Below are 72,089 nucleotides of genomic sequence, written 5' to 3' on the forward strand. Positions count from 1 at the left end.
CGTAAAAAATGCAGAATTGCTGTTTTATTGTAAAACTATCGGATTTTAAAAGCATATCGTATAGGCCTATGATGGAATAAAAACATATTTGGTCACACAACATTTGTTTACAAGAGGACTTTTCACATGAAAACTGCAATAAACTTTGTATTTATATGTGTAAACTAGCTGATCTGAATTGTACACGGTTTAACTGACTATACCTACTGAATTCCCGTACGTAGGACGGGCTAACACCTCGTTCATATTTAAAAGGAATTAAATAATTTTGCCAGCTGTTTCATTTACACGATTTGTTTCTATGATATTCAATAGCATTAAAAGGTTATACGGTTTACCAACAGGGTGCAGCACCATTAGTTCTTTATACATTTATGACAACAGCTAATTTGAACCAAGCCGCAACAAAAACCAGAGTGTGAGAACTTTACTTCTTTCTATTGTTTAGGTGAAGTGGTAGAACATTAATTTTAATACAATGAAATTCATTCCGTTTCAGGTATTGTACTAATTGTTATTGGTCCATTGCAACTAGAAAATACTATAAATACTATATACTATACAAAGAAATTCTTCTATTAAAATATAAATGCCTATTAATAGATATTGTATTACAAAACTATGTATCTTTCCTGAGGTCGTTTTAGACTCATTAATATCCAAATTCATTGTGTTAAGTTTCTATAAATGATAGTAAATCAAATAGGAAAGTACTTCATTAAATTAACTATATTTTTAAATAAAACAATAGAGCTCATATGTGCTAATTAAGACTTACTCCTCGTAAAATGACCCTTTTTCTTGATTGTAACTACCTCTAGATAAATATCACCATTAATATAAGACTGTCGAACCAGTAAAAGAATCTATTATACTAATTCCGTAAGGAATTTCTTGTGCACAGCAAAACTCTTTTATTTATTAACCGATTTTGATGATTGATGTGTCAAATTAAAGGGAATTATCTGCAGAAGTCATGGAATAATTTTTGTTACGCTCAGTTCAATGCGCTTCGCCCCATTGGACTTTAAAGTTGCCATGTATTTTTAAATATAGGTGAAAATTTAGTTTAGTTTATCAAACATATGATTCATTTCTTTAAAAAAACATCTGTCTTTAAAAAAATAACCTCTTTCCCTTATGTCATTTAAATATTTACTTTCTCTGTTTATTTATCAGTTTACTTTCCAATACAAGGATGGCTGATGAAATGGGATAGTTTATTAAATTTGTGCAGTTTCATTCAGAGTGTTAGGGAGATTTGCGATATCAGGAATTGTAAAGAAATATTATGGGATGAAGCTCATATGTCTGTTAAATAAGCTTTATCGTCTGTAGAAAGATTACTGCGAGATATTGCCAGAAGAGAAGACCAAGAAAAGCCTTTTGGTGGAAAGGTGATTGTTTTGGGAGGTGATTTTCGGCAATGTGCTCCCATAGTACCTGGCGCGAGTCGCTGTGCAATAGTAGAAAATTCAATAATTAGATAACCTTTATGGCCAATGTTTAAAAAGATTTTACTTGCAAAAAACATGAGAGCCAATCCAAGCGAATCAATATTTGCTAAATATCTTTTATGAATAGGGAATGGCCAAGAGAGCTACCATAATGATCTTGGTGTCTTGGTGAGTCTCCGGTGCTTGGTGGCATCTTTAGTGATACGTCTTCCGCCCCAATGTATTGTGAATTAAAATATTATTGACAAAATCTTCAGTTAAGGATTCTCTGCAGATGCTTTAAAAAGGACAAAAAATCATGCAATACTTTCACCAAAGAATGAACTTTGTGACGAAATAAATAATAAAATAGTTGAGCAACTAAATGATGACAGCCGAGTTTACTACTCAGTGGACTCTTTGATTCAAGAAGAGGGAGACCAGTTACATGTGCCTGATGAATTTCTTCATACTTTAGCAACAAGTGGTTTACCTCCTCACAAGTTATACCGAAAAAATGTGTAATTGTAATTTTACTTAGAAATTTAAATCCACAAAAAGGACTGATTAGTAGAACCAGATTAAAGGTGAAAGAGATGAATGATTAAGTCCTAAGTCTTGAAATTATTACTGGAAGTTCAGCTGGAAAACGAGTGTTACTGCCCCAATTGAGCTTAGAACCATCAGAAAGAAATTTTCCTCTAAAATTCAAACGTCGACAATTCCCATGTCGAATCGCTTTTGCCATAACTATTACAAAATTCAAGAAGAGACACTTGAAAAGTTGGTCTTTATCTGCCAGAGCCCTGCTTTCAGCATGGGGAATTGTACGTAGCAATGTCAAGATGCCGCGCTTTTGATGATCTAAGAATAATGGTTAAAGAACAACGAAACCAAGGTAATCTGGCTAAATACGTTAAAGTGTTTAGGCCTACAAGAAACACATAATGGGAAGAGTTTCTTATTTAACATTTTAAAAGTAATATGAACATTTTAACTGGTCTGTCAGTCAGCATTCTAAACATACTCTGTTAGAACCTTTATTAAAACAGTATTGAGCTTAAGATGTTTATTTATGGTAAATTAAAAGTTAAGCTCTTAAAAGTTATTCCTTTTTTTCGTATTGATAAGTTAAAAGGTTATTAAAGTTTTTTTAACGATAGGCTATTTAAATATAGTTAATATTATTAACTGGAAACAACTAGTAATTTTCAATTTTGTAATGTATTTTGGATCTATGACTTAAGTAAAAAATACTTGTTTCTAAAAAAACGGAAGTATTGGATGTTTATATAATTTATTTAAATTTTGGAAAGAAATAAATAGACATATTATTTACAGAAGTATTTTTAAGTACGAAGTTTAGAATATAGTAATTTTACTATGTCAAACAGTTTTTTCTTTATTTGTTACTTTAATTACTGTAAATTTATAGGATGTTTTGTGATTAGGTGCGAAATACTCGGGAGTCGTCCTTTCTCTATATTTAACAGCGCTATCTAATCAAGGATTTTTTCAATATGGTATAGGAATTTCTCGTTTGTTGCATTCATATTCCAAAATGTAAACATCATGGTTTATTTATTTGGTATTATTCAAAAGTCATTAAGGGATTTTCTATAATCATAAAAATACAAAATCCCCTTATGTTTCGACCTTTTGTTTATTTTGATGGATTGTCAAACTATACATATTGTTTGATGGGAAATCTGTATCAAAATTCATCTCCCTCTTGATTGAATTTAAATGTTTGAGGTTGGGCACTATAACTAGTAGGTTACAAGTGATTACTATACTGAAATGTTGTGTAGTGCAATTTGGATATAATACATACACAATATTTGCTATATACATTATGCAGCTTTTAAAAAAAACACAGAAGTATAGTTGAAACTCCACAACTCGGAGAAGAATAAAATATTCAGACTTACAAAGGATGCAGAGTCATGTGACGTTTCCTTAGGCAAAGCGAACTTCCTAGACTTCCTGGATTAAGTGGAATGGTGGTAGCAATATCGCACTGGCTTCCTATGATATTGCCATTTGAAATATCATCATTTAATTCAAGTATAAAAAAAATCTTTAGTGACACATAAGTCCACATGATAAGTTACATGATTTTTTTCATCCATAAGTAAGGCAGAGTTACGTTTTATATTTAATTCTTACAAGAAATATACTTAATAAATATATTTATTGATGTTTAACCGATGTGATAATCTGTTTTGTAGCCTATTAAAGGTTAACAATTAAGTCCCGGGATGGATAACATTTTAAAAATGACACAAAAATAACTATATAAATCAGTAAAAAGTCACTAAATACACAAGCCTTTTGATATGCAACCTTCTCAGGGGGGCGGAAAAAATCCTATATGTGACTATAGAATGATATGCATAACAAATTAAAGGTATTTGTTAGAAAATAAAATTCCTTAAATTCAAACTAATAAAAAACTACTAAATGGGAGCCGATTAAAGTGAAAGGTAATTAAATTTACATAAATAAATGGAAATTACTATATAATCTTATATTTTTTTCCAAAACATTTCATATACACAATCATTGAATGGGTTTTACAAAGGCAACTCTTTACAGCGTTAATTTCCTCATTCCAATTGTTTTCTTGATATTTTACCATAGTTGAACACGGTGGTTTTCATATGACTCAAATGATTAATATTCTTTCATACAGTTACCTGACAAACTGTGCTTCCTTTCCCTGATTATAGCAAGTAAAGTAATTAATTGCTGCATTTCTTTCTTTTGCCGTACTCATTTGAATCTGCAAACACTCATTACTTTCCTAACCAAAATGCAGTCAACTACTCCGTTTCAGTTCAAATTTGCCTCGTTGTATTTTACTAGTAACTACCTTTAATTTGATGCATAAAAACCTATGCTTGTATTCCAGATTTTCTCCTTACTCCTTAAGCATTTTAGTAAACGGTGCCCCCACCATATTCCCCCTCTCCCCAGCAGGCATGTCGCCCACGCAGGGGGTGACAACATGCGTTTTCATGATCACTACAGCGTCTGTAAGGACAATCGGAAATAAAATTGCGTCAGGCTTCCATGCATACTCAACCCCTTCAGATCCTGGCATATAACTATGGTCATCTAATTTTGTTTGGATTTTACCTACGCTATCAACCCCTAAGATACTTAATGATTTTGTTATGTTTTAAATTGACGAATTTGTATAATTATGACAAGTAAAAATTATTTAAAACGTTAGACAATTTATCATCTTGTTGACAAACACGAAGGGAATCATCATCTTAACATTCATCATTTTGGGAATCCTGCTAGCGGTATAATGTTAAATGTATAATGTAATTTAAACTAAAAACCTCATAACATTTATTCACTCGGATTGAAACGTATATTTTCAGGTATATTTTTTTACTTGTCTTGTCCTTAATTATTGTCACGGGCCAAAATTATATTTAATTGGACTTTGTAAAAAAATTATACTTTTAGTATAACATGTTGAGTCTTTTAGTCTTTATAACATTTATTTGTAATATATACAAAGTGTTTGGATATTATTTTAGAACATTAAAATAATATTACGTAATACTTGTTTTTGACCTTCCATACCTAAAATGTAAAATAAATCTCCATTTTGTTTATAGAAATTATCATATTTGAGTTGAGTTTCTGTCTACTAACAGACTGCGATGGAGTATATTATACACTTTGACGAATATGATTTTTTTTCAACCAATTCAAATGAAAAGGACAACTTATAGTAAGCTATATAATCTCATATGGTGGTTGGAAAGTTACTTTTTTCCAACTAGTGCACTCTGTGACTTGATCGTTCAAGTATGTCCTTTTTAATACGAAATTGGTGACAGACGGACCATATAAAGGGTGAATCAGACCCCCGTGAACATTGGTTTGGCCCAACAAGCGTTAAAAATCTAAATTATTTTTATAATATCCACCATTTAACACTTTTTAGTGGGTTACAATTTTTAAATGTCAATTTAGGCACTTTTTATTCAATGTTTGGATAATTAAAAGTGCAGATATATGTCCAAAAAGTAATTTAAAAAATAAAAACTCAAAACTAATCCAAGACAGTTTACAGATTTTGATGTCGGCCGTTTTTGAAGGTGAAGGAGTGAGATTTTCGAAAAACTCAGAGTGATCTGTAAAAACATTAATTACTGACCATGAAAATTCTTTCGGATCATTACTAGCTCTTACCGTGAGCTATGACCGTTAAAAACGTGTTTTTTTTTTTTTTTTAAGAGGATATAAGTGAATTTTGATGGGTTTTAAATTGAAAATTTAACTTTTTGGACTTTTTGTGTGGTTTGGAACCAAGAAGGACCTTCACACAAAAAAATCAGATCCTAGCTATTCTTGAAGTGGGTAAACATACCTGATCAGTGGGTCAGTGAGTTACACAAGTGGCTGTATATCCTGTTAAAGTATGTGCACGGGTGGACTGATTTTTAGATGGTTTGTATACTTAGTATCCAAATATCAATGCTTTTTGGTAGGAAACCTTTTAAAAAGCTATATCAAAATCTCTGAAAAATTATTACGGTCCGTCCTTTCAAATCTTGTTTTTCAAGATTTACCGAACGCCATAAATCATTCTAAATACCAACCATTTCCCGAGCTCCTTTTCTAATCTCAGCACCATTAAATGGATTTACAGAATCATTTGGTGGTTGGATGAAGTAACTCTGAGGAAATATATTTGCTAACCACACCTCCTTTGTAAACATTAATCTATGTCAAACTATGTGCATGTTATTATATCAATTCAAATTAAGGTAAACCTGTAAAATGATTTGTGATAAATTTATAAAGGAATTTTTATTTCAGCTATCTCCAATACAGATTCTTGTGATGAAACTGAAGCATGTAATTGTATTATTTAACACAACCTTAACTGCTATGTATTTTAATTTAACAGTTTTTTACTTTCTCCCCCTATACCATAGTATATGGAGAAAGTATTGTTTTCGTCAAAATTTTCGAGTTTGAGTTTTGAGTGGATATATTCGTTTTGGGTCCCCCTGGACCCAAAAAAGTGGTTTTCGAAGTGATGTCTGTGGGTGTGTGTGTGTGTGTGTGTGTCTGGATGTGTACAGAGCTAGAGACTACACCTGTGGTCCGATTTCGATGAAATTTGGTATGTAGGTTCTAATCCATGGTATCTCCAAGTGCTTTTAATTTTTTTTTGAAATTTTGATTTTAATGGGGATTTTTCCATAAAAACCCGTAAAAACCGGAAAAATTGAATTTTCTCAAAAATGGCCTGAACGATTTTGATAAAAATTTAGAATGTTGTAGCCCTTTAAATTCTGAACAAAATGGTGCCAATCCCATTTCTGTAAAAATTACGGTTCAAAAGTTATTGCAAATTATGTTATTTCCCATAAAACCCCTATAAAAACACGAAAAATAGGATTATCGAATAAAATTTGGTTTTGATTTAACATAGTATGTTATGGTCCTTACCATTGTGATTTTTTAGAAATTTTGATTTTTAATGGGGATTTTCCCATAAAACCCCATAAATAACCGGAAAAATCAAATTTTCTCAAAAATGGCCCGAACAATTTTGATAAATATTTAGTATATTATAGTCCTTTAAATTCTAAACAAAATTGTACAAATCCCATTTCCGTATATTTACTCTCACCGCTTACGCGTGATAAAGGTTGTTGAACAACTTATGGGAGAAAGTATGTGTCATAATGCTGATACCGTTTATTAAAAGATGCCATCCAAACAATTTGCTAGTTGAAAAATATAAATTTACCATATAATAATTTTTATTGTATTACACATTACAAGCGGGTTTATCTAAAGCGCCTTACCGTTACAAACAATAATGGGTGACCATAAAAGCATGTTAATTCAAAATTAAAATGGTAATCTGGTTCTATGATATATAACTAATTTAACTGCTTTAAATGTTTTCAAATACCTAAGCTTGATAAAATCTGTTTTCAGAGTCATTATGAAACCCGTATTGTTCTGAAACTCAAATACTACTTTGTACATTTAGAGAAACAAGTTAAAAATTAATTATTAGATTGGCTTCTATGTTTAATTTGGCGCATTTTAAACATAAAAGCCAAAATCCATCAAAAGTTAACCAAACAATCTTAAATAATTGGAACTTAATATGGTCAAGCTAACAGCACAGTGTTTGATAATTTTTTAAGAAACTGTTTCTATTGACACTGAAGTAAATAGATAAAAATTGACTATCGATAAAAGATTTTTCATCTCCTCTTATGTTTTAAAATTTTCTTTCAATAAAAATTATCATTAGGTACTAAATAAAAAACACGGAGGTGAAATGAGCTCAAACTCAAGCTCAAGCTCTACAATCTACATCAGCGCCCCAGCCACAGACAGCCACTGCTCATTTATTACCCTGGTCTCTCAGGTCTTCGGTCGTTTTATACTACATGTTATCAAAATAATTTCATCCATTATCATTAAAATCATTACTAAAACAAAACATTCCGACCAATGCGTTTCCGTATTTTACGTAAAGGTTGTCAGAGACAATTTGACAAACGATTCATTTTGCCGTTGTTTTTTAATTTAAGTAATTGTATTCACCCTTAAAATCTCATGTTCTTACTAAAAGACGTTTGAAGTAATATTAATATGAGTTATTTAACATTAATAAATATACTATTACTAAATAAATGGAGTGCCATATTGCTTTAATTTAATTTTAGTTGTGGCATATTAAATTAATACATATTGAAAGAAGGCAGATCTGAGTTTATAAAACCAGTTAACAATCTTACTAGCACAATAACAATAAACATGGCTTTACAAACAAAAATTTGTAGCTTACGAAATAATATTGTCTTTTACAACGACCCAGATGAAAAAAGACTTATTCTGTGTTTCTAGCAAAATGTATGAGCTTTCTCATGAAAGGTAAAAGGAAACAAATATATTTCAGGTTCTTTGACATTGCTACAAATCCCAGTACTAAGGTGTTACCACAGCGACGGTGGTTTGGATACAAATCTTGCCGTGGCTTTGGTCCAAACTTGTAGCCTTGTTCTAGCTCAAGTGTTTGGGCTAACTTTTTACAAGTAGATTTAGTACATTTCATAATATTTTGGTCACCTGTACTCATGCAAAACATTTGTGTCTTAAAATTTCTTCTCTAAAGTCAGAAATTTAAATTAAATATTTATACAAAGCTATTTATTTGTTTTAAATATACCTCCGAATCCCAATAGCATAAAGATCTCCATGAATTTGTAATAAAATATTACTTGATGGTTTGAATTAACTATCATTATCTTAAAATGGTTTCCAAACAAAGAAATCACCTCATCCTGGTGTTAAATATAAGGAAACGTGAACGTTAAATTACTGTTATAGGAGAATCCCTTCAGATTAGAGTCAAACAAAAGAATTCACCTTAATTGTACATTAATACCCTAAACAAAATATTTTCTTCAAACTACATTGATAAGTGACAGGTTGCAAAATTCAATATTATGGTGCTTTGTTGTATTTAGAAATTTTGTTTGTGTTTAAATGTATTTTTGTTAATGAATAATTCAGATGTACCTGTTTTTTTTTTTTTTTTGCTATAGATTATTTAATTAATTTATAAAGTGGATAGGTTTATCTATGTTTAAGAGGTTACAGGATGGAGAGGACTTGCAATTCCTAACTTTGCCTCTTAAATAAAGACATTTTTCATTTCATTTAAAGACCAATTACAAATCAAAATACCGTAGTTGTCACCCTCCTTTAAGTCCTGAAAATCTTTGTTTGCTGTCTTTTTAATCAAATGTGGGTTTTGTGAGTTTTCGGTTTTACGTACTACTGTACGGGTAAGGACACCAGCTAATAAATTATAATAATCCAATATTAAGTTTATACAGGTATTTAATTAACATTAAAGATAATCAAAATAACAAACTTAACAGACTAAATAAAATCTAATTAACCTGTTTTGTATATAAAAGACTGCATAATAACGTCATAGTTCTTAACAAAAAAAAAAACAAAGCTTGTTCGGTCAAAATACTTATTTTCCAACTTAATATTTATATGATTATTATTAAACCCAAAATCATGTTTAAACGATTTTCCACGGTTTTTATTTTTTTTTTATTTGGTTTTGTTTTTACTATGGCATTTATACCTCGATATAGTATATTTTACATATTGTTTTTGCAGCACAAAAATAAGGAAAACTTGAAAGACGCTATTAAAATATTATTGTTAGCAATTGCCCAATGTATTTTTTATTCACGACTCTAATTCAATCCTTTAAAACTTGTAAAAACATATAATTAAAAGTTTTGGTTACATTACACCAATATCCTAACCGAAAATCATATTGACGGTTTATTTGTGAATTAATTGAACATAAATTGCATATAATTTAGACTAATATGCAACGATGATTTGTAACCAACTGTAGAAGAAACTAAAATAACAACACCAAACAAATGTTACGTGTCCCAAATGTTCTAACAAAACGGTAGGTTGACCGAAGCTTAAAGCCATAACACCACAGTCCCATTTGCAGGTGGAGGAGAATTTAACGTTCGACGTGCCACACATTACAATCGTATGGCTTGGTTTCACTGTTTTCAATGCACCTTTTGAACAAAGTTGCCTTTTTGCACTTCAACCTGTGCTGTTTTTCTTTTTTAACCACATGTAGGGTAAACATGTAAAACATATGTTTTACGGTTACATTTATTAGTGCATTTTAATACAGTGAGAGAATTCAATATTTCTAATTAATATACGGTATAGAAACAACTTGATATATAGCAACAAAATTGTAGAGGTTAAAAAATAATATTTAGCAAAAATTTATTGTATTATGTGAATGGAATTATTTTACAATGATTTGCACACCGTTCATGTTGATCATGGTACGTAATAGATGATGTATTTGTTACAGTAATATCAAAAACCTAGAAATACTAATAAAACACTCCTTTACAATATTAACAATATTTGGTAACAATTGACATTAAACATATCACAATTAATTGGGTCTGACGAAAAAATGCCAAGCAATTAGCTAAACATCCTAATAAAACATGTTTTACATCTATAGAACGTACTGGCAAATCTTGGACTATTTATAACAAGTTATAGAATAAACAGTATAAACTGTATCATACTACATGCATACACAAAATACACTATAGGCCTATTCCTGAGCAAAATATTTAATCATCCCCCTCCACAGCAAACCTGCAGACTAAGAGGTTCTTTTTGCCTGATTGTATTTCAACTCGATTATTTCCCTAAAGATAACCTTATTTAAATAACAAAAAAAGCTTAACAGGTACTTACGTTTAAAACAACAGGAAAGATAGCAAAGAGACTTTTAGTAAATTTAATACGTAAGTGTAAAATAAATAACTTAAATTTTGTTATTTATAATAAATATTTTACTATATATTATATTATATTATAAATATATTATAAATGCTCAGTACATTGAAACGTTGGTTTCAATGTACTGAGAATTTTTTTAATACTTCAAACAATAGTTTTTGAAGAAATTGGGAAATTTCATGTCTCAAGTAAAAAATAGGGAAACTTTTTTATTACTCATTCCTTATTTTTATTATTATTTTTACTTTATTATACTCTTTTATGACTTATTACTTAGATTTTTTCTTTTTATAACATTTTTTTACTATTTTTACTTTTAGGAAATCATTTTTCTCCTGAACTTTATGTCCCTATAAAACACGTTCCCATGGTCAGATCATGTTGGTTTGAAAACTTGGTCGAATCAACGTCCATTAAAACGTGTGTACTTAATTTCAAAAAGATACATATAAAATGTTTATTCGCACTATGACACTAACGGACGGACATTTTTGACATTGAACATTTGGTAATTCAACTCTGATTGGCCCAGGATGTAGTACTTATCTTATTCCCAATATAGAAAATACACTAAGCAGTTTCTATTGCACAAACTGTTTAACTTTAAACCTGAATCAAACTTTTTGTTATCATAGCTTTTTTGTACAATTAATCATACACATCATATTTTTATTCGGAAACTCTATATTTTAAACTTCACAAAAATATGTTAAATGAATTAGTTGAACTTTTGCAAAGTAATTTAAATATATACCTGTCTTTATGAGTCGTTATTAAAAATGTCGAGTGGATTGAATGTTCAGCTTTATATAAATACTACGATATTAAATTATCAGCCAGTAGAATTTTTTTAATTCAGTTAACAGTGATAGACGTTCGGAAATTTATTTATGAGTTTTTGTCCGGGATGGGGTACAAAAAAAATCGAAATTTTATCTTGTATGTTCTTACATCGAACTAATCGATATATGAGATGGACTTGAAGTCCTGGGATAGTATTGACTATAGACCGTATTTCTTGACTTTCATTTACTTGAATATGCTAGATTATTCCTTAGACCAATACAAAAAGGTTATTTGGGTAGTTATAGTAGGCCAACATTTATCAGAAACTATTGTCTACCCAAAAACAAAACAACACAAAACTAGAAAACTAGTGAACACATATTTAAATACTTGTAAATAGTATGTTTATATTTTAAAGTCACCATTATAAGATGAACAATAACTCCATAAAATATTTCTGTTTTGTCCAGTGAACATGTTCGATATTTCAATGTATAATACAAAGGTTTAGTTACTAAATCATATTTGTATTATTTATGGATAGTCCAGGCAAATTAGACCAAATATAGGGTGTGCTCCCCAAAAAATCGTCTAAAGCTGGAAAGTGTTTTAATACCTTTTGGGGGTCCCAAATAATACTCCTGTGAGTTTGCGACGGATTCTGACGTCTGCTTAAGTTTTGGGAGTCGAAAAACTATGAAAATTTTGCACTTTTTTCAGTTTTTCGCTTATAACTCCTAAATAACGAATTCTAAGGAAATTGATGTTCAAAAGTGTCTTTTAGTGCATTAAATTCCGCGTCGGTTGATGTTAAATACGTCAAAATCGGCCGAGCCGTTTAGCCGCTGTAGCTTTTCAAAGTTGGAATATTTTCAATAACATGGCCAAAAGGTTGATTATTTGACCAGTTTTCGGCTTAAAACTCCTAAACGACGCATGCTATACAAAAATGCACCTGTAGTTAGTTTGGAAAACACAAAATTCACGAACAGAAAACACGATGTTTTTTTTATTAATCAATAACGGCAATTGATTGTTACCTACTTTGTATGGTCGCCATTTCATTGAAAAAAGTATTAAAGTTAAAGTTGCGAAATTTACTAAAATTGGTAACAACATAGATCCTGCCCTTAAATGGATTATGAATTATTAGATAGTGGTTTATTCCATGATGGTCAACCAGAGGTTTATTTTATAAGGTGTGATGAGAGTAAGACACCCTACGTAATTTTAAGTCTAATATTTTTGTCTGAGGTTCCGAAAATTCTAGGATTCATATCCCAACCACCCATTATACAGTATGAGTTTTAATTGTCCCCCCCCCCCCCCCAACTTTTTTCTACATTTTTTCGAATATCAATCCCAGACCACTTCCAAACATTGTTGGGTAGTAAGTACTTCATTTTGACAAGGTGGTCATTTCCGGCCGCCATCTTGGATCTGCCATATTGGATGCAAAATATTTTTTCCACATGTGAAGGGGGTGTTGTGACCCATTATTTCGAACTATTTTTTTAAGCTAAACTCAATGCCGCAATCAATTTTTTGTTACCAAGTTTTATTTATCAAATATTGCAATTTTTTTGTTAAAAATGTCTATATTTCAACATCAAAATATCAAAATGAAAAACGGATCATGGAATTGAGTTTAACTTAAAAAATAGTTCGAAATGATGGGTCACAACACCCCCTTCACATTTAAAATAATTCATCACATTTCAAAATGGCGGATCCAAGATGGCGGCCGATAAAAATACATCAGTCATAACCAAGTTAAAATACGTCGACAATGACTGGAAGTGTACACTTAACTTTATCTAGCACTATTTTGAGATTATAATCTTAGTTTGTACATTCACAATGTTAAAATGGGGTAAGAATAAAGTTTTAAAAAGCCCCCATAACTTTAGAATGAATCAAGATTTTTAAAAACGGTTTGTGGCATTGTAATCAAGGTAAAAATCTAGTTCGAAATATTGGGTCACAACCCCACCTTTACATTTGAAAAAAATATTTTACATCCAATATGGCGGATCCAAGATGGCGGCCGGAAATGACCACCATGTCAAAATGAAGTACTTACTACCCAACAATGTTTGAAATTGGTCTAGGATTGATATTCAAAAAATGTAGAAAAAAGTTGGGGGGACAATTAAAACTCACCCTGTATAATGGGTGGTTAGGATATGAATCCTAGAATTTTCGGAACCTCAGACAAAAATATTAGACTTAATATTACATAGGGTGTCTTACTCTCATCACACCTTATAAAATAAACCTCTGGTTGACCATCATGGAATAAACCACTATCTAATAATTCATAATCCATTTAAGGATAGGATCTATGTTGTTACCAATTTTAGTAAAATTTCCCAACTTTAACTTTAATACTTTTTTCAATGAAATGGTGACCATATAAAGTAGGTAACAATCAATTGCCGTTATTGATTAATAAAAAAAAACATCATACGCAGAATTTTGTGTTTTCCCAACTAACTACAGTTGCATTTTTGTATAGCATGCGTCGTTTAGGAGTTTTAAGCCGAAAACTGGTCAAATAATCAACCTTTTGGCCATGTTATTGAAAATATTCCAACTTTGAAAAGCTACAGCGGCTAAACGGCTCGGCCGATTTTGACGTATTTAACATCAATCGACGCGGAATTTAATGCACTAAAAGACACTTTTGAACAACAATTTCCTTAGAATTCGTTATTTAGGAGTTATAAGCGAAAAACTGAAAAAAGTGCAAAATTTTCATAGTTTTTCGACTCCCAAAACTTAAGCAGACGTCAGAATCCGTCGCAAACTCACAGGAGTATTATTTGGGACCCCCAAAAGGTATTAAAACACTTTCCAGCTTTAGACGATTTTTTGGGGAGCATATGTCTAATTTGCCTGGGCTAGGACTTCTCCACTGTATCCACAATAGCGGGTTTCATGATATATGACATGTCACAAGCAGCTGTTAAGGTGTAGGCTACATTTACATATAAATGCCGCAGACACTCCTGTTAAAATACAGTGTCCACACATGTTTAACATAAATATTATCCTAATTATAGGTTTGTAACCTGTAATCTCCCTGACATACTTTAATGTGTTTACAGCTAGTTATAAAATTAGGTGTAAAAACGGAAGCTAATGTGAATCGTTTTGGCAGAGGCTCAAAAAAAAAAAAAAATAGAAGTTCCAATGTGATACCCGACCTTACTTTTTTGTAGTCATATATTGATTTACGTACTACATTATGCTAAAGAACACTTTGAAAACATTATTTACCTACACTTGATCCTAGGATGATCAAATTTACCTAGAAACTTAAAGATTTTAGAGACAGCGAATAAAGCTTGTCTACAAAATATTTATTTAACAATAAAGCTAATGTTCATAATTCATAATATAGGGTATTGAAGTAGTTTTTTTTATCATATTAAACCAAACTGCAATAAAATGTGTTTGTACCTTTTATGTGTTTGTACACATAACACCTAAAATGTGTTATGTGTTATGTTATGTTGTAAACACCTAAAACGTGTTTGTATCTTGTCTAGGATACAAATTTACTCTCATAAACTTTATTGGTAAAATGTTATTTGCTTGCTTATATCAACAAATTTTCATTGAGCCTTCACTATAAATATTTATTATATTTACAAAATTTTTATTAGATTTATATTTTGAATTTTATTATCCTATATTGTATATTAAATTTATACATTCATTATTAGTATTGCTAAGTTGATAATAGAATGTAAATTTTAAACTTGTGATAAAATAGTATGAACACTGTTCCAAGTTTCATTCTTCCGATGAATCGTTACCAACAGACACGCAAATTCATATTTTCGAAGTGAAAAACACATAAAATAAGGAAGACGACATGATCGTCAACAATGCACACTAAACTGAATTAGGTTAAAAGGGTTTTTAAGATTAAAATCATCACAATATGAAGTTTTAAGCAAGATTTAAGCCCTAAACATGTTTCTAATTTCGTTTTGAGGGTACAATGTGGACGTAATATCCTTAACATGTAAAAAAAAAAAAAATACTTTCACCGTAATGTTTGTTTTATTCGTATCCATAATTTTATAATCCATTGTTTCCAACTAAAGGGGAAAAACTGCTTTAGTTTTTTTTCAACCCTGGTGTTTCGTAGAACGATAAATAGTTTCTTTCACAAAAATGAGAAACTATTTCAATAACTTATAAACATTTCATCAAGATATCATCAACTATAATTCCAAGAGTAATCCGTTCAGAATTTTGAATAAATGTTACGCTGTATGCCAACGTTTGTAAATGTTTTAACGACGTATTTTAAGACTACAAAACGTTTTCTTGAAAGAGAATCTTAAGAATTGTAAAAAAACATCCATCTCTGTGAGATGAGCACTCAGCGACACAGGAGTCATCTCCAGAGTACACAAGAAGCGGCTCAGTGTTGCTGACTTGAGTGATGGTCGTGACTGGAATAACAAACTTCAACTACTAACTTTCACTGCTTGTACTAGACAGGCTCTATACCAATGTTATGAGCACTCAGCGACACAGGAGTCATGTCCAGAGTACACAAGAAGCGTCTCAGTGTTGCTGACTTGAGTGATGGTCGTGACTTGAATAACATACAAACTTCAACTACTAACTTGTACATCTACTTTGTTTTTGAACGGTTGGTTGTCTTAAAAAGCTAAACATTCACTGTTATTAAAGTTCAGTTATATAACGGAAACTTCCGTACAAAGATGTACTTTAATTTTTAATTAAATTGATTAGTTGTTGATTGAACATAATTCTTAAATAGAAGCAAACGCCTCATTTGCGATAGTTGTGTAAACAATACAAAGTTTAAACATTGATTTGACTTTGTGTAAGTTGTGATTGATAAAAGACATTTGGTTTTTATCATTTAATATGGTTTGGTTATATAGGCTAAATAAGAATTATACATGTATCCCCTAATAACGAGAAATAAAATAGGTTTTAAACTATAAAATATAATACTATTTAACTAGCAAATTCTATGGTTGTACTGTAATCTATCAATGATTATTTATTGTGATAAGGCAAACTATGCATTTGTAAGTGTTTAAATACAAAGATTAGGTCCAAAATACAACATGCTGGAAACTTGACCAAAAACAAGTTAGAAAATGTCTAAAAATTGTAGGAAACTAATCGTGACGATTAAAATTATATTTGTAATCATAGATAACGTTATAAACTCAAGGATTTGCTTGGGGTGAATTGAAGACCCCATTAATGGTTTATATTGGCCCAATTATTTGTTTACTAAATAATTAAAAAGTGAATATTTTTCAATTAATAAGGCAATGAAACTCTTGCGCATGTCTGTTGGGCTACACTATTGTGTGACTTATAATAAATTTAATGATGTTCACCTTTTACCAAAATGTGTATTTTCGGCCTCGTATAGAATTCCTAAGTGAAAATTGAAATTTTTTGTAACATTTATTGGACACTTTTCTCTTTAAAAATAAAAACTAATAAAACTTACATGAATGGTTAGAATTGTCATGTATTTTAAATTATAGCACGGATAAGTTATCTTAAAAACTTAACAATATAGCAGAATAGAGACTTCATCAATTTACACTCTTTTAATATTTTTTTCAATGATCATTTATCAATTGATAATAGGTTGAACATGTAGCTAAATCATGACCATAAATCAGGTCCTGGCTGATGGTTCATACACCGTTGAACAACGTTCTTAGACAGAACAAAGAAGCTTTGTCGAACAATAAATCACTTCCTGTTTTCTGCCAAACAATAAGAAACCCGTTGACATTGAACGTAAGATTAATGCCATCATGTTCGTATATGATAAAGTAAAAATGTTTTTGAAACAATAATCTATTACCCGAAGCGTTATTGCATGCATAAACATAATGACTAGTTTATACAGTGTCTAATGGATCGTACAGGGCGAATATCGCAAGGTGTTCACTATTATAGATTCCAAATAGAAAAACCATAGGTCATGCAGTGACCAAATAACGAATTTTATAACTAAACTAACCCCAAGGATCAACGTATAATATGTTTCATGTTTTTTTGTATATAGGATGTATAAAATCTCAAGGTTTACTAGTTAAAAATCATGAATGTGAAATAAAAACATACACACATTTTGGTGGAATCTGAATTTTAATAAAAAAAAAATTGTGGCTCTTTATGTAAAATAGTTTGTTCTATTTGAATACCCTATATGTTTCTTTAACATTTAAAAAAATATTCTTTGGATAAAATTTAGAAACACTTATAAACCAAACTTAATTTATATAACAATATTACAATATTTTCACACAGCAGAAAAGACAATTGTTCTCACTAGTGCAGAAAAGACACTTTTCCTCACTAGTGCAGAAAAGACACTTTTCCTCACTTGAGCAGAAAATACTATTTCCGCACTAGAGCAGAAAAGACAATTTTCCTAACTAGAGCAGAAAACACAATTTTCCTCACTAGAGCAGAAAAGACAATTTTCCTCACTAGTGCAGAAAAGATATTTTACCTCACTAGTGCAGAAAATACCATTTTCCTAACTAGTGCAGAAAATACACTATTCCTCACTAGTGCAGAAAAGACACTTTTCCTCACTAGTGCAGAAAAGACACTTCCTCACTAGTGCAGAAAAGACACTTTTCCTCGTTAGTGCAGAAAATAAACTTTTCCTCACTAGTGTAGAAAATAAACTTTTCCTCACTAGTGCAGAAAAGACACTTTACTTTACTAGTGCAGAAAATACCATTTTTCTCACTAGTGCAGAAAAGACCCTTTTCCTCACTAGAGCAGAAAATACTATTTTCCTCACAAGTGCAAAAAATAAACTTTTCCTCACTAGTGCAGGAATGACTCTTTACCTCACTAGTGCAGAAAAGACACTTTTCCTCACTTGAGCCGAAAATACTATTTCCGCACTAGAGCAGAAAATACTATTTCCGCACTAGAGCAGAAATACCGGCATCTCGTTGGTTATCCTCATTCAATTGTAATATATGTCTTATATTTCATCGTGTTACCAATCTTTTTTTCCAATTCTATTAGAAATAAAGTAGGATACAAATACAAAAACAACTGTTGACGATACAACCATTAGTGCTTGGTATTTTGTGTTTTAAAATGAGTTTCTTGGTTTGCTATGGGAACTTTGATCAATGATTATGTGTTTTCGTGTTTAACTATACTACAATATTAGAGGGGACACAGCACTCGACAAGAAGTCAGAAGATTGACGATACGATGCTAAAAAGATTCGGAAGCTTTTTGATTGTACACAACAAGATCCAGATATTCCTGGTTATTGAGATTTTAATAAGTTTTTTTTTTATAACGAGCTGATATAGGTCGATAACCAGACTGTTACCTTAATCCTTGGACACTGACCTTCTTCTCACCTTTACATTTAATTTTTTTATAAATTATCAACAGTAAATCTTTTATATGCTGTTTTAGGTAAAGCTGTATTTTTTCGGTTATATTTTAAAGTGAGGGCCAAACAAGATAAAGGAGGTGCGTCAAATAGGGAACGTCATAGAATTTATTTATTTATCGTATATGAAAACAGCGATAACCTTTAACATTCTATAGCTATATTTTTAAAATTAAGTGAGATTCACCCCCATATAAGATGATCCAAACTCTGGTTCATAGAATGGGTAATATAGAATACATTTGTGCAAAACTAGTAAGTACAGTAAGAGATTTGTATCTCTTACTGGAACAATATCCAATTTTTATCAAAATTCCGACCGGTTGTCGTCACATTGTCACAGCTCAGTATCTAAACAATACATTTTTTGTGACAAACTGTCTTGGGTTTTGAATCACCACGTTATCAATATTATTACTAGAATTTATGTTGATCAATGTGAAAAGCAATTTAAAATATTGTTTGTACTATTACACATTTTATGATGTATTTAAATCACAAGATGCATTGATATATAATTTAAAATACATCTGTCGAAAACTTAAAGTTTAGTGTATTAAGAATGGTTCAATAAAACCAGAAAGAATTGTATTGTTTGTCAAAATCAATTCGGCCAAGAAAAGAACGAGCAATGCTTGAGGTAGTTTGTCTCCGTACCTTCTCAATGGTGACAGTGTTTCTTTCTGTCAGGGAATATTTATTTTAGCTATTTTGGTGGCCACTAGTTCAATGAGAATTTCTTCCATAGATTCTAAATATCTACTTTACAAATCATTTGATATAATTTGGTCTTAGCAACACATTTCTGTCACAGTGAGTGTTATTTTGTGATAATAAATCAATGTTATAGTTTTTTTATATGAAATAACTAACTTTCTGCACGTTTCGTTTATGTAGAATAATGCAGTAATATAGCGTGTTTGCTTATCTACCTATACATGAAAGGCATTACTATGATATTATTTTACTGCCGTGATCTATTATTCTTTTACCATCTACAAGTACAGTGGCAAGCCGGTCTAGTGGTTAGAGCGCGGGACTTCGGTGTCCGAGGTCCCGGGTTCAAATCATGCGAAGTCACCAATGGATTTGATCTAAGTGATGATGCCGCAACCCCTAGGTCTAGCCTGAAGTAATGTGAAAAACAATCCCGGCTCGTGCCTAGTGTCCTAGGGGAAATAAAGTGGTCTACAGTGGCATTTAGTGTTTATCAATTATTACCATACCATTATAAAATATGATGGGACTGTAAGTGGATGTAGCCTATTTAACCTGAGCTTGAATAATAAATTGGATTAAAATCGTGTAAAGTTCCTTGTGTGCCTTTAATCATCAAGAAGCTACTAATTTTAAAAGATAAATCTAGTGATCTATTGGTAATAAACTAAGAGATTTTAGCATAAAATAAAAAAAATATAGTTAATCGCTAATAATTCTTGCATTGCTGGTGACATGATTAACTTAATATTTAAAGTTCAGAATATTTGCATACCCATAATAAGCAGCCCCTTTTCTCAGTAAGAAAAATACCTTAAACTTTAAATAAGCAATTTAAATAATTTTAAATCAGAAAGTAAATAAATTACTTAATAATCTATAAAATGTCCAAGGATACATATGGTAAATAATATCATTTACATCAAAATATGCCTTCTGTTTAATTTCTCCTTTTGTCATGCTTTGAACTGGTTTTATAACGAGATAGAAGCAATGCAATTGAGGGTTAAGATAGAGATTCAGTTACGTGCTGAGATAAACTTTAGCTTGCTCTAGTTGTAATTAATTAACAATGATGCATCAGGTTAAACATAACTTTTACACGTTTAATTTAACATACAGTTTTATGGGAAGCAAATATGTCCTAACACAAATATTGTCATAACGGAAAACGTATCTGCATGTTTAAATAAACGTTAAAACTAAATCTTGTGAAAAGCCAATGGCTCATTATACGACTTAACAAAATTCATATTTTATGATATTAAATTGTTATTTATTATTTAGTTAATAAACTGTTTCCTATTACAATGTATTACATATATTAAATGCTGTTTGGCTCTTTGATAGTTGATAATACAAAATGTTCTACTTCATTTTTGAGCTATATTCTTTAACCAATGGAGAAATTATAACATTAGTAGTGACAACGTTTTTCATATTATTCAATAACTCTCATTAGCTAGAAAATATTATCAGACTAGCTGTAACCCACGGGCTTTGCCCCGTTTAACTTCTTAATTTTCAAGATTATCTCGTTTTATGGCTCAATCACGTCCTGGTTGAAGTTTGTTCGCTACGCTCACTCACCTTTAGGTTGGAGCTCGTTCGCTACGCTCACTCACCTTTAGGTTGGAGCTCGTTCGCTGCGCTCACTTGCCTTCAGGTTAGCTCGTTCGCTACGCTAACTCCCCTCCAGGTTGAAGTTCGTTCGCTACGCTCACTCACCTTTTGGTTGCAAATTAGCTGTTTTCATATATGTAAAAGAAATAATAGTGCTGCACCCTGTTGGTAATCCTTGTAACTTTAATGCTATTGAACATCATAGAACAGAACCAACTTGTTTAATTGAAACAGCTGTTAAGATTCAATAATTCCATTTCTCATAAGGTTAACATGAGAAACTCCAGAGCCACTGGGGCGGAGCCCGAAAGGATTTTTGAAATAAGAATATGCCTATATGTTAATCGGGAATGTGAGCTATCATCATGCCAAATTTCAGCCCAATCCGTCCAGTATTTTTCGCGTTCACTTGTCACAAACATACATCCATACATCCATACATCCAAACTTTCTCATTTATAATATTAGTAGGATTAATGTTGGAATATTTATAAAATGTAACAATAATTTGTAATAAATTTCTAAAACTATTATTACTGCATACTTCTGTTATATTTCTTGATTGCATATTTTTACACAATAGTAAGATATGTTTATATAAGTTAAATACAAGTAGTATTGTATAAAAACCCCGTCTGAGTTGAGTTCATCTAGGCTAACAAATGGAAGTTGTAAAGGTAAGAAACTATAAAAATCGTATGCTAGATATCTAAAAAGGTTTTGAAAAATACTGTTAATATATACCGTTTCAAATATGAAATAATATTAAATAAATATACATTAAAAGCTAATCCTTAGTAAAATAAATTCGTGCAAATCAATTCAGCAAAGAAAGAGGCAAGCAGTTCTTGCGGTAGTTTGTCTCCGTTTCTTTTTCAATGGTGACAGTTTTTCTCTGTCAGGAAATATTTATTATACCTATTTCGGTGACTACTAGCTCAATAGGAATGTTCCTATGGTTCGAATCGTTTATTAAAATAACATTTGCCTTACCATGATAAGTCCCTAAGCAAATATAGTTGGAAAATCTCGTTCTAAAAACATATTATTTTACATAAAAGATAAAAAAACATAATATTGAGTCTGGAAAGGCCTGTTCAAAGACTATAAGGCAAATCCTTTAAACATTTTTATTAATTTGTTAATTCATTTATAAATTATAGTTTTTTTACACATTTTTTTGTGTTGTGTTATAAAATTGTACTTTAATAAATGATAGGTAAACTAAAATGTTTATTCCTTAAAAAAGTGAGATAATTATCAACGGTTTTGTTAAAGAATTCAGTACTAAGACACTTTCATAATCAAATAAAGGTTTGTTAAAATAATACTGCATTGCCATTCAAAATCATTTTTAATACCTATTCCAAATGAGTATTCTTGTAGGAATAGCTAGAAAATGTAGAATGTAGTTCTAACTAAATGTAGAATTTAACCTATGTTCTGGCAGTAAACGTACTGAAATCAGATTGATATTGTTGGTTAATCTTGGTTTTGCTGACGAGGATGTCTCTCCCTAATTGAAGGATCAACTCCCTCCAACGATGGGGGAACGAAACTCAGAGTTCAAGTTGTATGGGATCTGCTAGCAAAGTGATATATCTGCTCTGCAAAAATTTAATAAATTCTTTGTTCTTGATTCCTTTTTGATGAACGTTAGTTAATATTATTTATGTGATTATTACTGACATATTTAATTAATAAGAATTTGTTATATTACTCTTAAAAATTATATCTGGTTCTGTAATAGATATCTTTTTTGATTTCCTGGGGAAAAAAATATTTTTTTACTTGCGCAAAAATTATATGAATTAAATTGAGTAATAACGTGTAGTTCATGGAAATGAGTTCACGAACCAGCATGATCGGATTATGGGAAAACGGGTTTACTGGGGTTTTATGGGGTAAACATTTATTTTTACATTTTTTCAGTAAGTTTTAGCGAATTCCCATATAGGGAATAAGCTATTACCGTAGTACTCATGGTAAGACCTGGACCGGGACCGATTTCTTTTTCGTTTTGAGACGGTACCTTAGAGGCCAAAAACACCATCCGTTCAATTCATATATATACTATATATATATATATATATATATATATATATTATTTTCTTGCATTTTAAAATAAAATTAAATAAAATAATTACTAAAAGGGTACATTGTTATATATTTTTTAATTTTAATATATATATATATATATATATATATATATATGTGTCCGTTAGCGCGATAACTCGAGCAAAAATGATCCGATTTTGATGAAATTTGGTACAAACGTGTAAACCTACGTTTATTCGAACGAGTTCGCGACCAGCATGATCGGACCATGGGAACGGGGGTTTATGGGGGCTTTTATGGGGTAAAAATGGGTTTTTCCAATTTTTGACCCTAAAAAACATAAAATTTTGTAATTTCTTTCCAAACTATTATGTAGAGCTTAAAAAAACAAATAATTTAGTATATTGAAGCGTTATAATGCGCCTAATGGTTACGGAGAAATTGTTAATTTAAAATTCCCATGTTATTCTTATGGAGAATAAGTAAACTGTTGTAGTTTGCTTGTTTATTAACATATTTTGCCCAAATTTGGGAAAATGTTTTAATTTCTTACTAACTATTAACATTTTACATAAAAAAACACTTTTACCTTCCCTGTTGCAGCAAACCTAAGTATGTGTTAAACTGATTCTATTTAAAAAGGGAATAAATGTGATATTTTTAAGGAGACATTTTAGTGTAAATCCAATCAGGCAAATGGGAATTCGCTTAGTCTGCAGGTTTGCTGCGGCGGGGGTATTATTTTTATAGTATATTTAAATTATGGAGTCTTGAACGCTTTTAGTTTGAAACTAATCATGTCTGCTTAGGTAAGCCGGGGAATAATCCTCACTCTTATAAACCGATATCCGTAACATTAACCAATAGGCTATTGGCATTGGCTCGTCCTTTTTTATTTTATTTTGAACTTACAGGTTTTCCTGATGTTACCTGTTTTTTTCCCTGATCATTGTAGTTTCACTTACTGCAAAAGCAAACTTACAATTTAAACTTATATTTATTACGTTCCTTTTCCTAACAACCTTAACAAGCTTATAACATTTTAGGACATTTTTGAGTGTTCCTTTTTAACGTAAGTTCTATTGTTGTCTGGAGTACACGTGTAAAAATAGTTTTAATTTAAAAAAGAGAAACAAAATAGTACGAAAGACCGTGTTCATTAAACAAACAAAAAATATACGTATCAATGAATACTTAAAATGAAGAATTATATAGGCAAATTAGACAATCACAATTAAATTAGACAATTTAGACACAAAACAATCAGATAGAAGTTTTAAATACGGTAAAAGGTCGAGAATAAGCCAATTTAATAATATGCAAATATTGGAAGCGAGTCACATACCGGTAAACTAAATTCGCCGTGAACTTGTGGTGTTAGTTTATTAGAATTCTGTGAATATTAGGTTGTGGTAGCTGAAGGGAGTTTATTAAAATCGTAAACAGATAAAGAGTGGATTTTCGATATATTTGGGGATTATCTTTATATTAAATATTCCTCTTTCCTAACATTTGTTTAACAAAGTAAATATTTTGTAAATCATTTCATTATTTTAAATTTCTAGATATTTTACTCAGGTTTTTAAATAAGATCCGTAAAGAGTCATAAATGTAATGAGTCTAAGGATTTGGTTTTATTACGTTTGTTTAACATGTTTAATAGTTTAGCGTTTAGTATAATGAATAAAGCGATCTTTTGCATTATAAACATAGTTTGTAAATCACTGTAAATAAATTTATCTGGGTTTAAAGTCCATGTATACACCTCACAAAATGAAGTTTATACATTAATTTCTTTAATTTCTATTTCACAATTTTTTTAGTAATGTTCATTACTGATTATGGGACTTGTGTATTGATCTTAAGCTTGTTATAATTTAGGATATTTTTCAATAAATCAAGATTTGTTATTTAATAAAAATATTTTTCATTAGTTCTGGTTTATGTGGATGTACTATATTTCAACAATTAAGTTAATTCGTTCATTTTGTATAAACATTTTTTTAATAGTTATAAGGACATATCAAGTAGCAGTGTTATTGTTTTACTTTATCCTCAAATAAAAGGTTGTCAAAGTCTCACCACACCTTACTGTACCACTAAAGACTATACCACCATATACCACCATATATTTCATCTGTCCCTTAGGTCCGAACACCAATGGATATTATGTAAATAACACTAAAACACTCTAGTCCTCGATTGAAATATTGTGCAAAACTATTTCTATTTAGAGGTTAGTTTTCAAAGATGGAGGACATAAAAACCTAGACATATGTGTGGGGTACAAACTGGTTTTAGTAGTAAAGCGTGAGAATTCAGTCCTGGGTTCAAGTCATGTTCGAATAATCTAATTTATCATAAAGATGATACCACAAACATCTAGGCCTTAATATGAGTAAACATGCTTCGAGCTATGAGGATGTTAAATCAGAACATAAAAGAAGTTTATGAATTTCTTAGGCAAAACCGTAAGAACAATATAAATATACTTTTAACAATTTAACATAAGATGTTCATTTATCATTTTTTTTTATTTTATGCTATGTTTATAAAGTAATTTAATCCTATTAAATGTATATTTGAATGTAAAAATGGTGTTGCCGTTGAAAGAATAAATAAAGAAATATCTTGTCTCTATACAGACTAAATGACGCCATTTTAAAATGTCGACTACAACATAGAAAACTATATTTTACATCATTTATTTAATTTTAGGACAACTAATCATCTATTATAGATATGCAGATTATAAAAATATTGTAATTAATGTATACCATTGATATCTAATCATCTGAAATTTGAATGTTTTAATACAGTTTTAAATGTGGTATTTTAGGATGAGTAACGTGATTCTGACTTGGAATAGAACATTTAAAAGACACGTGGACGCTCTCTATGATCTAAAGTAACTACATGTCTACTTTAGTAAGTGAAGAAATGAGTGCAAGGGACCAAGGATTTATTACAAGCCTACGAACACGACGCCTGATTAATTCTGTGTCAAGACTTGGACTTGTTCTTAATTGACAAGCTGCATCTGCCAGAAACTTAACTGATTACACTTCGCTTATTGGGTTGGGTGTTTCTCGCCAACTATTGCAAACTGTTGGCTACAAGGGAGTCAAACAAGAAACCTACATAGTTTGTTCAGTACACAAAGTGCGGGTTTATATTTTAACTGCTTTGTAGTCTTTCTTTGAACTATGAACCTTAATTAATTCTAATAATGAATTTACTGAGAATGAAGGAGCAATTAAGTTGAAATGATTTAATGAACATCAATAAATACCGTCTACTTCTTCCTTCTGTTTCATGGTTATTAGATAGACCTTAAGTAAAGTTATCCAGTAAAATGTAAAGCGAACGAAACCCGAACGATTTGTAAAAGTACGATAACGAATATTTAAAAGTTCTAATTTTAAAGGATAGCATGAAGATACATATTAAACGCATATACTCATTCAAAATATGACGTTGGTGAATCTGATGTTATCACTCCACATTAAAGACATATTTTAGAGGGTGTCTCAAATAGATAATAGATAATAGATAATAATATCAACCGTTGGGACGTTTTAAGAAGATTTCAGTAGAGGTTTTTTTTGTTAATACATTTAATAAAATGAAATTCTCAAAGATGAAATAGTGCAATTTAAATTTACTATTAGAAAGATTTTGTGTGATTTATGTGTGTATAAGGTCAAAGGATTTGTAGAACATATTCAGTAGATAATGGATATATTGTGATGAAAACTGTATGTCAATGCTATACATGTATTTATAATGTTGATGGCAATAAATGGATTTGATTTGTATCATTTAGGCAGCAAGTAACACTTTGAATCAACAAGTCAATAGTCTCTCTAACATTAAAATAGTTTGAATTATCAAGAAGTAAGGGTAAATACGTTTTATCAACAAACGTAACAACCCACTCAATATTTTATACAATCTCACCAAGGTATACTACGTTGTTTATTTTCACTTAGTGGTGTTTATTTCTTCTATGCTCAGAACGAGATGTCTCAAATATGAAGGGCTTCAAAGGTGCCGAGAAAATAGGGATAGACTGTTCTGTTGGAATATATTGTTATATTTAACGTGTTTTTATATTTCCTCCTTCATAATGTAGTTGTTTTTCTAAACCACGTTAGCTAATCAATAAAAGGTTACAGTACCTGCAGACTGCCTTGTGGGTTTTTTGTTAATCCAGTAGGATTACGTACGTTTCGGCAAATATATTGCCATCATCAGATCCAGAACTTGAAGGTTAAAATCTTGATTTTTCGACACACATGGTCACGTCAAAGTTTAACATAGAACACATACACAAAACGAACATTAAATACGAGTAGGCCTACTATTAAAAAACCGAACAGGATACAAATTGATGCAAGCATCTCTCTTGCCGAGTCTCGACTGGTGGTCGTCAGGTCCTATGAACTGGACTCTGACCCCAAGGCATCCTGTATCATAAGTGTCGGTCTCTGTCCAGTTGTATTAAAGTTTCAAATAATAAATTTGATTGAAGTGTACTTTTATCATTGAGTAGGTCCTGAGGGCGGGTTTTTGTAGCCTTATAGATTTCGTAATTTTCCAGAGTTGTCATAGTTGTTCCTTTACAGCAGATATGTAAAGCTTTTAAATTGTTACCTATATCAGTGTAATTATGATTTTCGTTCACAAGATGTTCTGCGAAATTTGACTTTTGTGACTTAGTAGCTCTGGGAAGATGTTCTTTAAACCTTTTTCCAAAGGATCGCCCTGTTTGACCTATGTAAATTTTATCGCAGTCATTACATGAAACTTGATAAATTCCGGTTTTCTCTTGTAATTCCTTAACATTTTTACTAGTGTTTAACATTTTCCCTAATTTATTGCTTGTCCTAAATGCTAATATTTTGCCATGTTTTTTTATTTCATGTTTGAGAGACATAGGAAATGAGCTGCCGTATTCGACTGGGACATAATCGGAATTTTTCCTGTTAGCATTGTTTGTTTTCGACATATCATTAAGTTGTTTTTTTATTAAATTGTCGATAATGGCAGGACTGTAACCATTGGCTATTGCGATGTGTTTTAGTATGTTTTTCTCTTCCTGATAAGCTTCTGGTTTTAACGGAACTTTTAACAAGCGATTCACAAAGCTATTGTAAGCTGCCATTTTGTGTGATAAGGGATGATGAGACGTTGCATGAATCGACTATAACTCCAAAGTAATTGATTTTATTAGTAAGAACAATATAGGCAAACTAACAAAAGATCCGACAGTTTCTTTCACAAAAGACATTAATAAAACCATCTCTAGCTGTAAAAACTTGTTATCAGAAAAAGAGATTAGGCATCTAAAACCAATCAACCCTCATGCTCCCCCACTAAAAGGATTGCCAAAAATACATAAAGATGATAAGCCCATCAGACCATTAGTCAACTACATGCCCGCCCCTGCTTACAAGTTAGCAAAAAAACTAGAGCGTATACTAAAGGATGAAGTAAAATTAGAAAACAGTAATAGTTTAAAAAATAGCCTAGACTTGATTGAGAAAATAAAAAACGTAAATCTTAATCCTAGATATACTCTTGCATCGTTAGATATCACAAACTTGTACACAAATGTGCCTGTGGATGAAACCTTGGACATTTTACAGAATAATCTAAGAGCACACTCAAATTTGAGTAAAGATAAGCAAGAGGAGTTGTTAACTTTATTGAAATTAGTCTTAAAACAAAATTACTTTTGTTTTAATAATGAATATTACATTCAACGTGAAGGATTGGCGATGGGTTCACCATTATCCAGTATACTAGCAGAAATATTCCTAAATGACTTTGAAAACAAATACATATGGTCTGACAAAAACAAACACAAAGGAAATGTTGTGTTCTTCTATAGATATGTCGACGACATAATCCTTTTATATCATGGAAGCCAAAGACAGTTATCTCTATTCAATAACTACACAAACAACGCTCATCCTAAATTAAAGTTTACCACAGAATTAGAAACAAATAATGAACTAAATTTTCTCGACATCACCCTGAAAAAAGATAATGGCAAAAGTTCTTGTTTAAAATTTATAGAAAGCCCACGACTACAGATACAACGATTCATGCAACGTCTCATCATCCCTTATCACACAAAATGGCAGCTTACAATAGCTTTGTGAATCGCTTGTTAAAAGTTCCGTTAAAACCAGAAGCTTATCAGGAAGAGAAAAACATACTAAAACACATCGCAATAGCCAATGGTTACAGTCCTGCCATTATCGACAATTTAATAAAAAAACAACTTAATGATATGTCGAAAACAAACAATGCTAACAGGAAAAATTCCGATTATGTCCCAGTCGAATACGGCAGCTCATTTCCTATGTCTCTCAAACATGAAATAAAAAAACATGGCAAAATATTAGCATTTAGGACAAGCAATAAATTAGGGAAAATGTTAAACACTAGTAAAAATGTTAAGGAATTACAAGAGAAAACCGGAATTTATCAAGTTTCATGTAATGACTGCGATAAAATTTACATAGGTCAAACAGGGCGATCCTTTGGAAAAAGGTTTAAAGAACATCTTCCCAGAGCTACTAAGTCACAAAAGTCAAATTTCGCAGAACATCTTGTGAACGAAAATCATAATTACACTGATATAGGTAACAATTTAAAAGCTTTACATATCTGCTGTAAAGGAACAACTATGACAACTCTGGAAAATTACGAAATCTATAAGGCTACAAAAACCCGCCCTCAGGACCTACTCAATGATAAAAGTACACTTCAATCAAATTTATTATTTGAAACTTTAATACAACTGGACAGAGACCGACACTTATGATACAGGATGCCTTGGGGTCAGAGTCCAGTTCATAGGACCTGACGACCACCAGTCGAGACTCGGCAAGAGAGATGCTTGCATCAATTTGTATCCTGTTCGGTTTTTTAATAGTAGGCCTACTCGTATTTAATGTTCGTTTTGTGTATGTGTTCTATGTTAAACTTTGACGTGACCATGTGTGTCGAAAAATCAAGATTTTAACCTTCAAGTTCTGGATCTGATGATGGCAATATATTTGCCGAAACGTACGTAATCCTACTGGATTAACAAAAAACCCACAAGGCAGTCTGCAGGTACTGTAACCTTTTATTGATTAGTGTTTTTATAGTTGAATTTAAGAGTTTTTTTAATTTATTTTAAAATATGAATAAAGGAACACGCATCTAAAGATTAACTTTTTGCATGAATAACAATATTAGTTGTGTCTTATTTATTGCCTTTATTGTCTGAAAAAATTCGATTTGCAAACATAAATCAAATAACTTAATTACTATTAAACTGCTTTGATAAATGCAATAGTAAGATGTATATATTTTTTCATATTAACGATATAATTTTAGTAACGAAAACATACTTAGTAAAAGTATTTTTTTCTGCAACTACGTCAAATTTAAACAGTAAATGTTACTAAGTCAATTGAGATTTTGAACATCATACCTGAGGTGTGTACAAGAGATCAATCACAATACAAGCCACCTTAGTTAATTATAGGCATGTTACAGGTTGGATCAACGAACTATACTACTATAGACTATACTACGTAGTATAGTTCGTTGGGTTGGATAGCCATTACCACTTCAACGATACATGCAGAATATGCATCCAAATCCTGAAGCGCAGTTTTGACAGCCACTTCGGCCTTACATTTTAAGAGTGGCAAGACTGTTTTTGATCACACATACGATTTTCGACCACCGTGATTAACTTATCATAACACACAAACTAACTTTTGATTTGTATATAACTATTATTTCGGTTATGTTTGCTTTTTAGGTTATGTTATTTGCTTATAGATAGTTTGTAGAAACACCAACAATGGTCCCTGATTTATGATTTGAGATGAGCATATATTTACATTATATTTTACATAATATTTACAAGTGTGGCAATGTGATCATTATGCATGCAGTGGTAATAAAATAAACAAACAGCTGTCAATTGTATGTTTTGTTGTTCATTTAAGTCCTTATATAATGCAAACTTAAAAGCTCCCAAGGCATCGAAAGCTCTTGGGAAATCGATCTGAGGTCGAGGCAAAGTCCTTACGAAATTCGTTCATACCTATAACTGTTGGCAAATCTACACACGCTGAGCTCCATTTTGATTTGTCTATGCCTGTATTTTATCATTTATTCATCCCCAATTAGACTGTATCTCTACAATAAAGACAGATTTAACTTTTAAATCAAGTCATATCAAAGTACTGAATATTATTCGTTTTAAAGTTAATATTTTTACTTTTATTCTAATGTGAGATTCAACTGTGTTGCACTTTCTGCTGGTCAGCACGGCTGTCGAATAAGTCGATAGACTATTAAACATGTGTGTGCAGCAATCCGAATTTTCTGGTTGCTTAGCTAAAGAACCGTAGATCACGAAGGATAGACATGTTGTTTACGCTTTCGTCAAAATTCAATTCATCCCTAACACGTGAGAGGACATACTGGACACACTGAAGATCGATTTCGCAACACCAGTGTGCCGATTAAGGATACCCCAGAGCTACTTACTGTATCGAAAGAAGGTGTTTAACAGAGAGCTATTTAATGACTTGTATTACAACTGATCAAACAAAAGGGGGTTTTCCAACAAAACTTAACAGTCCAACAGATTTTAGCACCAATCATTTATAACAATTTGAAATTTTTTTAACTGCAGACATATAATTTCTGTAATCTAGAAAAGGTTTGAGGGGGGCTACCTCATTAAATTGTTGAATTGTTATGGTAATTCGATTTATAAATACCTATACAAATGTAATTATTAGCTTGGGACAACAAGAGACATTCTGCTAAAGTGGAAGTAGATGATTATGTTTGAAACCCATTGTTTCTAAGCTTTTGTCATTTTAATTATTATAATTACTGAATAGCCGTAATAAGCTATTCGTTTAAGCGCGCACTCATCCTAAAACGCATTTAGATATTTATTGGAGCATGAAACTGTTTTTTAAACTAACACAAATGTTTGAATTATTATAAGCTAATGAAATTACAGCTCTTCAGATTTCCCATTTATTAGTATTACGCTTTAATTAGTCTTTAATTGTTGTGAGAATCAGGGGTTTTTCAGTAGCTCTGGTAAAATATTATTAAAATAAATAACAATCCTGGACAATATCACAAAAACATAATTCAACAAGTTTAAACGAACCTGAACACAGTGCAAACTTTTTCCTGACTTATTCTTATCCCTGTCCTCTCATTGGTCAATTTTAATGTTAGTGGAGAGGGAAAGACGCCACTTGGTCAGTTCCGCTTGTATCGTCGTACCGACAACTCCCGTGTTTCACGGTGACAAACTATCAAACCTCAATTACCACAAAAATATATTATTTTACCATTCAAATACAGTAATACTTTGTAAAAGTTGTTTTGTAGTTCATTTATAAACTTTTTAGACAGTGATTTTATTTTATTTTACCGTTCACTCGAACACGTGCTCGAGATCGTGCACAGACTTGTGACTTTTGTCGAAAAAGCGTGGTTTCTTTTAGTTTTTACGTACAACCTGGTTTTTGAAGTGCAAGTTTATTTTGATATTTCGGAGAAAAGTGTATTTGTGTCATCTTGTGCCATTTTTGACTGTACCATCGTCATCGCCCCCCCCCCCTTCTAGAACGTCACTTCAGTTCCCAAAGAAGGCGCCTTCTCCCCCCTGCTGAGTCGACTCCCCTCGCTGATCCCTGGACCACGTTGCTGAGAGGCCCTGTACCAGCAGCCACAACCTCACAAGGACCAAAAGTGCAGTAGTATTATCAGGTACTGTGCTCCAATCAGAATATTACTTGCACTAATTCATTTATTAAGCAAAAGTTATTGTAGAACTTTCACGGTGTTGTTTCTTTACGAACTCATTGACATTTGTAAATTCTGAGAAAACCGGCGCATTGCTGTAACCGAGTATTTCGTTGCAGTTAACATTTCATTTCTAGTTGTCCGAGAATTTACTCAATAACTATAATTAACGAGCGACTAAACTCACGTTCGGGAGTATATTACGGGCACATTAATCAAACCCCATTATTCGATAACAATACTCCAAATGTTTTTTTATAACAATACTTATAATAACACTCAACGAACGGTACTGTATGCCATGATTCCTTTGCAAGCCTTTGAGTACATTATTTGCAGATATGTGGTGATAGGCGTGACAATAAACAAAATAAATGTTACGTTATAGTTATAAATTTTTTTCCATAGTTTTTTAAACTATCGTTTGAGTTATTTACTGCAAATAAATAAAAACTAAAATCCAAATTTGGATTATGTCTGTAAACAGGTTGAATCTTTTGTCGTAGTTCATGAATTTTTAATATGGAATTCAGTCCTAAAAATAAGTTTAACCCTACAAAACATTTTATAGTTTTTTTTATTCTGCTCTATATATTTTTTAATTAAAAGTGCATGATTTATTCTGTCTGTTTGTTCAGTTTTTGTTAATATATTTTGAGGCATTTCGGTTATTCATCTGTTCAAGGTGTATTCTTGGGATTATTAACTCGACTATTGAAAAAACTATTACCTGATCGACTTTTATTTCCATCCATAAAAGTATATACTAAAATCTTATTACACGAGCCAAAGGCATTTAGAGTATGCTTGGCCGCTGTTGAATTTGTATTACAACTGCCGCTTACCAAACGTTTAGTAATGTCAGGCCAGAAAAAGATTATATCAGGACTTTGTTTATTCTGACATTTGGCAATTAATTTTACTACTACTACATAATGTTTATATATCTCTCGTTTTATATTCACTATAATCTAATACAATTTACGCTTTTACTACGTAAAGCGTTATACAAACTAAGAATATTATTCATATATTATTCTTATAGAATAACTACATTGCCTAAAATGAACCAGAAATTGAAGTCATTACTTTGCCCAGTGATTATATATTTTTAGTAATGCCTGTTGGTACTGAGGGTATTCTATAAAATACGCTGTTCTATGACTTTTGAATCTTTGTTCGACATTAATTTATCTAATCTAAAATGAACTAACCTAACCCATCCAACGATATACAAAATATTTCACTATTCTAAATTATTTGTCTAAATTACTTTTGATTTTTTCATCATCTGATCTAATCTAGAATAACCTAAAACTAACTGATTTTTCCTAAACAGACACAAAATACATCGATCCTGTTAAATAAATAGTATTTTTGGACAAATATTTTTATTTCATACTTTGCCTAACAGTGGTATGGACATTCTATAGAATGTCTAGGCATTTTACACAATACCTACTCAAGGTCTATAATATCCAATCGTAATTTTTCTATTTGATACTTTGCCTTAAAGCTTAGCCTAAAAGCTCATTGTGTAGCATACCTACATTATCTACTCTGCTTGTAATAAGGACGACGATATCGTAATTATTTAATTCCCTTATTATAAGCAAACAATATTTTAGCTCTTATGCTGGTATGTCTTTTAATATCAGCATCTGATTTAGTATAAAATTAAAATTAATAGAAAAATTACGTATTTTAAACTAAATCTGTCCCCATTTGAAGGCCTGTAGGGCAAATCCCGACTACTTTCATTTCTTGAATTTGTAAAATGAAGCGTCTACAAAAAACCCCTTTATTATGACACATAGTTTGTAAAGGCAGTCAACAATTAACGGAGGAGTAGTGTTTCGTAAAATTGCCTTCACGATATATATATATATATATATATATACAGATTTCCTCATTTCTCATCCTCATGGACTTAGGTTAGTAATAGAATTAGATAGCAGCAGTGCAATTAAGGGGTAACAAAGAGATTCAGTGATATGGTGAGATTAACTTTGAAGTCCCCTTCACTGCTCTAGAGGTTATTAACATTGATGCTCCAGACTAGACAATTCCCTATACCATGGTGCTGGGAATCGTTTGTATCTACTTATAAGAATTTGAACAACTGTATTTATGAAATAAAAAAATGAAATTGTTTGTGGCAAAGCTACTGATTTTTAAAAGTTTTTTTTTTAAGGAAACGGTCTAACTCCTGGTCGGGAACTACGTAGGGTAGACGTTTGGTGAATCAAGTAATACATGGTTAGCTCAAGGGCGTCTGGGTCTTGTAACGATCTCATTTTGAAACGAACCAGTGACCTTTAGATTTATAGGAAAGTGATACAACCGTTTGGCTTCACATACATGATTTTCAGTAAACATTGACAGTTTCTGGGAGCTCAAAAATAATTCTTGTATCGTAAAGTGAGTTAACTTATTTATACAAGAACAAAGTGATTTTAATTCAATGTGATTCTTTCATTATGTTATTATTTAATTACAGTATAAGGATAAATCATGTAAATGTATGTATTTAATAAAACAATATTACTGATAAACATTTGGGTCTTACGTGGACCCTGACTTTTAAAAGCTAAAGTGAATTGAAATTTCGCTTCAATTTATTCCCTTACTGGTCTTACATTTCAGCATGAAAGGCTATTTACTACGTTAAAATCAATTTCTGTTTTATTTACAGTTATTGTGTTCGAAGTCTCTTCAATAAAATGTAATGCTAACATAAACTAGATTTTAAATATATATTTTTAATTTCATTCTCCAATTCTTGTAAGATAAACTATGTTTATGATAGTAACAACTAAGTTTTTGTTAAATCTTTTGACTGGGAAGGTGGCTAGGAGGTCCAGGTGAATATGTCCAGCTACTAGGTCACGAATTGTGGATATTTATAGGAATGCATTTTGGATGTGATACTCCATGGTGTGTATTAACGTACGCACTAGTGAGTATAATTGTACCTGCAGTACTATTCTGATAGCTGAACCCAATTGTTAAAAACAAGGCAAAAATGTGGCTCGGATTCCACTATACTGTAGGTCCCTTAGTTTCCATAAGCTGGATGGCATTGCAATGCTTGTAATCGATAGGCCTATCATTATCGTTTTAATTTTTTGTGTAAAATGTGTTTTATTTATTTATTCTGACGACACACCACGTGGTCCTTTTGTGTTCCTTACGATGGTGGGGATATTTAAATAACCACCGAAAATATGTTGCACTGCCGATACTACATGTCAAGGATTGTCTGACGAATAACGTTTAGTCATTATTTGTCAAACAACACCCATAAAATATATAACAATAATGATGAATTATGATGTAAAAACGAATATTATTTCCATATTTGTTTTTGTACACTGTCACTTAAAAAAGAGGAAATAGAAAACTACATGGTTTCAACATTCAGTTTTACTTAGTCACATTAGAATGGTTTTGTATATCTAATATTAAGACTGGAATGCATCGTGATATTGTCTTGTGCCTTGGCTTGTGGTGGAATGCAGCATCGTTCTCTTTGGTATGTTTAATCTGGTACATGTCCTGTAAACACTTTGTAAGTTAAAACGCCATACATTTTATCGTATAATTTCTTAAGACGACTTTCACATGTCTATGTAGTTACGAATATAAAAGAAAAAGGATTTATTATAATACAATCAATTTAATAATATTTTAATCAATACGATGCTTGTTTACTAGTTCAATTGCCATTGTTATAATATTAAATAGTAAAAAGTATGTGCGATCACAATAAAAAAATTGAAGTGTTATTTCCGCGACGTAATGCACAGTGCATTTAGGTATACAATTAAATTGCAAGAATTGGTGGAAAACAAGAATAAACTATTTTCATTATTATAAATACAGTTTAACTTTACGCACGGGCATTTACCTTAACTACTAGTTACTGTCGTTTTACTAGACTAAATGTAGGTACTGTAAAAAAAAATATTACTAGATTACTTGCGTAAGTTACTACCAACCTAAAACTAGAAATAAAATGAAATGTCTTAAATAAGGAATGTCTTATTAATTTACAACCTCCTTAGTATTTTAGTTTTTTTCCTGTAATCTTCATGTTCTTAACTATCTGGCTTCTGTAGCGTCATTGTTGTTTTACTACACTTATACTTGAAACTTAAGTTTGTCAACTAACACTTCGTTTTTCATTTAATAATTACACTTTTTATGGTATGAAAAACCGTAGCAAAATATTTGTTTTCCATGATGATCTATTTTCAAATTTTGTTAATTAGGTTACTTGTTTTAAGTAATATACAGTATATAATTATATGAGGCGTTGACAAAGGTATTATGTCTTAATAAAATTTAAGATCATAAAAACTGTACTAAAAACTTTTGTTCAATGTTAACACCTTCATTAACATATTTTAATTTTAGGATTGACGTCATATAGTGATTTATTTACTATATACTTCTGTTGATTTATGATGTTATAGTATATTACGTTACTAGTCCTAAACTATGTTTTATGTAATGGGACAAATCTATAGAGGGGTTAAGGTTTTACATTTATTATTAAATTATCGGTAGGCCTATACCTTACCTGGTTGGTGACAGTGGTAAACCTATCATGGTAAGGTAAATAGGCTGTTTTAGGCCTATCCTAGGGTTGAGTAGGGATAACCTCACTTTTGGCAAAATCACTAAAGACACTATTGTGGAGATTCACAAGTCACAGTATAGCATCGTTGTGTACAAAACGAGTGATAAACCGTTTCCGTATAACCCCCATACCTAATATACACCTTTGGGAAGTACGGTCAAAGTTGTTGTTTAGGCTAGGGTGGTGAACCGCGATCACAAATACAATGTCGCGTACATAACATGCATACACTTTGTCGCACACTAAGCTACACGTCACGGGTGGAAATTATACTTTTTGTTTAAACCAGCGATGATATTAAAGTTCTGCGTATAATTTCACCGGTGGGGCACACGGGAGGGACTAAGGCTAACGTTAACATATCTTGTAGTGTCAGCGTTCGCCGCTAGAACTGCTAAGTTGAAAAAATTTAAATTAGGCTAATTTTATTTTTATTTTTAGTTATACAATAAACTTTTTAATTATAAAACATTTTTTTTTATTATAAAATAAATGTTTAATTTTTAAAATTAAACTGTCATAACATAACCTAACCAACCAGACTTGCTGATAATATAAAAACTATATAAGATAAAATTCTAATTAATGATTACTTATAATTTTTAATTAATTATAAAATTAATTTTAAAATTTAGTATTATAAAATTTAACTGTCATAACCTAACCAATTAAACTTGCTGATATGAAAAATTTGTTGACAAAAAGTTAGTGCTGCCAGCGGGATTCGAACCCGGGACCTCCTGAACACCTATCCGAATCGCTACCAACTATGCAACGAACGCCGCTGAAATCACATTGTTTCGTTACGGTAATCGTGTCGAATCAAGAGAAGACATTAGCCACTAGAGATATGACGTCACTACACCTTTAGCCTTAGTCCCTCCCGTGTGCCCATTCCATAATTTCACAGTCGGCGCGGGTGAATAACAACATTAACAACATAACCTGTACCTACTACTAGTCGGCTGTCTTGGCGTTGTGTTGTGACAGCGCCAAGTTTGAACTCGTGACGTCACCGATCAGCTGGGAGTCAAATCAGCTGATTCTCCATTTCTAGAGGATTAGGGAGGGGGAAAGAGGAGATCCCTTGTGGGCTAGGGATGCGACCACATTCTAATTCTGCGATTTACAGCGTTAGGACGTGACTTAGAGTGATTGTAGTGATTTTTGGTAAACGTGTGCTTGAGTGTGTCTTAGTGGAGATCCCTGGAGTATACAGGTAATTCACCGTTTGTTTTAATAGTGTTTACTATTGTTCATAGTTATTACTTAGCAATTAACCCTCATTTTATTCTTTTGGACATAAAACACACGGTAGGGTCTTTGTCGGGTGTTCGAACCTGTATAAGTCCGCTTTAGCGTATGCTAGGGCACCCGTGGGTGGCGATAGCCTAAAGATTTTTGGCGATAAATATTTCGCTTAGTATTGTGTTTACAATATATATTGAGGGTGACGGGGTTGGCCGAATATTTTGCCGGGATATTCAGTAGGTGTTGAACTGCTGCGGCAAAGCGGGCAAAGTTGAACCCGTCTCTGCAGGTCGTGCAAACACGAGGTCGGTTGGAGCACGCTAAGTATATTCACTATTTAGCTAGTAATAATATTGAGGTTGAGGTTGACGAAACTGCTACATTAAGTTGTTACAAAATTTCGTTGAATGGTTTTTCATTATTTTTAAATTTAATTTAATTAGCTGTTCCCAGGTGTGAACGATGATGATGGTAAAGTAGCGTTGTTGGTTACCGGTACTGAGTTCACACCTGATTCACACTACATTTTTGCGTCTATACAAATCTGTACCTATGCTAGGTTTTTTGAGTTAATTAAATAAATTATTTTTATCTGAACCCTGGAAACTTCCCAGCACGCCGACTTGAGCGATCCGCTGGCGAGAGTTGGTGACGTCTTTCCCACTTTCACTACGGAATAGCGTATATATTCCGAGCGGGAAAAACGGCACGTTACAAGTGACGTACGATATGTATTTTTCGAATAAAAAATCTGTATAGATCCTTATATTCATCTAAGAGTCTCTATTATAACCTATTATAATATTAAGTTTATTTTGTTATATCTTGTGTTTTTTTTTATAATTAGCTGGTTGGTGTCCGGTAAAAACTCATTACAGTACAGTAGTACAATATGAACCCCATATGATTAGGCTGGCGGCATACAGCTGTTTTCTGGACTAAATCCTTGCGTGGGAAGTTCGTTAAAACCGTGTAGTGTAGCGTAATAGTTATTTGTGTAACTTAAATAACATGATTTTAAATAACATAATTTTAAATTAAATAACAGTGCTTTATTTGGGTGAAGTTGCTGCACACGAGAGACATGTTTACACACGAGTCGTAGGCGAGTGTGGAAAGTTTCTAGAGTGCAGCAAAGGTAGTTTGCACTCACGTTACAAATTATAAAAATTTTTCCTACAGTAAACATAAAGCATATAAATAATTAGTCTTTAAAACCCTGTCCAACACGTTTTTAGGTTAGGTTACATCCAAACATTGATTGAAATGGTAACAGCTGCACCAGCTGATCGTAGTCGTTGTTCAGTATTTCGTGTAATATTATTTGTCAGGTAACTCAGCACTGCTTTATCTCGATTTTGTATCGCTATCCCTTCCACAGAGATAGAGAGAGGTCCCGTTATTCTATAACATTACTTCCTTAGAGGGGTCTAAGTATTCCCTCATTGGTGAACTAAAATATAGCAATAAATGTATTGGTTGAGACGGTCATGTGACCACTGGACGCGTCCATTCCCGAAACCCACAAGCGTCAGTCTTTCGGAAAAGCTCCTTGATGTAACACTCTCGTTCATCAAGTCTCAAATTTTTGCTCATTTAACTTGGGACAGTTCCCTATTAACAGTGTATTATTGTAGCCTACTTAGGCCCCCATATTCTCTATTTCGTGTTACACATAATTGTATGTTTTTTAAATTGTATTTTTACTTTCTCCCCCTATACTAACAAATAGCATAATAAATAATATCATAGTAATATCATAGTATATAGAGAAAGTATTGTTTTCGTCAAAAATTTTCGAGTTTGAGTTTTGAGTGGATATATTTGTTTTGGGTCCCCCTGGACCCAAAAAAGTGGTTTTCGAAGTGATGTCTGGGTGTGTGTGTGTGTGTGCGTGTGTGTGTGTCTGTGTGTCTGGATGTGTACAGAGCTAGAGACTACATTTGTGGTCCGATTTCGATGAAATTTGGTATGTACGTTCTAATCCATAGTATCTCCAGGTGTTTTTTTTCATTTTTTAGAAATTTTGAATTTTAATGGGGATTTTCCCATAAAAACCCATAAAAAACGAAAAAAATAGATTTTCTCAAAAATGGCCCAAACGATTTTGATAAAAATTTAGTATGTTGTAGCCCTTTTAATTTTGAATAAAATGGCACAAACCCCATATCTTTAAAAATTACGGTTCAAAAGTTATGGTCAAATATGTTATTTTCCCATAAAAACCCCATAAATAACAAAAAATTGGATTTTAGAAAAAAATCCTGTTTTGATTTAACTAAGTATGTTATGATCGTTACAATTTTGATAGTTTTTAATATTTTAGAATTTTTTTTATTTTTAATGGGGATTTTTATATATAACCCCATAAAATAACTGAAAAATAGGATTTTCCCAAAAATGGCTTGAACGATTTTGATAAAAATTTTGTATGTTATAGGCCTTTATATTCTGAACAAAATGGTACAAATCCCATTTCTGTAAAAATTTTGGTTCAAAAGCTATTGTAAGTTATGTCATTTTCCCATAAAACCCCCATAAATTAACAGAAAAATTGGATTTTCCCAAAAATGGCCCGAACAATTTTCAAAAAAATTTTGTATGTAAAAATATGTACATGCATATTCATTGCGTCCTTTAAATTCTGAACAAAATTGTACAAATCCCATTTCCGTATATTTACTCTCACCGCCTACACATAATAAAGGTTGTTGACAAACTTATGGGAGAAAGTATGTGTGAGAATGCTGATACCGTTTATTAACTGTGTATTAACTCCCTGAAAAGTGATAGCTCCTATTCAACGTGAACTTCTTGTGCGGCATCCGTGAACGCGTGTGAACATTACCTACAATAACATTTTCTTGAGCTCATATAAACTAACCCGTCGTTTCGACATCAAGAAAAGTGTTTAGATTGGACATTCTCTTCTCTTCCCATCACACGTCTGGACAGTGTACCTCCATCGTCTTCCCCAATAGCTCATCCAGCTCATCCAGCGTGGGTATCGGCCATGTTGTCGCCATCTAGGCTTCCCTTCTTAACAACTCATGGTTAGTGAATATATCATAAAACAGTTAAAATAATGTCTTAAAATAATTCATCGTATCTCATTTGCTAGGACACCAAGTGCTCCAATTTTTCGTAAATATTTCACAATTTAATTATTTTTTTATTTAGTCCACTCACAAATTTCGAAGTGTTTTAAAAATACCATTTTACCACAAAACAGTCGTAGTACCTTTTAAGTGTTGCCAACTTATTTTCAAGCGTACACGTATACACGTGCCTAATAATAAAAGCACGCTGTTTTGTGCCGATTAGTTAGAATACTGTTGTTCGGCAAAAGTAAGTAGATGGAGCAATTAGCAGCTTTCTCTCCTATATTCAGCGCAAGGAAGGCCACTTTGTCAGGTGACTATAGGAAAATTTATATATTTGTTGTATTATACACACTATATCGAGAATGATGGTCCAGCTTCCTTGATGGGATAAACTTTTAATGGATCAAAACTTCATTTTATAAAAATTTACTAAAGTTATATAAGAACTTTTTAAGATTTCATGGATAGTTTGTTGCTTTTTACATTGTACCACTTTATAAATATAGACAATTAAGTTAAAGTAGTCTTAACTAGTTTAGGTTAGAGTAAGCAAATGTGAACATATTCCAGTGTCGTTTCTGACTTTGTGTTTTTGTAACGGGATTGAATGAAAACATCAATGATTGCTTTATCACAGGTACCTAAAAAAAAACCAAAGAGCAAGCTCGAAATTTATTTCATCTTACAACAATTTAAAAGGAAAATACTGTACAATCAAGAATCGTTGCAATCTTTTAAGATTCTGAATTATAATTAACGGACTACTAGGTATCTAAATAACTATACAGCCGCATGTGTAACTCACTGGGGGATACAAATTCTAGACCACTTCTAGATGAGCTAGAGACTTGAAATTTTCGGTGTTTTGTAGGTCTAGTGCCCAAACCCCCGGGAAAATTCCAAAAAGTGACATTTTTAAATTTTAACCCCCCCGAAATTTTGAATTTTCCCCCCATGTTATTCTTATGGGAAATAACATTGAAAAATACCGAATTTGGTACTCTCATATGAACCGCTTAGAAACGTGCTAGAGACTATTTCGAATTTCCCCCCCCATGTTATTCTTATGGGAAATAACATTGAAAAATACCGAATTTGGTACTCTCATATGAACCGCTTAGAAACGTGCTAGAGACTTCAAATTTGCGTAGTATTGTACTATGGGATCTTAGATTAACGGTGAGTTTCGCAAAAGTCCCATTTTCCAATTTTAACCCCCCCCAAAATCCAAAATGGTAGACGTATAAAAACGACAAAACACGTTTTTTTCAAAGGGATATAGCTCGAAAACGGTAAGAGATAGAAAAGATTTGAAAGTATATTAAGGAACGGGAATTAAATTTTACACAAAATCCTCTTAGGCGTTTTCCAAAAATCGCACTCCTTCAGCTTCAAAAAACGCCCTACTTTCAAAATTTGGTAAATTTTTATAACATTTTTACCGGTTTTCACCATGTTTTCATACTTAAATAATTTTGTTTTTCAAAAATTATTTTTGCTTTGTATTTTCCTTACTTTACTTTAAATTTTACTCATTACATGTTTTTTCGTAACTTTACTCCTTGACCCCCAAAACTTAATTTTAATCTCAAAATTTGAAGGTTTTTCGCCACTTTTACGAGCCCCGTGTTATTCTTATGGAGAATAAGATTGAAATATAATGACTTTGGTATGGTCATATGAATCGTTTAGAAATGTGCTAGAGACTTGTAATTTGGTAGTATTGTAGTAAGGGATCATAAGCTAATGGTGAAATTTTCAAAAGTCCCATTTTCAAATTTTAACCCCCCCAAAAATCCAAAATGGCGGACCTCTGAAAACAAAAAAACACGGTTTTTCAACCGGATGTAGCTCGAAAACTGTAAGAGCTAGAAAAGATTTGAAAGAATCTTAGCGAAAGGAAATTAAATTTTCTACAAAACCCTATTCAGCGTTTTCCGAAAATCGCACTCCTTCAGCTTCAAAAAACTCCATACTTTCAAAATTTGGTGAACTTTTATCAAATTTTTACCGGTTTTCGCCATTTTTTCATACTTAAATAATTTTGTTTTTCAAAAATTATTATTGCTTTGTATTCTCCTTACTTCACTTTAAATTTTACTCGTTACATGTTTTTTCGTAACTTTACTCCTTGACCCCCAAAACTTAATTTGAATCTCAAAATTTGAAGGTTTTTTGCCACTTTCACGAGCCCCATGTTATTCTTATGGAGAATAACATTGAAAAATGCCGACTTTAGTATGCTCATCTGAACAACTTAGAAACGTGCTAGAGACTTGAAACTTGGTAGTATTGTAGTATGGAATCTTCCATTAACGGTGAAATTTGCAAAAGTCCCATTTTCAAATTTTAACCACCCCAACAATCCAAAATGGCGGACCTCTGAAAACGACAAAACACGTTTTGTTCAAACGCCTATAGCTCGAAAAGGGTAAGAGCTACAAAAGATTTGAAAGTATCTCAGCGAAAGAAAATTTTATTTTCTACAAAACCCTACTAGGCGTTTTCCGAAAATCGCACTTCTTCAGCTTCAACAAACGCCATACTTTCAAAATTTGGTAAATTTCTTTCAAATTTTTACCAGTTTTCACTTTTTTTCATACTTAAATAATTCCTTTTCGCAAATATGGCTAACCGACAGGGAAACAAACATTACTTGATCTATTTTCATAAATATATACATGAATATCTACAATAATTTATTTCATTCATATAATACTTTACTATTATCAACTTATTAACCTATCAATCGACATTAATATCAATTTACTTATCTCATACAAAAGTTTACTAACTTGTACATTTTCAAATAATTGCAAATATGGTTCCGACGTTTCCTGGCCTCCTCGTGGCGGGACTGGATATGCTATAAAGTTTATGGCTAACCGACAGGGAAACAAACATTACTTAATCTATTTTTATAATTATATACTTGAATATCTACTATAATCAATTTAATTCATATTATGCTTTACTATTATCAACTTATTAACTTATCAATCTCCTCTAATCAATTCTTGAAATTGTTATTACTTTAATGTCGATTTTCACTATAACGAACCCTTCTCTCCTTATATTATTACTTCCTTTGACCAAAAACTCAATTGTAAAAACACTAACATACTCACTTACCGCAAATTTACCCACAATTTTTGTATAAGGGGCTTTCTAATATATTCGTAAAAATGTTTTTATGGCTAACCGACTGGGAAACAAACATTACTTGATCTATTTTCATTAATAAATTTATATATATTTACTAACATCTTTTTACTTGCAATACTATAACTGTTAATATAAATAATTGTAAATTAATATGGTTCCTACGTTTCCTGGCCTCCCCGTCGCGGAACTGGATATGCCATACAGTTTGTGGCTAACTGACAGGGAAACAAAACTAACTTAATATTTTTTCATAAACTTATACATGAATATTTACGATGAACTATTTACTTAATATAATACTTTACTATTCTCTACTTATCAATCTACTCAAATATTTTGTGAAATGGTTATTACTTCAATATCGATTTTCGCTATTACAACCCCACAAAGAATTTAGAGATGCGGAGAGTGCTTTCTAGACCACTTCTAGGTGTGTTACGGGCTTGAAATTTCCCCGGCTTCTTGGTGATGGCCTCTCACCCCTTCCTAAATTTCTGAATGACGACTAACAGCCAGGGGGCCTGGGGGCGGAGCCCCCAGCGAGCCAAAGGCGAGTATTACATGTACACTGATTTGATTGTTGTGAATCTAACTTATCTTTTTTTTATCCTCTAGGCCAACACGATTTTTTCTTCACCATGTAAAAATATACAGATCAAATCGTCAGAAATTGTATAGTAGCTTTTTGTCTCGAGAAACCTTTTTTTTTAAACCGTCCCATCCATTTTTTAAACGTTGAATAACTTATGGACTCCGCGTAGTGGCATTTTCCTGGAATTCATTCTTTAAAGCTTAAAACCTCAAATTGCCCAATATAACACAAACAAGAGTATTGGGCTTGACACATACAAATGGGTTTATTGGGTTTTGGAAATTGCAGACGTTTGTGTTCTAGACACATTATCATTCAGTTGTGTTCATGGTCGTCTATAATTATCGATACATGTATCACACAGCTTTAGTGTATAATTTGATAAATATACAGCACAACAATTGATTTTTTTTATCAAGCTCATGTGAATAAATCACTTTCGCCATTTAATTTTTTTCTTCTTTGGGTGAAATAACACTATATGATCGAATAACATTGTAAACAATTATTTCTAGACGATAACTATTTTGGCTTAACAATAATGCGATAAAACCTGTTTATTTTATTAAGATTTCAATTCCATTTTTATCTTGAGAGATTATTTTTAGAGTGCATATGATAATGTATTGAAAAACGTTAAGTTAAATTCATTGAAGGTTTTAACAATAATAAACAATAGCAATATTCATCGGTTTAATAAAAAGGGTTTCTGAAAATCAAATAGTATTATAATATTGTTTACATTATATTATAATTAAGAGATGAGCCGATGGAAATATGCATGACTTTCTGGATATTGCAGATATTCATCTTCGGGCATTGGATCGAATCAGTTCCCATAATCCATGTTTATAAGATAGGATGAATGCCAAGTGTTCTTTGAATTTAATTTAATCATATATTAGGGATTATATGACATATCTAATACGTTTGAAAACTGGGATTTTCATAAACTGTGGTATCGTTTAGTTCAGTTCCATGGTAAGCAGATTACTTTAATGCTAAGCTACTTCACTTCTGCACGGAATCATTTAACAATACATCAGGGCGTTGAGAGTGCTTTAAAATCATTAAACAACTGTCTGGTATTGCCCTCTATTTACGGCTAGTTTATTTAAATACTGGTCACAGGAATTAAATTGTGATTTTGTTATTTAAATCCTCACATCTATTAGATTTTTAAAAGGGACTACCAGCTTAACTAGGTATTATAATTTTCGTTAAGATAATCACCTATAATCTTATGTATTAGCTGAAAAGCTGAAATGTATATCAGTATCAAAAATGAATAAAATTAATAACTTGTTCTCTTTGTTTCTGTTGTTTACGAATAACATTCATTTTGTGACACAATTATAAATTAAATGCACAATCCTTATTAGCTGGGGTCAAGAGAATGGAACCATACGCACGTTATAAGGAGTATAAGAAGTTAATATTGATTATTTTCCTTACACTACTTTAATGACAAACATATCTTCCAAAACTAAATAAAGTTGACGCCCAAAGATTGCCTAGTACCTCCCCTAATACAAACTGATTATAACAAGGAGTTAATATGAATTACAAGATCCAACTAATTAACTAATTTTTACAAATACTGTTTACCTATAAATGAAACGTATTCAATAATATACATTTACTGTAAATCGTGCAGAACTCTTCTAATCCACTGTAAACGTTAAAATAGTTTTTTCTCTCTTCATGATAAATAAATGAACAAATTTAATCTCAAACAGCGATTTTACATGTCAGAATTATAGGATGAAAACATTTTTAATTGTTTTTTTTTAGAAACATATCTGCGTGACACATATATTGTATGTGCTAAAAAAGGCAAGGACTATATCTAATATAAGTTTAAATGCCTATATGCTTGCTTTAGATTTATTTAAATTTTGGTAAAGTGGTTGAAAATAAAAGAATAAAGAGATTATTATCTTTACTAAGACACTTATATTATCGTTGCACTGCCCATTCAAGCCCTTAATAATAATAGAGTATAATAAAAAAAAACAAATAGAAGATGATTTTTGTGCCGTTTTTGTCATAAAAATATAATTTTACCCATTTTATCTTAAGAAAACAATCTTGCAGTTCAAAATCAGAAAGTATTTATCATACTTACTTGTCAGTAACGTGCATTTCGATTATGAAAATGTCGTTTGGTGAACTATGAAGACAGAATAGGCCTAGTGACTATTTTAGAGAAATAGTCCATGCTCATAGTCCCAATAAGTTTTAGAGGTCAATTAGTCGAGGACAAGCTGAGGAAGACAAAGGGTGAGATAGCGATGATCGAGCAAGCTAGTTAATTATCTTACTTCTCCCAAGGACATTCTTGTCATGTTTCGTCTTTTCAATAGCTTCGAGCTGTAATTTAATAAGCAGAGTATAACGAAGTTATTAAGAGCTATAAATGGCTGATAAAATGTATGTTTACTAAAATATAACTTCCTATATTACCTTAATATCTTATATTTCACCTCCTTAAGCTTAAATTGTTGTTTTAGGAACGAAAAATATTGCATGATTGTATTATTTTTGATCAGGTATTTACTTCTTCTTCCTATAAATTATATATACAAATATGCACTGTGTGTTTAACCATTTTTAAACTGAATCTATTGGATTTAAAACTTAGACGGAAATTGGTTGGGTCACCCAATAAAAATGTGTTTGTATTCCTGTAAAAAAAAATCTAGTATAAACTGAAGAAGACATGCTGATATATATCAATTGGATTGGACTAAAGTAAATTTTATTACACAAATTCCGTTCCCATTAATACTTACTAACCAACATAACATGCATGACTTTTGTATCGCCTTCTAATGATAAAAAAGGTTCAGTAGTTAATTTTGACTAAAGTAACATTAAGAAAATTTACAAATCCATTTTAAAGCCATTCTCACGACACCTAATTATTACTGGGCAAACGTAGTTGACACACTACTTATGGGATCTAATAAATAATTGCGTTACTTTATATTTTGAAAGAAAAGAAAATGACTAGCGAGTTTAAATTACTTTTCATAAGTTATAATAGTTAGGTACTTGCTAAATGAAGATATTAGTCTTTGTTAAAAATAATTAAATAATTAATATGAATAATTGTACAAACAATATAAAAAAACTTAAACACCTGTGTATCATAGTTCTATTCGAAATTAATTCATCAATAAATAGCTATCTAGTAAAAATATTCTATTTTAATAATTAAATTGAAAACACTTAATAGGAATTTAATGAAACACGTTTAAAGATCTATATCAAGCCTCAACAACATTGATTTGGTGGGAAATCCATTTGTTTATTTTCCTAGAGCTCTAAAGACTCATTATGTATTTGTTTTAAAACATTAGCCAGGGCTTATGTTAAAAGTAGGTCAAAAGTACTAATAATCCTTAAATACATGTGTTAAAATCAATAAATTAACAATTTAGTTATTTGAAAATTAATGATTGAGATTGTTTATATTAAACATATAAGCTAATCTTTTTCATAATATTGCTAGTTTATATTCTCGACTTTGTTTCTAAAATATAGGACGAAAAAAGTTTCCAGGACAGTGAAATAAAAAAAAAAATAATAAATATAGAGCTACAAAACTCAGTACAAAGTCGCCGGGCAAAAAAAAACCAGTTAAAAAACTATTCAGCTATATGCTTCCTCTTTATGGGGACGGCCCACTAGGAGTCAGTAGAAAATCTTAAATGGACGCATAAGTAGATATTCACATTGACTTGAATATCTAAAAATCCAAACTCATACGAACAGTTGAGCCTAAAAATTATAAAAAATAAATGATTTTAATGTCTGGTAACTTTGAGCCAAACCTTTTTACTATATCTGTTTGGTTATCATATAAAATATTTGACTGACAGGACTCTTATTCCAACCTGGAAGATTATTAATTTGTCATTCAGTTATCTCTTACTCAATTGATACGGTGTGTGGTGTCATGGGAATTTGAACACCGCAGTTTATAGAAGTAATCTAACACTCTCGAATACATTGTTCTCTATTATTGTGACACATCTTGTATCAATACAATCAGTAATTTAATGATTGAAAATAGTTTAGTTTAGATGTTAAGACTGCCAATTCAACAATCTATCTATATATTAATAGGCAAGCATGTTTCTTTAAAACCTTTTTTCTCAGCTCGTGTGCCTCGTGGGGTAAATCTACGCATACCGTTAGAAAGCTATTTTCCTGTAGGTGTGCAGAATCCCTTTATAAATTTAAATAGGCTCAAAGATAAGCACAAAAAATGAGTTTAAAAATTTGAAAAAAATTAACATGGATCTTATGCGTTGCCATGCTGGTGACGAAATAACAACGAAATATAAACAGAAAATCAAAACAAATGGAAGAAACTCCAATCACATGTTTTATTTACAGTGTGCGGGGTGAAAATAGAGAAGTGAGTAAGTTTACATTACATATTTTTGGTCGAGTTTCGACCACTGGACGACCTCTCGTATTAGTTAAAACATAATTCAATACTGTAACGCAATACCATAACGAAAATTAAACTCGAACCCATATCCACGAGCCGTTAAAATTCTGTGACACAACAATTATTTACAGAATTGACTTACAATACCTTACAGACTTCCATGACTTACAATATAAACTATGAGTCAATAAAAACTTTCTAAAACGTGAACAACCAAAATACAGCTAGGACAAAGGTAAGTCAAAGGCTTAATCAGTTGAGGAACTAACGGTAAACCCAAGGGGGCAACATCTTAGGCTAGTGATATCCAGACGACCCTAAAATAACGGATTGTCTGATACGTTTCACACAGAGGATAAGTTTGCCATAAAATTTACTGGTCCATATAGACAGATAAATGTAAGGTGGAGGTGGTCAATCTCTGACAAAATTATAGTTATTATTCATATATTGAAATTATTGTACTTATGAATACGAGTGCTTGCTTGCCCAAATTCAGCATTATACACTACCAACGATAAGTATTCAAGAAGTGACGTAGATGGATGGGTCGGTGTAGATGAGTTAATTAGGACCCTGAAGAACGTGCCATTGTGTTAGGCTATTGTTTCTCCTTCATTGAATCTGAACCAAGTCTCTCGGTATGATAGACGACAGGTTTGAGGAATAAGTTTTAAAATTTAACAAGGTGAAACTAAACGATTTAAACACCATAAACACACACTTTTAATAACTGTAGATCAGAGTTGATAGATTTAGCTAATGTTTACGATTGAAATTCAAATGTGACTGTTTAGCAGAACCCGTTATTTAAATTTTTTTGGGTTTGTGTGATTGAGTGGACATTCTAGTCCTATATTTTCCTCCAACTATTCCCGATGAAGTTAAATTTTTCATATTGTTTCAAGCTACTGAAATATAATATCTTTACACTGCACTGCAGGGCATTTTAAATACAGGGTTTTCCTAACCCCTGTTTGTGTTAATGTTACTGTTTAGCAGAAACCGTTATTTTAATTTTATTTGGGTTTGTGCGATTGAGTAGACATACTAGTCCTATATTTTCCTCAAATTACCTATATTTACCTCCAAGCTAATGAAATATAATAGCTTTACACTGCATTGCAGGGCATTTTAAATACAGGGTTTTACTAAAATAGTTGGGGGTTGGTTATGAAATAAAAAGAAAACAAGAACAGATACAACTGTATTTATTTTGTTGACTTCCTGACACAAAAAAATTTATACATAGCTAATAAACATAGGCACCATTTCTTGCTCTACAGACGTCCAGACGTCAGACTATGATCTAAATTCAGCCCACACGTCGTGAAATTTTTTTCTTGTTACAATAGACATATCCGATTCTATCTCTTAGTGGCCCTAACTTAAATCGTTTGAGAATAAAGATAATGTTTTTTGACATATCCCGAAAGGAAGACATAACATAGAGTCAGATCTGGGCTTTTTATAAGCCATGCTTTTTTGTGCAAAGACTTGTTATATACCATAGCTCATGTACAACTATATGCATTATGTATAGCTATACTGAGCTCACTATTTTATAGCTCCAAGCTATTAGAGCAACGTAACACGAGGATTGTTTCACTGGAAGGTTAAGATAATTAACTTGCTTGTTCAATCATCGAGATAGAGTCCGATGTTGTGCTCGTCTCGTCCTTAATTGAGCTATAAAAAGTAATGGTACTAAGACCATTCAAAATTATGTTTCTGAAATCGTCGATGCCATGACTTAAAAATATTTCATATATTTTATATTGTACGAGTAAGATGGTGCTGTTAAATATTATAGTTAAAAACCTAAAATTGTAAGCTCCGTGATGATTTTATTATAACGTTTGTTTAAATATATCCCTATGACAAATCCAGCGGACTACAACTGTTAAACATATTAAGTCGTTCGTAATTAAATATGCACTAGCAAAAGGATGTATACAACTACTGGTTTTAATGATAATTTAATTTAATGATAATTGATTCTTCAATTTAATTTATTTATAATTCATAATAAATACGTTTTATAAATACCATACTAATAACAAGAATAAATAAATTAACCAGCAGCCCTAGTTAGCTGTTTAACTTTCTGAATAATGTGTTGTAATATCGATAAATACGATATATTTAACGCTGACGATACCGTGTAAACGATTAAACATGTAAGTTTTTTATCTAACGTCAACTAACTTTGGATTACTTGATTAGTTAAGTATACCACAACATAGTAATTAGTAATATTCACTATATACACTATTTTCAATAGTAATAATCATTTATAGTAATCCAGGTGCCATCAAGATGGCATTTGAAAAATACTTACAAGGAGTGATGATAAAGCGTGGTTTTTATTGCTCAAAATAATATTCAATATTGTAGAACGTATTAATTTTGATCTTAAGAAACTTACCATCTTATAAACATCTTATAAATTTAAAGACCTAAACAGAAATATGCCCTTCACAAACCATTTACATATTTGCAAATATGAACTTTTCAGCGTTGACTATTAAAGTTGATACTTCCTACATTTTGCCTGGTGTGTGTATTTTGTTTTTATTTACTCAAACTAATCTGTAATAACGGCATAGCTTTATTACGATTGAAAATACATTATGGACATTTCTAGCTTGTGATTAATAGCTGTAATAAACATAAATGATGAATAATAATCAAATTGATAATACATGCAATGCTTAGTTGTGTGCGGATCACCACACATAAAATAAAATATGTAATTTGAAACTTATACTGTATTAACTTTCCCCAACAGTAATCGCACGGGTTTTGAGAACCCAGGGAGAATCCAGAGGTGTGAGCTTTGATTATAAAGTGAGATTAAGACGTTTAATCTCGTTATTGTTGAACTTCTACCCCAAATGTTTAATCTTCCTCTTTGGTAACATATTTTTCCAATTATCATTTCTTTTAGCATTAGAAGGAGGAATTAATAAAATGTAATTACACATAATAAGTGTAATTACATAGTCAATTAAATAGATTTTAGTTTTATGAATAAATAAGATGTACAAAAATATTTGATAGTTTATTTTTGCTTTGTCGTGCTTCTAGTTTAATCTAAAAGCACGACAATAATTGATGAATTTATTGACAATAATCTAGTTTAACTGTTGATTCTTCAATAATTGATATCAAAAGGTAACCAAAGGGATTAAATGACAACAAGAAAATGCATTGATATTTTATACTCTGAAAGGTTCAGGTTAAGCATCTTTAATAGTTTAGAGACACAAGTAGTTATTGTAAACAGGTAACATTTTATTTGTTATATTATGACATGATAAATATAAATTATGAGTATAAATAACCGTGATAACGAGTTTACACCTTTATGGTGTATTTGAGAAATCATCTCTGAGACATTTGCACTGAGAGTCAATATTTTTGTAAAAACCGCAGATAAAGCTAAAATATCGTACAAATTTACGTGAACACAATAAAACTAATACAAAATCATAGCTTAATTTTTTAATTCCCTTCCTTCCTGATTTGAGCCCCCATCAACTGTTTTTCAGATTAGTCTTGAAGGTAATAAAAAAAGAAGAATGTCACTATTTTGAGAATCAATTATTAAAATTGTTTACAAGTCTTGTTGCACAAATGCATGCATAGAATGCCTGTTATTATCAATTGAGTTCTGTTGAGAGCAACGAGCACTTAATGAGAGCCGATACTTTTTAAGAGCTCAAATCCAGTCCCTGTTGATGGGTAGGTCTATCATAGTAGTGGTATTTATATAATATCGTAAAACAATGGGTAGCCTAAATAATAATTATAATTGCACTTATTAAAATTTAAAAACAAATGACGGCACAGCAAACATGTTGATAAAAAAAATATATAAATATTTCCGTAAAAAATATCCTTTTGTTTTGATAAAAAATAAAATTAGAAACAAAATAAAGTGAAAATGTAATCAACTATGTAAAATTTAATTTTAGTTGTTTCGTCGAGTAAATTGCTATTTAATTGAAATTTGCAATACAACTTTATAGTAGAATGTACATTGTTATTAATTTATTGATACTGTCTAAATCATATGAAGTGTTGGCGAAAACATCTGAATAACGGTTTGATGAAAATGTTTGAAATATTCAAGGTTACTCCCCGAAAGTGATGGAGATCTTCCTTCACTTCCGCTTTAGTCGTTTTGAAATCAGTTCATCCTTGCCTCCTGCAACCCTCATGAGTTGTGGAATTTTATATATGTAAAATCCATTTTAACTGAATACTCTTTATTTGGCAAACCTGCCAACTAATGTGGATTTCAACTAAACCAATTTCATAAACTAGACATATCTGTGAATTATTGTACCCTAGATAACATTGAACCTGACGAGAACTTAGGTTTACTGCTACGGAGAAGGGAAAATGTGTTGTTTGATAATGTGAATTATAAATTAAACAAATAAATTTACCAGATTCAATCAAAATACGTTTAAGCATAGTTTAATTTTTCTACATAAGAGTAATATGGGCATCATAAATGTACAATTATTGATATATTTTCAGTGATCTTCACTCGTATTCATAACACTGTTTTTTATTTATACACAATTTTGCCATTAAAATTGTTTATTTCCATGTTTTGAGGGTAGGAATTATAAAATAACCTCATAGAATTCCGTTCCCATGTATTGATCCTTCTGGTTTACAAACTCATACAAATTTATCCAGCTACTGTATATACATTCATGACAAACTTTTCAAAATTATACCAAAATCCTAAAATTATCGTGTTAAATATCATGTAAAATTTTTATTACAATTGGTCCAAAGCATAGAGTTTACTCTACTGCTGGTTCTAGAATCCGATCCCGTCTACAAATAAGAAAGGATTCCACAAAGGATAATTAAAGCATAACATATTGTGTTTCCCAACCAAATTTTCAAACAACTTTTGACTGTTCCATAATATTGATTGGAATGTATGAGCTGTAAAATATACATGATTAGAATGATTGAAACCACGTAAGAATGTGTTTTAGGAAACAAAAATTGAAAATTATTTATTTTATAGAATGTAAAAAATAAACAAAAATTTCAATAGAAGCTATCTAAGCCATCTCGTGCTAATTTATTGTGGAATGCAGAGACCGTTATGATTGTGTACTAAACAGAGGTACTTGCAGGACTGTGATGTAAAGAGTGATTTGCTTTTAGCTAAACCCATCATTGTCAAAGGGAGGTCAAGCTTATAATAGAGCTGCCCATCTGAAACACACCCTTACCAAAAGCCCTTTGCAAGTATAATAGGATCAATGGTCTGTACATGAATTTATCCCAAACAGTTCTACGTAACATGAAACATCTACCTAGGAGAACAGACTTTAAACTCTTTTATACTGCCAGAGTGATAGAACGTGACAGGGATATCCCTGGAGGGATAAATAATTAACTAGCTTGTTCGAACACCACCATAAAGCCCTTTGTCTCCCCTTATTTAGAACCTAATAGTTAATAATAACATACATACAATAATACATTTTGTGTAAGGAAAGAAATAATTTATGTGTTCTGCGTTGTCAGAAATTACTATAAAATACACAATTTGTTATTGACATAAAAATAATGTTTTTTCCCAATTAAGCTTCAGAATATTGAACTGTATTAATTGCATGTTAGGATACATACTTACGAAATTTAATTCAAGATGTGTTAAGAATAAAAAAGTTGTGATAAAACGATTGATGTATTACTAAAATAATGTGTTATGTACAAGTAATATTTTTAAAGGTATAACTGTTGCAGTGATCTAATTGTAGATACGAAAGAAGAAACCGAACGGATAAAATACATTGTGTACTCATACATTTCTAAAGTACGTAGATAGATGTTTCAAGACTAATAACTGCATGAACACATTTGTTAACACATAAATACATTTTACTTAGCCTTAGAGGTAAATTAAATTGTGCACGCTCTTTAAAATGAGATTTATTTAAACCAGTGAACAAATACAACAAATGCCTGTGTCCAAGAACTATTTTTTATAGCTTTTGTACATTTTGTAGCCAGGTTACAGTACGGTGATATGTCTCTTGTATTATCAATACAATAAATGTATATAATTACGCTTGAGATATGGACTGATACAAGTTGGATTTTTCCAAATGTTAATGCATGTTAAGTATTTCCACATATTAATTTTTTTTCTAACTATTATTTTTTAAGTAGGCCTAATGTCAGAAACATCTTTCTCTTAAATTCACCCTGGGAGTCACTTTGTATACTTAACCAAAGGTAAGCTGAAATAAATCAAGGTGCTGGTTAAGTTACACTATAAAAGCGTTAACAATCAAAACGCACACACAGTAATTGCCAGCGTCCATGTATCAGCCACGCGTTTCCTAAAGCCTTGTGTAATTGATTGTCAACATCCCATGGATAGTATTGTATTTAAAGGGATAAAAAAATCACCTGTCGTTATATCCTTTGACAATATTGTCTGATTGCAAGTAATTACTTATTTATCGAAGTTCCATATATATAGTAGTATAAGTATATATAAGTCACTAGCTGTACCCGCGGGCTTTGCCCCGTTTAACTTGAGCTCGTTCGCTTGGCTCAATCACGTCCTGGTTGAAGTTCGTTCGCCACGCTCACTCACCTTTAGGTTGGAGCGTTCGCTCCGCTCACTTGCCTTCAAGTTAGCTCGTTCGCTACGCTAACTCGCTTCCAGGTTGAAGTTCGTTCGCTACGCTCACTCACCTTTTGGTTGCAAATTGGCTGTGGTCGTAAATTTAAAAAAATAATAGTGCTGCACCCTATTGGTAATCCTTGTAACTTTAATGCTATTGAACATCATAGAACAGAACCAACTTGTTTAATTGAAACAGCCGTTAAGAAATCCCTTTTAAATATGAAAAATGATAAGGTTAACATGGGAAACTCCATAGCCACTGGGGCGAAGCCCGAAAGCCCGATCAGAATAAAAACTACTTAGTTTTCTTATTTAATGCCCAAAGAATCGGTGTACCGAATTTCAGCTTCCTAAGTAAATGGGTAGTGGGAGAATTAGTGATGAGTGAGTGAGTGAGTCAGTCAGTCAGTGAGGGCTTTGCCTTTTATATATTTAGATTCTGTTTCCACTTAGTGTTAATCCAAATAACATGCATTTGATATGGGAAATTTAGTTTTTTTTATTAAGAGCTAATTGTATTGGTATCACACACAGTATTAAAAACATATTGAATTATCTCAAAAAAAAAAAAACTGCCGCCATTTTGAAAAGGGAACAGATGATTATTTTCTGTTTTCTCCAAAATATTTGTCAATTAAATACCTTTAAAACTATGAATAACATTACATATGTTTCAATTTGAAAATTCCGAGATTCGAACTAGTGACCCTCAGTTTAACGTAAAAATATTTCTACGCTATTCCTTAGGGTCAATTTGGAGGGAAGTAATTTTATTTAATCCTTGCACGTTAAGCCGTTTCCCGTAATAAATTCGAGACACCTTACGTGGGACACCCTGTATATTAATCTGGTAATGATGATTTCAACAACACCCACAACATCCAATCCCGCACAACTATGCAACCTAAAGATAGTCTTGTTGGAAAAATAGAGCTGGACGGTCAAATTCTTTTGGTATCAGATTCTGTTAAGGTGTTAGGCGACAGAATTAATTCTCAACTGAGTTTTCGCTCACATGTTAGTTACATGTGTCAGAGAGTTTCAAATAGGATGAAAATTTTACACCGATTGAGGGGGATACTTTCTGAAACTGCTAAGCTAGAATTGATTTAATCGACAGTCTTCCCTATAATTCACTACACAATTCCATCTTTTGGTGAATGTCTTACTCTTGACTGTAGAGTTCTTCTTAAGAGGTTGCAAAACCGAGCCCTGAGTTTTGTCTTCAATCTGAGGAAGTTTGATCATATATCTACCTATCGCAAACAGGCTAAGGTGCTCTCTTTGGAAAAACAATTTTTTCTACAAACTGTTTTGATTGTTCACAAGACACTATCTTCTAATTTGCCTCCCTATTTGAAAAATAAACTTATGCCTCGAACATCAGTTTGAAAACGGCTTGCTTGAAATGCCGAGGGTGCGTCGTGAAACAGGTAAAAAAGGGGTTCTCATACTATGGACCCCAGCATGCAATACCTTTCCAAGAAATATAAAAGTCTGTCATGCAGTTCATTTAAGGCCCGATTAAAGCTAGTTTAGTTTCAGCTACTTTTTGTAATTATTGTATAAAATGTATTGTTTGTGACTTGAGTTGTCTTGAAAACAAGTTTTGACTGAAGACCGCTTTAAAAAAGCCATTGTATTATTATTATTATTATCCAAATACCCCCGCCGCAGCAAACCTGCAGACTTAGCGAATTTCCATCTGCCTGATTGGATTTAAACTAAAATGTCTCCTTAAAATATCACATTTATTCCCTATTTTAACAGAATTAGTTTAATGAGTACTTAGGTTTGCTGCAACAGGGAGGGTAAAAAAGTTTTTTTTAATGTAAAATATTAAAAGGTACTGTGGTTTAGTAAGAAATTAATGTATTTTCCAAATTTGATCAAAATATGTTCATAAACAAGCAAACTACAACAGTTGACTTATTCTCCATAAGAATAACATGGGAATTTTAAAATTACAATTTCTTTGAATTTTCTCCGTAACAATTAGGCGCATAATAACGCTTCAATATACTAAATTATTTGTTTTTTTAAGCTCTACAAAATGGTTTGAAAATAAATTGTGAAATTTTGTGTTTTTTGGGTCAAAAATGGGAAAAACCTATTTATACCCCATAAAACCCCCCATGAACCCCCGTTCCCATAGTCCGATCATACTGGTTCGCGAACTCATTCAAGTTTATCCCGCCTTACACCTTCAAACCAAATTTTATCAAAATCGGACAAAAATTACTCAAGTTATCGTGCGGATGGACACATATATATATATATATATATGTGTCCATCCGCACGATAACTTGAGTAATTTTTGTATATATATATATATATATATATATATATATATATATATATATATATATAGATATATAACAATTTGAACGAATGGTGTTTTTGGCCTCTGGGGACATCAAAATGAAAAAGTAAATCGGTCCCGGGCTTAGGTCTTACCATGAGACCTACGGTAATAGCTACTTCCCTATAGGGAAATTCGCTAAAAGTACTCTTGCACCATGCATACTCAAGATACTGCAGATGTGTGACAGCTTATGACTATTGAAGCATGAACCGATAGTACATTCGGCCTACTTACCAACAAGAAAGAAGATTTATATAGTAGCTTCTTACTAAAGGTCTCTTCCTAAAAATAAAGCTACATGTTTCAATATTTGTTTCAAATAACTCATGGTAATCGGTTGTAAAGTAGGCCTACATATAATAAACTCATGCTTGAGGGTACATATAATCAAACTATCTTACTGTTTGTTTTGTGCTTTTAAAAATTAGTTTGTGTGATTTACCAATGTATATAATGATTGAAATTAAAATAATTACACAAATTGTAATATAAGAAATATCAACTGCTTAAAAGAAGCTTGATACATAAATTTATCTTGTAAAAAAAAATGCTTTGTTTTTTTATCACAAGTCTTCATCGTACAAAGTAGGCTAAGTTAATTTTTACGACTTACATCTTCCGATAGATTTTATTACATATATTTGTATACTCCTGAAATGAAACAATTTTTTTACAATATTAAAAACAAACTTGTATTGTGAATTTCCAAGATCAACAATTTCTGTTGAAATATATTTATTAAGAATATTATTAAGAATGTTCACCAAACAAAGTTAGGCTACATAATAATAATTTAGGTGATTTAATTTAAATCACAAGATTGCTAATTTGATCTCATGCAGGATCAGTTCTGAGTTTAGTCAACATTTTCAGCTGTATACGATGCTATCGGCAGCTATAAAATGATAATAATAATAAGTTATACTGAACAAGTAGACGATGAGAAATCTCACTAAAATAGTCACACTGCGTTATTGATAATAGTGTATAAAATAGTAGCTAACACACCAAAGTAAGCAATTTCCAAAATCCAATAAAGCCTGATGTGTCAGTAGCAGTAATTCTGTTTGTTTGATATATTGTGGCAGTTTATTATCTCCAAACTTCAAGAGGAATACAACTGCCTATTTAAAACCAAGCAGGTTGGAACAGTATACAATAGTACAACGTTAAGAGGGTTAACTTATCACTAAACTTTAATTAATTTGGATTGGGATTTTGCAAATAGATGCCACAATAATAAAATGGAAACTATAAAGTTATTGTGTATATTTTTGAATTTACAGCTAAAACAGTATTAGCTAGAAAATCTGCGATATTTTAATTCCGGGACATTTTACTTTGCCTTAACTAAAAGAACAATTTCAATGTAAAAATAACCCGTATGTCAATTGATTGGGAATTTTTTTTACAGAAGGTCTTTGTATGGTGCTTTTGAGAGAGTTTTACGCAAAGCTAATAAGTATTTGTATGAAAGAAAAATTTGTTTCTTCAATTCATGGATTCAACGACGTAATAATTACTAAGCTGTAATATTAGGTATTTTTATTTTACTTTTGATTTTGCTCAACAATAACCTACTCCTTTACATACATCTATAAAACTCCCTTGCAAATGATGAAACATTCAAGATGAAAGTTCATTTAAAATTAATACTTTGACTCTTTGCTTCAAAAACGTCCAAGAGCATGTTTAATGTAGGGAAGTAATATCAAGCATTTGCACCACTGTAAGTTGGATTTTCCTTTAAATGGGATTTTATATTGCGACCTGCTACATTACTTTTGAATCATCCGGAGCTGAGCAGGAATTTAATCTAGCTCAAGTTGTGAAATTTAAACCTGATCTTTATTAAATCTGAGTTTTTCATTACCTTCTATGATCGTATTCAAACTATTTGTTCATTGAGATCCAAACAGTTTCTTTATTCCTTAACCAATTAAAAATATATTCTTTAATAAGCTAATAATTATTAACTTTTATTAATTGTTATTTAACTTTTATAGTATTTATTAAGTGAACTGTTATTAAATTTGTGTAAACAGTTAATTTAATATAATTTTGTCAAAAATAATTTATGAGCACTAAACCATTAATGATGAATAAAATTAAATAAACCCAACAGGCTTACTTAGACTCAGCTTACTTTTAAGGAATATTGTAATATGTAATAATATTCCATTACAATCAAAACTAGTTACGCCTTTTTCTTTATCTTCTATAAAAAGTTAAACACTACGATGTTGAAAATTCAGAAATTAAACAATTGAACTGTAACTAAATATTAATCACAGCTTAGTATGGTTGAATACAGAAAGTTCATACAAGTCTTTATTATATATTACTTTGGTACTTCACTAAACCATGATATTTATATTATTATATGTAGCTATGCTCAGGTGCTTATAAGGAGCTAAATGTACATTCTATTTACTCTCTTTTATATTCACTTACGTAGAGTGTATTTAAGAGAACGGTAAACTCCTATTTTGCACACTCCAAGAGTAATCCTGCTATTGTCACCCAACACAAGTCAATCGAGGCGTAAACTGCGATAAAACATATTGCCTGATTAACAATAGCTGTCATACTTGAGGTGTTATGCAAAATTTCTTTGTTTTAAAAACATTTATCCAGGTTTTATAAAGGATTGATATGATAAATATTGTTATTTTCAACTGTAACTGGTGAAGTAATTTACTTTATAGTTAGTATACAGAAAAATAGACAAATTGCAAGGTGTGTTTTATGTGAAACAAGTGAAATATGTAAAAGCAAATATGCAACATACACACCTCTGTATTAAAACATGCACTATTACGAGCAGCCTAAATTAGCAGGATATATTTTAACGAACAATATTAACTTTAAAATAAATTATTTTAATTAGATTAGTTTCCGAATAGAAACAAAGAAATATACTAAACCAAACCTTTTTTGGATATAACTAATATTTCATACCAAGATAGATTTTTTCACAAATTTAAAATTACTAACTCAAAATACATTATGAACTTGAATAAAAGCAAAGTACATATTTATAGAAGTGAAAATCTCGCTTATAACGAATATATTGTCGTGTATGGTATAAAGTTTAATTTTATTTTAAGATAAGTTTTTCAAACTCAATCTTAAGTAATCATAACCTAACTTCATTATTGCACTTCTTGATTAGAGAATCCAATCAATCTTAATTAATCCATCTATACAGAAACTTATCCAACCAACCATCAACAGTGGTTGACAAATCTTAAATTGAAAAATTAAAATTTTTCTCTATTCAATATAAACTTAATTGAAATGAAATATTTTGAGGGCATTCGTTGTTTCATTCATATCCAAGTATCTCATACGTTTTTAAACTTTGTATTTTTTCCAATCTATAATAATAATTGTGTAGAAATCACTACCTATTACAATAATTAATGTTAGGTGAAGACATAGGAATTTCGTTGTGGTATGTATACAATAACTGTGTTAACGTTTTATGAAAGTATAGATTAACAATATATATTGAAAGAAAGTACAAGATAAGGTTGGCTGGGAGGGTCTCATCAATACCTAACTTGTTCAATCTTGTAAAACATGGTTCAACCTGTACCTTCAAGTTGTTCAATCTTCTTGTTTACTCAAATCTTCTTGTTGTCAACACAAATTAGAAAACTTGCAAATAATCACAGTTAAGACTTGAGAAAAGATTCCTTATAAAAATAAATTTCTTTTTTGCACCACATGAAAGTGAATGGATTTTCAATGTTAAAAAATAAATGATATATTATATAGTGCGTCAAAATAATAATTAGAAATAATAATAGAGAAATGTACAGGGCATTGACTAGTCAATATACGAGTAGTGTAGTTTTCTGCGTGCAGCTCAACATAGGAAGTCAAATGTCTAAATGTATAAACATAATATGTTTTATTTCAATATAACTAATATTAGTCACCTTATATAATAAGTGTATTCAAAATTCAAATACACTTACAGAATACAGAGATACAATAGTTAGATATAATCATATTTTCTCAAAAAGCTGATCTTGTTTTTTAGTGTTTCTAAAATTTTTCCCTCTCATAGTAGGGGGTTGTCTATTGCCCATAGCCTTATTAGGTTGTCTATAATAACGATTATAAATGAAAAAAAAACATTATTTCTTTTATTCTACTTGGTTGTGTTCTATAACTTTTTCTATGTTTCCATTGTTTGAAAATCGGTTATTTCAATGATTGCTCAAGAAATGTAGCATATTGTTAATTCAGTTTTATTTTTAGCCTATATCAAATTGTCCAGGATTTCTCGCTTTTTCCATTGTAATAATTTTACCAACCGAAGTTTCGTCTACAGTTGCAGTACGCCAAAGAATATCACCTACGTAAAATCTCCAAGAAGTGGTAAAAAAAAGGCAGAAACCAAGCTATACGATAGTTAAGTTAACTCCAAAGGAAATAATTTTAAGAGTTACTATGATATTAGGATTTTCGACTGATTTGGTAATAGAACATTACATTGCAAAACATGACACGATGCAGAATGAAATCGATTTTAAAATCAGAACACCCCATTGCAAATACTGTACTTCATTTTGAAAAATTCAATAAATCACAATTTAAATATTAACAGCTGTTTCATTAAAAAGTAGTGTAGAATTATGCATATGGTAAACAAATTTGAAGAGGCAACTTTAAAGGCTTCCAAGGGAATTTACCTCTTTCCTCTTTTGATGGCTCATCTACAGACCAAGACCTTTCTTTAGAGACCCCTACCAAGTTTCTACGCCCAGCCGTTCTCTCAAATTAGCTGTGACAAAAACCCCGTTTTCCTCCATAAGAATAACATGGGATGGGAATTTAAAGGCCATGGGGCAGAGCCCCAAGTGAATTCACCGTGTTTCTCTTTTGATGGCTCATCTACAGACCAAGACCTTTCTTTAGACACCTCTACCGAGTTTCTACGCCCAGCCGTTCTCTCAAAATAGCTGTGACAAAGAAAAACTGTTTCAAATTAATAAATAGATTAGAGTATGCTTTTATCTAAAGAAAACAAAAACAGAAAACAATTCAAATTATTTTAAGTTGTAGTTAGGTGCTGTGTGATTTTTAAATTTAATAAAACCTTTGGAGTAAGTTTTGTATTTTTCTCTGATGGCTAACAACATGCTAAAATGGACTTCATTGTTAATCGGGACAGCGCTGCCTAACAAAGATGAGCTGAAACAAAGCTGGACCAAATACCACAATCCCTTAGATTCTCACTTATACCTTATTGTCGTCGTGGTTGTTATTATGAGGGTACGTGTTGATATAATTAAACGTGTTAAATTATTTTATTTTGTGTGACCTATTCTAGCATTTGCTTTTAATGATTTTAAGGAGCATGATTGTACACTGTTTAAAAAATCTATAAATTGGAAAGAATGTCATGAACCTACTTACAATCTTTTGTGTCATCACGTATTTATTTTGCATTAGATTATTTATATTTTTATATAATATGTACAATGTTTATATGCTTGGAAAGTTGCTAGTCTTAGAACAATATCACAATGCATATTTCAAGATTTTTGCTAAACACAATGTTTGGAGAAACAGCACAGTGTTATTAATATTTAACGTTCATTATTTAGCTCCAAAGGTAATAATATGATACATTTATCTACAACTAAATATCCAAGTTATTTTGAAATAATATTATGTAAATATAAAGTTTTAATTAAAATATTACCTTTTATGTTTTTTTATACATCCTTGAACTAAGTAAACAAGTTTTTGAATATTTGTAAACTATCAATTATATATTGGTAAACTATTGACTTCATACCCATACTACATATCTACTCACATTATATAACGATATACAGAGTGATTTTTCTTAGTTTTTTTGATATTGTGATTTAAACATGTTTAGCTTCTCTGGATCAAGTATTTGATATATATAATGTTAAATACCTTCTGTCCCTTTTTTTGTCTTCGGCCAAGGTTTTGAACCTCAAGGTCGATTTTCAAGCTCTCTACCTAGTGGTTGAAAGAGTCCCTTCATAATAAGTGTTGTGAAGAGTCGTTTGATGAATAACACTTACACGAAAAGGAAAATATTTACAATGACAAAAAATTTTGCTTTAATTTAATAACAATACGGTCACGTGGTTTAAGAAATAAATAATTTCACGTCTGAAAAGAAAACATCAACTTATTCATTTAACTCATTGGGTTCAGTTTTAAATCAAACATATTTTCCCCAAGTTCGCAGTCGATCCACGAATATTAAATTTTAGTTACCTTAGACCTTCATTTCCAAGGATGATTTAAATCTTAGTGTATATTAAAGTACGTTAAAGTTGTTTTTTTTTATCAAATTTAAATGAACTTTGTATTTTTATTTGAAATACATACACACGAAGTCAAATGAAATATTTAGATGAACCTAATTTGGACCAATCGTGCAAATATCATTTCAGTTGATATTGAAACCAAAACCAGCTGTAACATCTAATAAAAGTATTGGTAAAAGAACGCCTTGAGAGAATTAGATTCCTCGAAGCGTGAACGGCAATTCCGCTGTTGCGGTGTTTTAACAGATTTAGATCAACCCACGTTTCCGTATTAGTTTATCTCTTGGTTTACTTATTTATCTACTTTGAAAACGAAAAAAAACGTATTATCTTATCCCTATTTATTGTTATTTTCATTCATGGTGGTTTCTTATATTTCACAACACACCTTCCAGTACCACAGGAGCTATAAGTGTTGTTAACTACATCGTTTGAGAACATGTTAACCAGTTTGACTACATTCATTTTTTTACCGTCAGAGTGGGGATGATTGCTATGATATATTCTGTATTGAATACAGAACACACGCCTTAAACGAACTATTCTTTTTAAACTCGTAATTGTCATAGCTTACCTGGTTTTATTTTAAGTAATTTTATATCCATGAGTTTTGCGGGTAAGAGGTGGAGCATTAATTAGACATTAATACACAAATGTTTGCCTACATTATCACAGCTTAATTTTCTTTTATAATCGTATTTAAATTATAATACTTCGGTGAGCTTATCATTTAAGCATGTAGGCAGGTAATCTTAATCAAGAAATCAGTTAGTGAACCGAGTTGGAAAAATAATTTACACAATTCAATTGTATAATTAGGTTTACTATCGTAATATTCTTTACCTATGTAATTCAAAGAAATAGTATATTACGTTACTAGTCCTGAAAATAGGTGTTTACAGGACGAGTGTGGATTACCATATGAGTCTGTTAAACATATTTTGGACGAGTGACGTACGATATTTTAAGCCATACTACCAACTCCTTACAAATCCATATACAGGGTGTCCCGAAACTCTCTACCAATATTTTAGGTCATTGCTCCTGGATAAGAAACATACCTAAATATCATATTTAAATTGTCCGGAAGTCCTTAGTTACTCACACAGCCGCCATTTTGTTTTTTTCTTCAGTTATTAATGTTTTTCTAAAGAATGGTTAAACATACGAAAAAATTAATAACTGAAAAAAAAATGGCGGCTGTGTGAGTAACGAAGGACTTCCGGACAATTTAAATATGATATTTAGGTATGTTTCTTATCCAGGAGCAATACCCTAAAATATTGGTATAGAGTTCCGGGACACCCTGTATATTACCACCAACTAAAGGACTAACAATCACTAGTCAACCTCTAAGAGAGGTTGTGGTTTTGTTTATAAACTAACCACTCTCACTCATTGCCAAATACAGTACATAATCAGCTGGTTGGTGTCCGGTAAAACTCATTACAGTACAGTAGTACGTAATGAAACCCCACTTGATTAAGCTGTCGGCAAACAGATGTTTTCTGGAATAAATTTTCCCATGGGAAGTTCGTCAAAACCGTGTATTGTGGCGTAAAGAACATAACTAATAAGATAGCAAAACTATAGTTCGGCCGCTTAGAAAACGACCTGCGCGCTAATGCTAAACCAATTTTGGAGGAGGTCGCTATCGAAGCGGCCGAACTATAATTCGTAAATAGCTTATTGTTACCATATGGCACCTCTTTACTAGTAACATGAGCAACATTACAAAGCTATGTTATCTGTAAACCTTAGAGGAAGCATATCAGAACTTTACTTTACTACTTTCAAACTTGTCTATTCATATAACAATCAAAGAGTAATGTAATTTACATTTATAATTATATCATCAGGTTATTTAAATGATGATTAGTGTGAATTCATGGACATATTTCATATCGCCAAAGTGTGTTGTCTATGCTGACTAAGAGAGTGTAGACTAACTCCGATGTAAGGCAAAACAACTGACAATTACATCTGAAACAAAGCTGACCAAAATACTACAATCTCAAACTCCATTAAGCGTTCACTTACATCACACTTTATTTTCAGTTGTTAGGAAGCTGAAAGATAAGTAATAATGCACAGTTAATTGTGTTATCGTGTAAATATATGTTAAATACAACAAAGTCTAAGTGACAATGACTCAGTTTTTTTTAACAAGAAATTATGCCTATTAATTTTTCACTAATGTGACATGAGATACACTCTAACAACACTGTTCGGTATTCACTTGACTACGAGGTTAATGATACCTAATATCACTTCCACATGACTGGTTCATGTATGCGGTAGTTCATTAGTTTGAAGTAACAATTCAACATTACCAATAATGTTATGATACTTAATTAAAAAGATTATACTACTTCTAAAATAGTTTTTGGATTGCTGGTTTGTGATATTTAAGATAACTTTGAATTTATTGTACCGTTTAATCCCGATAATTACTGCTTTAGTTTTAAATTTATGTTTAGTTGCTTAACTTTATTTTGTTTAAATATTTTTGTTTATATTTATCAAACTTTTATTTATATACGCCTTTGTCAATATCATGGGTAAAAACCACAGGATATCTGGTTAAATTGCATTTAATATCTTATCTTCTTAGGGATAAAGATCCTTCTCCAACCTAACTTCACTATTTCAATGAGAAATATGTTTTTAATATCCTTAGATCACGACGTTAATTTACTCATATAACATAGCCTTTGTACACTTATTGAAGCATTACAATTGTTACAAGCGTTGAAGCGTTATTAGCGTTACACTTATTGATAACAAAACCAAACAATATCAAACGTTAGTATACAATAAATATTACTGTTGTAAATAATAAACCTACATACTAATCGTCTAATAATTAGTGTTACGAATACTATTTTTTACCTATAAAGATACTAAACAACTAGCATCATAACTACTGTTTCACGTTTTATTTTAGGAATCAAATTAATTACAATTATGTTTACAGACATTTTACCAGGGATTAACAATTTTAATAGCAGCTTACTCACAAATCTTGCTCATGCTGATTAACTGTGGACTGTTAGGACAGTTATGGTTGTATAATAGACAAACGGACTTGCTAGGGACCAGGGGATTGTGAGGTAAAGAGCGCTTTTGTTTGAGCTAAGCCCATCATTGTCAAAGAGATGTTCTGGCCAACAATAGAGCTGCCCATCTGAAACACTCCGTCGCCATAACTAAGTCTTTACTGTATATGTTCATAACAATAAACAAGAAATTCCATCTTGTAGTAAATCTTGTAATCTCATAACAATACTATACCAAAGATTTTATCATAGGTATAGAGTGTAATATATATTCTTAAAAAGAATGAAATGGAAAATAATTTAAAAATAAAAAATAAACTGTTTTTTGACCCTCAAAAGGTACCAACTCCCGTAACTTAAATAACGTCTATTGAAGTGGATATTATAAACATTTACGTATTTGAAACTAGTATTTTATCCCAAGTAATCCTAAAAATAAAAACTGATTTTTTGACCCTCAAAAGGTACCAACTACCCTAACTTAAATAACGTCTATTGAAGTGGATATTATACACATTTACGTATTTGAAACTAGTATTTTATCCTAAGTCATAAACAGATTATTGCAGAAGTTTCAAAATATACAATATATTTTACGTTGTTGTTATATTAATTTTCGGTTTATACCATTAAGGAACTGCTTAACAGTATTGCAGCTTCAACTTCGTTAGTACGGCTTTTAAGCAAGTAGATGTAAAATTGAACTGAAAGTGAGATGAATCAGCACAATTCAAGCTACTCAACAGTAAAACCACAAAGGCTAGTAGTTTTTACTTTGATGGACGAGATTTGATATGTGGATCCATGCGATTGTACGGTGTTTTTGTTTAAATGTTTTTGTTTATTTTTTTTATTTTCCTATAAAAACCCGTATTAAGGAAATATTTTACTTTTACGAAACGGCCTAAGCAATTTTGATTAAGATTAAGTATCATATAGCCTTACAATAGAATATAAGACAATACTATACTTCAAGAAGAACTGGTAAAATTTGAACGAATATATATTTGAAATAAAAACTTCACCAGCATTTTCAAAATTTTTTATTTCATGAGGCCTTTCGCCAGCTATGCTGCCATCATCAGACACATAAAAAACTGAAGGTTATTATAAATAAATTATAAATTATAAATTATAATAAATTTAGAAAATATTAGTGAAGTTATTAATTCAAATTTATATTTGTATATAGTATCTTATAAACAAAATAATACAACCCCAAATACTCTGAAAACTACGTTCAAAAAATAATGCAACTTTAGTGGATTTGCTTATAAATGCCATGTTTTATTTTACCACCTGTCCATGATAAGGAATATAGACAAGCTAATGGGATAAAGTATGTGACAAATTGCTGATACCGTGTATTTGTATCATATTATAGGATAATTATTAGCACGGTTAACCGACAAGATATTTAAAGCGGTGTCTATAAATTCATATATATGAGAGAGCTTTCGTAATTCTTCAGTTTATTTCACTGTAAGAAATCGAATACTTATCCAACTTACTGCTCCGACTTCTTACTTTCAAGGAAGCACTTGAAGATGTACATTAAACGTATTTGCCGAGTCAATTTATGGCGTTGGTTTATCTGATATTCTCTCTCGTTTTTCAGATCAAGATACCTTTGAGAGGTTTATTTAAATCGTTAACGGATAAACCGATAGGATATTTTAAAAATATTACGTTGAAAGATTTTGAATATAAATTTAATAAAACATTATTTTACGGATGTTGATTGTGTCGATTTAAAGTGACAATGCGTTTCACTCAGCTTCCATACATTTCTCTATATCTCAAAGCCAATAATCCTTATGGGTTACAAAACGTTAAAACAATCTCTAATATAATTTATAAACTATTTAAACTAACACATTTAGATGTTGGTTGTTGTACATATGTTTCAATTCAGTTTTATTTAGCATACTTATAAGCACTCAAGAACTATGGAATGTCTAAACCAACTAAGATTTATTATAGTTTTCAATTTCAATATTCTTAATGAGCGCGGTTACTCTAGGATTTAATTTGTAAGTTGTGTTTTTTTTTTACAGCAAAATACTTTGATTCAATGTACCGACTGAGTATTTCATAGCCAATCTTATGCTGTACAACCTCTTATCTATAGCAAACTCTAAAAAATAGATATAAAACTCCCGTAGGGTAAAAATATCCTTTTACTGCAGTTTAGAATTCCCCACATACACACGTTTATTATAAAGTGTCTTAGTGCACGTTCAATTATGTTGAATAAATGGATAACATGCCATAATAACAAACTGTTTAATGTAATTATATTCCAGACATTATGACTTTCTAGTTCATAAACCTGTTGATAGTAATCATCAATCGTTATATCACAATAGCATAGTTTTCATCAATTTTAAGAGTTAAAGTAGAGACACTATTAATTTAATTTAAAATGTATCCTAAAGGTTTAGAGCATTTAAAATAAAGATGTATATCACATCATTTGCATCAAAATAAGCGAGAACTTAATTCAAGACTTATTTGAGACTAATTAATATTTGAACTTTATCTTTTAATCAAGAGAATCCTATACCGTCCCTTTGCTTGTTGAGATATGCAATAATCCAACTAATTCAATTAGTACCTGTAACCTATTGAAAGTAGACTTTTGAAATATATGCGCAAAGTACTTAAAAAAATTAAATAGCATGAAATACTGGGACGGGTGGCGTCGTCCTGTAATCCAGCTACTAGGAGGTCACGAATTGTGGATATTTATAGGGATGCACTGTGGATGCGATGCTCCCTGGTGTGGATTAACGTCCGCACTAGTGAGTACTACGACTATCCGCAGTACTATCCTGATAATTAGACCAATTCGTAAATTACAAGGAAAAATGTGGTTCGGATTCCACTATAAACTGTAGGTCCCTTAGTTGCCATTAGCTGTATGGGCTATTAATTAACAGCTGTGTCTAAGGAACATGTCGGCCTTAGTCACTAACAAGACTACAAGATCATGCCACTCATCCTACACTCATCCTTCACTCATATTTGGGTTAAAATACGCACATAGTGGCGTCCCCATCTTAACTAATTGATAATTGATAATTGATAATTGATAATTGATAATTACTT

Source organism: Macrosteles quadrilineatus, unplaced genomic scaffold (assembly GCF_028750875.1).
Source record: "Macrosteles quadrilineatus isolate MER2022 unplaced genomic scaffold, UCM_ALF_1.0 Scaffold_3__2_contigs__length_128488019, whole genome shotgun sequence".
Lineage (NCBI taxonomy): Eukaryota > Metazoa > Arthropoda > Insecta > Hemiptera > Cicadellidae > Macrosteles > Macrosteles quadrilineatus.